Consider the following 60,948-nt stretch of genomic DNA (forward strand, 5'->3'; position numbering starts at 1 on the left):
AAGACAGGCATCCTTAGTCTTAACTCGCTTGCTTTAAGATGTTGCTTGAATGGTTCTTGTAACCCAGTAAGGCATTGCAATAAGAGTACCCTTCCTTCTTGTTCTAGGCGATTAATATCCCCATTTTCTCAATCCATGTGACACTAATTACTATTACAAGTATTAACTATTATGCATTAACTGTATGCCATAACGATGAGAATTGAAAAAAATATGTTTTTTACTTTTTTTCATTTCTTCACATAAAAGAGCTAGTTTTTTTAAATCATAAATGCGAGACGTGAAAAGGCACATTATCCCGGGTATGCTCGGTTGAAGTGATCTAGTTTATAAGTAAAAAAAGCTGGAAGGAAATTTTCAATTATGTTGCAACCGTTGGACACAAATCAATTCCATCGTAGTTCATGTTTTCAATACTCCTGCCATGGGAAATATTTTGAGCTCTATGGTTACGTATAAATTAAGAAGCAGCAGAAAGTAAACAGTTTAAAGTTTTGACCGATTTGTCAGTACTTCCTACTCTTGTTCACCGTCAGTGCATTGTAAACATAGACTATATTTGTGATGCATCTTACCATCTTGCTGGTCTTGCTACATACGCAAACATACACACATACAGTAATGACGATGGCGACGACTACGGTGACGACTAGCGCGACCGTTTTGGATCGAACAGCAACATGATTCTATCAACAGTCGTCACGCCGGCAACCCGAAAGAAGGTGATGACCACCCGCAGGTTATTTTCTTAGCATGAAGTAAGAAAGGAAAACATTCATCCGACACGTCGTCGCCATCGGCCGCATGAAGCCCGAGCAGGCTTAAAGTCACGTGAAAACAATAAAACTATTAAAAGAATATGTATTACTGAGATTAACTCTCGAGCGTTCGCATCGTAAGGAGACAGAGTGATGTGGAATTCCACTGTAGAATAGCAAAAAGGCATGTGACTTGTTGTTGCATTTTCCAATCGATGGCCGTATTGAAATAGGATCTAAAATTGGCAATCTACTGTTTTTATATTTCTTGCTACAATTATTCAATTAACCAAAAATAAAAGTTCTTCTTAATATATTGAGTATTACTGTTAGAAGAGCAATCTATGAATTGTAGTAACCTTTGATTTATCATACATGTTCATTCTGTGTTCTGTTACTGAATATATCAGACATACTTTACAATAATAACAAAACATTTACATGAAAATCTAAACTTTATGAAAGTATGAAGCAGTTCGGTTGCAGACGTGTTATAGTCGTCGGATTTCACAAAGCGAAACAGGGTATCAAATCCGGACCGTTCCCCGGATCAAGGACTGGTTATCCGACATTGTCGTTATTCTTTTTCGTTATATAAAACAACAAGTTGATTCGATCGGCATTTGACCAAAACAACGAACCAAATCCGTTTTACGATTGACAAACATAAAGCAAAGACATAAAGTAAAATTTATCATCAACTAGTTATGGCTCCCCCTTTTAACAGTTTAAGTTACTGCCAGCTTAGCCTTTTCCGGAATCAACGACACATTCTTTCGGCAATAATTAAGTGACATCAAAATAAATCGTCACACCCAAATTAACACATCGTTCATTGTCGATCCACTTACTGAGGGCGAAAGGAAGTGCGTCTCGTGGGCGACCAAGGTTCCACATTTCATATTTTTTGTCACGTCACGCTTGCCAACAATTCTGGCAAGAAAACGATAAAACGAACGCGACGATTAAGATGCGCCACTGCTGAGATATACAAATACGCCCAACGGTTTCTAGATGCATCACTGTCAAGACTGTAATTAGATTACTGATAGTCAGACCTCGTTCGTTTAACTTACGGTTCCTTAAACAATGTTTTGGAAATATAAACAAATCAAAATACTAAGCGTTTTATTTTATTGAAATACTAAGTATATATCACAACAATCCCCCTTATTGTTTCAAAAATATAAATTATGAGCTTGTACACTTTGTGCACCAAAGCATGCAATATCTTACATCTAAATCAGCAATTTAAAGTATATTAAAGCTGGTGTATGTTGGGGTGAAATCGACAATTCGAAATCAATAAGCAACATTCCAATGTGACGGCATCGACTGTCATGTGGTATCATTCAATACGAGGAAAAAACGTTCTCCCTCGCGTACCATAAAGGAGCAACTGGTTTGCCGTCCCCAGATGCACAGATAAATGTTTGGGTAACGTTAATGCTGCCGCTGTTTTTTTCCTTTTTTTGCTTTCCTAACCCTTAACATTTCTAACCCGGAACTTCTGCTGGTACTATACTAACCATGAACAAAATGTATATTTTTCCGCCACTTTTCCAGACACGTGTATAAAGGTTTTTTCGGGTATAGGTACAGTAGCCGAAGAAGATAACCTAGAAGACAGAAAACGGCAAACGACATCGAACGATCAGATCAATTGTGAACCAATTACAATGTGTTTGTGTGTCTAGGATAAAGCAACGCAAAAGGGGAAAGTAATTGTATTTATGCGTGTTAAGTCTGTCGTAAAAATCATACGCCAATAATATGCAATAATAATCATAAATACACAAAACCCAACCTCTCTCATCCATACATTTTTGCTTCCGGTAACGGTTGTATAAGCAGCGGGTTCTTTGTTTGCATTGGCTGCTTTGTTTGCACAGAGAAAAACGTTAGGCCTTTTGCTCCAATAATCCACTGATCCTTGGGGATCTATATTTTAATGTTTATTATTAAGGTATTATTAAACATGTTGGTCTATCCATATGAACACTGATCAAAATCTGGTTTTTGTTGGACCATTAACGATGTGTGTGTGTGTGTGTGTGTTTGTCCAGGTTTATCATGCTCCCAAATATCAGCTCTAGCATTCGATTTGCATTGTTGCTGTTCGAAAAAAAAAACTTTCTCTTTATCTGAAAATAATACCTCAGTGATATTATAAAACAGTGCAGCCAGCCAGATAGTACTGGACATACGACAGAAACCAAAGAGGTCCATAAATTAGTGCGTCCGTATGAAACCAAACCGCTCGTTTGAAGTTCTTTCCTTCCCGCTATCTTCTGTCACGCGGCTGCTAATCTGTTTTGTAATGCCATGACTTGTTCACTGGGCTCGTTCGACGTGACTTCTCCCTGGTCCAAGCTTGTTGTCGTTTCAGTATTATCTTCTGTTGTTTTGGTTTTTATTTTTTTATTTTGCCATCCCTTTTTCAAATGTGCTTCCGTACGCGTTTGCTAACGTTAGCTACCATCGAGACCGGTTTCTAGAAAAGCCACGGGTTAATTTACTGTTTTCCCCCCATTCATCTACTTCAAATGCATTGGAACAGAACACAACATGCCGAGGATAACGACGGTGCAAGTGATGCAAAAGACGGTAAAGATGGTACAGTAAAGAGAAGGTGCCAGTCCAACATCCAAGTGCTTACCCATCACAGATGCAGCGAAACTAAATCGCCTCGCATAAACCAGCAGTACCGAAGAAGTGCTAAGATCAAGCCGTTTTTCTTATCAAATTATTTTAATGCAGAAACTATGTTCCTCATTTGGACGCGAGGTGTTCATCTGATAAACAACGGTGTCTGAAACTCCGAGTCTCCAGAGCAAAGCAAATTTTTCCCAACCGCCAACATGTTTCTGCACTGCACGATCTGCTGCCGCAAACCCGGCCAGACCAGCAGACGACACAGTCAACACTTACAGCAACAGCTTTTACCTTCCGACAGCCTCGGGTTTTACGAAGGTATAACGGCGACCAAGGCGCACACCTGAGATCGGTGACCATGCTCAAGCACAACAATGATTTGTTGTGAGGACAAAATTGATAAGCGGTGCCAAATGCAACACTTGAAGGTAAGTTGCAGCTTCGCAAGAGGGGTTCGTTGATTGAACTCGTTCGCGCTCGGAACAATAAATTGCTTTAATGAAATGGGGAACTCACTAAAGACTGTGTGAGGAATGTGGTTGCTTTACTTTTTATAGAATATGGGTATAGGAAGAATTCGTTTTACTGAAGTTGAACAAATAAGATTTTTGCTGCGAATACTACGATTAAGATACCATGTATCGATAACTTGTCACTACTTCCATGATGTTTTCTGGTATTTGTTATGCGTTTCGTAACGACGTGTACGCTAGTTTTAGTTAGTTTAGTAGCTAAATCAAATTGACAAAACATCAGTCCTTTTCACTATTGTCATTCTGGTTTTGTGTTTTGCAGAACGAGACGGACAGGCTTTAATTTAACCGTCACGCGACATCAAATTATTCCTTTACGATTCGTACGTACCTTCATTGAATACATGACTCGCTTTACATTACACCGCGTGCTAACGAAACATAGCCCGTCATCCCGACAATAACGATCGCATAAAATCGCAACGGCTACAGTGTGTTCACTGCAGCAATACACGAGAGACACGAGAGAACAGCGCAGAAGGGTCCATAACAATAACACCAAAAGATTATCGAACCTTTTGACGGATTTGAGAGCCATATGTCTCTTGTAAACACCAGCCAGATCGTGCCTGTGCAAGTGATGGTGCTGGTATTTTCCAGTACAGAAAAGTGTACAGCGAGCAGGCGTGCACCGCAGTCTGGCGTCGCGTCGAATCGCGAGGACGTAACTTTACGCGCAACACAAAATATCGAAAACAGATGATGAAGTTATTAATACTTTTGTTTATCTTTTCTTCTCCCATGTATCTCGAACCCGAGCATCACTACCGCTCATGTTACGTACCTTTGGAATGCCTTCTTATTGGCATATGTCTTCTCTTTGTGTTCTTTTTTGTCGCTGTCGCTATCTTAGTGTAACATATTTTCCTGTAAAAAAAATGCTATGTAGCTCTTTATGCATCCAATAATATTCAAGTTAAATGCAGCTTTTTTGTGCTAAAATAGCACTTACCATCTAATACAGCAACCTTCAACATTTAAAAGAGGTTTTATTGAACATTTTTTTTTTACAACAGAACTATTTATGATGTTCAAATTGATACTAAAACGAAGTAGGTCCAAAAGCGAAACTCTATCCTTTGGCAGCGATTGGATTGACATCAATGAATAATCCATAGAAGCACATTGCAAAAGGTGATTGACATAAAGCCATCCCGTATCCCTCAACCAATGCTTCAATGGGTCTTCTCACGCAGGAGTGGTAGGGTTTTTTATTGTATCACTGTTGGGGAACCTGAGATGACAGCGTAACACTTGACTGGATGAAGACACTTTTAAGGCGGTAGGAGGATGGAATATGTGTTATATATTTACCGGAGAATAAGCAGATCAGGAAGCAACGAACTGTTCAATGCACTGTCACCGAAAGGCATTACAGTTGAAAGAAGTATTCAAAGTCTCTTTCAGTAGATGAAAAAGCAGATAAACGAGGGGAAAACACATGCAGACATGTTCAAACACTTTTCAAATTATGGGACAATTATTTCAATCATTTCGTTATTACTGTTGTATACCTCTTACATTGCATTGAATTTTTTATTCTTGTAAAGTAGTTTAATTAATCAAAAACTAGTATCTTAACACTACATTGAATAACAAATATATCTACCCCAGTCCATATTGATTTGTTCTTTGACAAAAATATATAGGGCAACCAGCACTTCGGTGCAATGAAATTCTTCTTCATAGTAGTAACTTTTCGTGGGCACAACTCGCGGTGCTACGACGGTAGCGTCCAATATAATCATTATAACATCAACACCGACTCACACTTCCTGCACCTGTCATCGAAACGAATAAAGGTTGCTCTTGTTTTCCTTTCAACCGGTTATTGATCCCATTCTGGTAGTTCAAAGCATCTGGACCCATGCATGAACCTATGACTGTAAGGTCTGCCTATGTTTCGAACACGCATCCAAATCACTGCACAGCAAAACTGGCCATGCATGGTGTTAGTCGAATGCCGCTTCAAAAAAGAACGGCTATCGTCAAAAAGTCATATGAAAGAAACAGCTAGCTAGCAGGAAAGATCGAGTTACTGGCTAAGAAAGGTACATTCTTAAGGAAACAATTTAACAATTAATTTAACAGTAAAGCAACGATAAGATCGTTTACTATCAGCATTCAAGAATATTAATATTCTATTGAGCATTAATAATATGCAAATTAAATTGTAAGATTTCTATTCGTGCATGTAAAGGAATGTTTGTTGATGCATTGCTTTTGTTTGTATTAGTCTAGTTGAACATTCTTCAAGAGTTACTCAGGGAGAACACCTGTTACCTACCTACTGATTGTCCAAGTCCGAGATTTTTATGTTACACTAACAACAACAATTTTTTTTAACAACTTATCTCATCCGTCATTAACCCTGCCACCGACGAAACTGTTTTAAAATTGGTTTTGGTACCGATGTGTCGTGTAGCTCTATTAACATATTCAACAAAATTTAAATTGTTGCGATATATTGCTTCATTGGACCAAAGAGAAAATAAGGTTATTTCCACAAATCGTTTAAATATCTAAAGGACACAAATCCTTCGAAATCTTAATTCATCCTAATTTATCTAGTACTGACCATACATCTACCGATCATTATGATTTCTTAGAAAAGGATCAAATATGAATTAAAAATAATAGAAACAGTGCTGCACCAGCCGCGTTCTTTCTACCACAGATTTGCGGTTTATAATTAATCTCATCACTCATTTTAGTCCCGAGATATTGTACTCCTTACATTAAACTTAAAGAAGACGTGCTTATTACAAGCGGTGTCTCATCGCAATTTAAAACAAAGCCAAATTTTCTCTACTAATGGATTCAAAAGCGACGGTTTTCGTAGATCGTAGATAGGAATTAATTAAGGATAAATTAACATAATCGCCCTCATTAGAAGTGGTAATTTGTCTCAGGATACGCTGTTTTCCTTCCGGCTGAAGAACAGATTATTGCGTGCATTACCATTTTTTTTTCCTTCTCGGGTGAGAACAATAAGCTGTAACTGTAGGATATTGTCGAAGAATTTATTGTTATGTCATCAAATGTTTTCTCACACAGTTTTCAAGTACAGCAACATTACATGTGGTTCAAACATGTATATATGTCCAACGACAATTGTTCCGAAACTTTTTTTGGGATATCGATAGGTACTATAGATACAGTGGTGGATAATTTTCCAGCTGTGCACTTCACCACATCAATATTGAAAGAGATTATAAATGGCAGTGAACGATTCTTTCAACTCGTTCACTTATTGTTAAAGCAATAGCATCCAATCAATCTTCGCACAATCAGACCAAGTATTGGTGTTGTCTGCAAATGAACAAGGCCTCACGAAAACGGTGGTCACTCAAGCTGTCCGTTCTAATCGATTTTGTTTCGAGGCATGCTTCTACTATCACAGCAATGATAGGGGTGAGGTGACAAACTTCCCATTTATCACTCGTTCAGGCACGTTTGACACCCTCGACAATTAAAAGAGTATTTATGTTTCAGCTCCCCTTTCTGGCTAGTTTTTCTCGGCAGCACACCAGCAGAGGGAAAATCACTTTCACGTGACGTAAATACGGAATGCAGCATTTCCAAAGTGTTCTTTCACCTCGGTATGATAACGTTGATCCTTGACACATTCCTTTTGCACTTAGTCGGGCTTCATTCGGGTCACAATGATGGACAGATAATTATTTTGCTTCTGAGTGTCGTTTCTTAATGGCAACCGTTTCTTGCTTTCCACTGAAATGTCAGCCATGCTGTCCACTTTGAGCTGATGGAGTAAAACTAATGAACAATTGATACTAAGCGATGAACACTAAATATCTTCGGTACTGCGAAGCTCTCTGCTAGGGCAAAGTACGTGTTTGGTATCTTAATAAAACATAATATTTATAAGGATCTTGTTTTGTTCAGTTTTGGTTATTAAATCCATTTTATGCCATCTTTTGGCAAAATCTGGTAAAACATTTTTTATTTGACAATGCGACGTCAAGCCGCAATACAAAGCATTTAATTAATTTTTTTTTATTCCCAGAAGGACGGCCTGGCCATTTTGACTAGTAAAACAATTATTAGCTTGTGAAGTGTTGCAATGTGCATTTCAATCTTTTGAATTCTTAAAGACAGTTTTATATCACGGTTGGTGTTTTAGCTATAGAAGATATTTAATACAATGTTTTCTTACTTATCATTCGTTACTTAACATATTTCTTCTTCTTTCTTGGCCTAACGACCTCTAAGGCCATGCCTGCCATTTTTGGCTTACTAGACTTATTGATACAGCAGAGTTGGATAGTCAGTCCTCACTTTGGGGGAACGGCCCAGATGAGACGTGAACCCCAGTCCTACCGTGTGACGACCGGTGCCGCTGTCGCATCTACGGCATGGTGTACTTAACATATTTTATATTTGTATTTTTCCTGAAGTAAAATTATTCAAAACATCAGTCAAATAATACATGGTAATACTTCGGACTTACATTTTGGTTCTTGTTAGCATTAAGCTGTAAGAGCAAACCATCATCCAGCGTAGCAGCATCAAAAATTTAAAAAAGCAAAAACTAATTAGAACAGGGAAGGAGTGACTACATAATTTTTGAGAATTTAATTTTATTCAATTACACTTTTAATATTTCTGACCCCCGCGTGGTAAATATGATACCTCCGTTTGGATCCAAGGCACATCCCGTAACGAGGCGGAACAGAATATTCAAAAATAAGGGTGAATTAGCACTCTGTCAGCGGGTGAGATCTTTTACCCTTGCCATCGTAGGGAAGTGATCAAAGTGTCGCTTAGGTTAGTTATGAAGAATAGAAAAAACAACAAGAAATATGCAAATGAGTTTTGCAGAATATTGTCCCGATGGGAATATTCCTGTAACATAACTTGGCCTTATGAAATGCAATGTCTTGTCGCCTACGGATAAATTGTGCAAGGAGGTATAAAAATACAACCTTGGTTTTACGATTATGAAAGTTTTATGTTGCAATGAATGCAATGTCCACCCAGAACAAGGATATAGCCAAGTACTTTTTGTGTTTACACTTTAGCTGCAGGAAATGATTTATATTTATTACTGAGTAAAGATAGGGTTAAGAGCCTTTAGAGTGCTACAGAAGCAGCCTTAGGACAAAGTAAAGGATGATGCTAATGGTAGAGAGTTTGTAATTTTCCTCTAAATAAAAATCATCCGAGAATGAGGTAGTATAAAGGATTGAGCGAGCGTGTTTTATCATACGCTAATGGTTATTTTAATTACTACAGGAAACATGTCTCAATGAAGTTTAATTTTGTATTTGATTATATCTGTTTCAAGCATCCATTAGGTACGTATTATAAAAAATTGTTATGGTTACTCTTTTACTAACTGCACGAGTATAGCGCAGAAGATGCATATTCAATACGAGTGTTGTATCATCGGTCCGTGTATATTTAACACTGTACAATAAACTCCCCGAACCAGTTTTATACACCTTTCTAATATAATCATTTTGAAAATGATTGAAAAAAAAAACTTTCCCTCTTACGTCCTAGTTTGTTCACCTATTCAGAAAAATGTCCCTGAACGTGACCAACATACTAAATCGTTTCCTCTTGTACTTGTCCTCTTGTATTCATATTTTAAACCTTCGAAAGTACGCTACCCTGTATTCGTCTACTCGTGTCTCACGGGAATGCCATCCCCTCGTCATGTTCACATGACTTGAAAGTAACACACACATATCAACTTCGGTGAACCTCTGAGACACTTTCAAACGCAGGTCATTCATGTTATCTGTGTTACACGTTTACATTCCCGTTGGAAAATCAGACATAACCATGTAGGCCAACTCTACTCGTATCCTTATCCCCCAAAATGCGTCTCTACTTGCAAAACGGTTTGAAATGTTATACTGCTTCTCCTGGTCATTCAATACCAGCAGTCCTATCGTTTAAAATTTATAGCCAATAAATTGATTCCTGTTTGCGCCAAACGTAACTGATCTCGAATCTCTGGAGTAATCTCGGGAATATCATTCGCAAACACTCGGATCGATTATTAACCTTTCCCAAAAGTCATCCTTGGAATGTAACCAGCAAAATTGGATTCCACCCAAACATCAATTGACAACGTGACTGGAAATTCGGTATTGCGCGACTAGCACTATAATTCATTTAGTCAACGTAGAGAAGATTCTAGCTCCTCTCAACAACTGTGAAACAAACAGAAAACACATAATGGTTTATTCGTGTACCTATTCGACAAACGTCCTCCTCCTTCGTGAACAAAGAATAATTTATGTTCAATATTAAATGTCACACTTCATGGCTGTAGCCTAATTTATTTCTAATTAAAGACATTTTCCATTTAAAACATAGCCTTCTTAATGCTCTTTTATTCTCATCCATCCACACCCACGCGCATTGTTTGGCCATTAAGGACACCACCATCATGGCGGTATTCCTACGGAAGCTTCAATCTATTTTCCTGTTTTCTTTGCTCGGTACGAATGGTACGAATGCGCGGAAGTGCGCGACACATAAACAAGATTATAGGAAGCTGTACATCCAGTAATCATCCTTGAAACCAACATAATAGAAAAAAAAGTCACTACCCGCAACTGAGTGTTTTTACCATCACAAAACTGTCGGGTTTTTCGCACATTATAAACCACTTCAGCGAGAAAACCATGCTAGAGTCAGTTTCGCCAAGTATTCTCCTTTGCTTTGTTGGTCTCGGTTACTTTAAGGGTGAAAACTGTTTCCTGGTTGCATATTGAGCGAAGAATCTGTACCCATATTATTTTCAATGATAGATGGGCCAACACTTCTATTCGCATATTTGCGAATCTCACCCTCGAAAAAAACCTCACTCGACGCATAATACTTGATACGGACTTGCAAATTTATGCAAAATGATTTGACGGAGCGCAAGGAAGGTCCCTTGAAGCTCCGACAAGTTGTAAGGCTTTAGCTTCTTTAAAGATAAAATGAAACAATGCTTGGGGGAACGCAATAGGAGACTGTTGAATTCTACCACAGCCAAAGAAAAACCCCGGAAGTAATGTGCTTGAGGTGACAGCTTCACAACATTCCTGACATTGTGAAGGAATAGAGCAATGGGTATTATCAAGGAATATATATCCAAGCGCTACTCTCACAAACAGTTTCTTAATTTTCCAATCAAGTGAAATCATCGTACGCGACAAACCAGCTAATAGAGATGTAGTTTAATAAGTGAGCGTTCTTCAGGGAGTTAATTTTTATATATAGACGGTTGGATAGAATTTTTTCGGCATTAGAAAAAAGGCTGCATTTCTAATTACATGGTTGTTTTTTCCATTCATGTAGGACGGCCGGGCCGTATTGCTTACATACTAAATTCCAAAACGAATACAATTCAAGATGATTTCGTGACATCTCTTGAAAATATTTTGCAGTTGAGAAATAATTTATAAACGGTAACAAATATCCCTTAGGATCCTTGAAAACAAATGTAAGATATCCTTCCGTAAAATGTTTGAAGTATGAACTGGAAGCAGTTTGTGCTAAATTCCTAATTGACCGTAAACAATCACTTCCTCTGGACGAAAACGCTTTCCTGAGACGTTCCTGACTGGCCAACACAACACAACACCGGAAAAGTATAAAGTAAATCAAAATTTGGGTTAACCAAAATTTCACTCCCATCCCATCTGTGACCTTCATTGCTCTATCCTCTCGATACGACAACAATCGAGTATCCGTAAGCGATTCCTGGAGCAATCCCCGTAAACCTTGCGCCGGTTCAGCACTAACAAGAAAAAAAGGATATTCGAAGAAGACGATGTGGTTTAGACATAAAGTGTTATTGTGCAAGAAGAATCAACCCATCTCGAAACCATAAGTCATTGGTCGTGCTGGTTCTTCCATCCTGTTTGTTTCGGTTCACTGCCCAAACTAAGGATCTTGCGTGTGTGGCATTGCCGGAAGCCTTATTCTCCAGCGTCCTCTCCCTTTCAGAAGTCCGGCAGGTTAGGTCTAGGTCCATCCTTTTGGTCAGGCTAACAGTGCTCCCAATGGTCCCATAAAAGGCATAAATGCTTATTGGTTCCAGTCACTTGCACCACCATACAAACGAGACTATGCGTTGCGGTTCTAAAAAGTTTCAGTTTAGACGCATTAAAGTATAGCAGGATCTTCCCTAATGGTAAGAGGAGAAAAGGGTTGAAATTCATAAATCAACCTTAACCAGCGCTGATTAAAAAGATCCGAAAATAAAACAAAACAACTTGTCACGAGCTTTAATTTTACCCGTTATCGGTAACGTGTTATGTACACATTATTTTGTTGTCACACAGCTTCAGAGCCAAGCGCGCTTACGCTCAAGTCCAATACACCAATCAATGTCCAATTATCATCGTTGACGAGCAACCAGATGACTTTAACAGAAAATGATCCTTCACTTAAACGATTTAATCTTTCGGAAATCTTCGCTTGCTTCCCAAATCGAGCAAGTATTTTAAACACAATAAACAACACTTCCGCTTCTCGCAAAGAAGCCAGCAAATCGCCAAAATCAGCCACAAACAGAAACGGCCAGGGGCAAATTAGCTGTTGATCTTTTTTTATTCTTTCTCTCTCTCTCTCTCTCTCTCTCTCTCTCTCTCTCTCACTGTCTCGCTCTGCAGAAACCTGTCGGATTCCGTCACTTTAGCTGCTTAAGTTACGTGCGGGGTCGGTGTCTTTATTTGGCCTGTTTCGTCTTTGACCCAATCTACGTCATTCGTCACTCAGTATGGGAAATGCGGCAGTTTTTTTTTTGTATTACTCCACATCCTAGCATCATCCTTGGACGCTCGACTCACATCTACAAATCGTTCTGTCTCTTCGAGCAGACTGAACGTCTCCCCTATGTTTATTTATCTTAGAATTTTTTTCCAGCTTATCAAGGGGCGCAATGATTTTTTCCTATTTTTTTTCCTCTTGCTCTCCCACCCATTATTTGGTTTATTTTCCCTTTTTAACAACAGATTCCTGGGGTGCCACTTTGCTAATCATGTAATTCTTATCCTTGCAGCAAGGGTGAGAACGTAGCTGGTTTTTTATTGTTGTTGAAGTTCTTGATCTTTTGTAATTCGATTCTACATGTCAAGCGTTTGTGTTGAGCATTATTATTGCTATAAGGATTGAGAAATTCAATGTGTGATAACATTCCCACATTTCCTAGTAGTGTAAACCATTGGTATAAACGCATTTTAACAGACATAAGGTTGTCTTTTATAATTTTTCAAGCGCGTTATATAAAATATTAAATCGTTCCTTAAGTACTTTGAAATAAATTTGAATACACACTAACCATATCCTGTTACTTAGTTTTTGAAATCGCAAAGCAGTCGGAATACCAATATGATTCAATATTGTTCTAAACAAACTTTCCTCCTTCTGAATTATGGGTTAGTACACAGTGCGCAAAGTCCAGTGTCAAACGTGCTCAACAGTGAAAAAGTTTCACTTCGACTGAAACATGATGTGCTACAGCCGGTGAGCATGAAAACCTTCCCTACCATTATTAATTCAATTAAGAATGTCTTATTAAAAACATATTCCTGGGTAAGCTGCTGCTCATCGCGTAAGTAGCCTTCTAAGAAAAAAATAAACCGGTAAACATAACACACCAGAAACGAAAACCGTCATCATTTTCAGCTGCTACATGCAGATGTGCTGCTTGCTTGCTTTCGGTTACCTACGTAGAAAGGACTCTTCGAAGCCCTCGCATTTTTTTTTAGTAGATGTGTAGATACATTTTGGACAAACCACCATAATTTAAAACAAACTACAATCTAAACATCAAACGGCAATCTCACAACACATTGTTAGCATTATCCCTAGTTCATTTTTTTTATTCTCTAACAGCATTTTGAATCTTTACTCAATCTTTTTAATATTGAAATGATGTCAAATATGATGCTAGTTTAATCATAAGTGAAATCCAAAAGATCAATTGCGTTGAATGTCTTTCTAATTTAATTTGCTTTTAATCGACAAAGCCAACAGAAGCATCGTTTGAGGCTCACTATATGCAGGCAGATAAGTAATCTGTAAGCATAAATATTTAACCAAACGCGTTCGAATTTGCATCTTTCGAAAACCATGTAAACAACACTCAAACACATTTCCTGTTTCTCTCTTTCTCTCTCTCTCTTTCAATCACTGGCCCTAGGCATAGCTGTTCTTTCCAAGCTTATTAAAGGAAATTTACACAATTTCTACAGTCAAACAAACCAAGTCTTTTATGTTGGAGACAATTTTTGCCGCAGGCTTCTCGATATTCATCCTTACTCTCATCCTTACGCCTAAGTTACACTACGACAAGCGCTCACTTGCTAGGATTTACACCGCATCTTGTAGGCCAATGTTAGATATTACTTACGATATTACTTACACAGATAAAACGCAAGGTAAGAAAGACTCATCCAGATATTGTGCCGAATTCTTGAAGACGATTTGAAAGACGATTTCCACAAATGTTATTTATTTCCGCTTCTCTTCATATTCAATGTGTTTTTGCAGTGATTTGGATTTGCTGTGAATTCTATGTTTTGGTAGCATGTAGTGAGTACCTTTACGGTTTAAAACGCGACGATAATGGGGAACCATTGATAAGCTCTCCTGGCTCGAACAATTTTCATTGTTATTCTGATTTCGATTAGGATCAAGCAGAAAATGTTCTTCATGATGAAAAGGACCGCTTAAAAGAGCATCATGTAGAAGATAGTTCCCAAATGGATCCTTCTGCAGTAGTCTACACCTTTCAAACGTATCTAGAATTTCTTGGACCCATTTTTGTACGACCATAGGTTGAAATGCGCGTTCATTCTTCAGAAAAACAAAAGAAACTAATTCATTTTTATTACATCCTGGAATATAAAATTAATTCCTATGAATCAAAATCGATACCCAATACCATCAACTTGAAATTCATACCAATTCCGTCCACGATGTGAAAAAATTGTAAACCTTTAAGAACGTGTCGAAAAATTTTTTTAGGAGCTTTCACTTCAGACATTCTTGACGCTTGCGCTGTATTCGATGCACTGGCTCATTGTTTCAATGGTATCTTGATCATTTTTGTAATTGTTACCTACTAGTGTCCTAATTAATTTGGATTTAGTATATATCGATATAGTTTATTTTAAAGCGATAAAACAAAAATCACTGACCATGATTAGATTATTTCTCTTAATTTTTTTTTCTTGATAGTTGTGCATTTATGATCGAGATATACTTCGTGGAATGCTTGTTCTGCATGCGTGAAGTAGTGCGTCAAATCGAATCCATAATCCAAGCTTAGCTAAGTTATATTTGGTTATCTCAGTTTGGCTAGCATGATCAGAAGCATATATCATCACAACTTAAACAAGTTGAATAAAAGTTAGAATAATTTTTTAACGGCATCACTCCATCTCAACTTGGGTTCACCCAACCTCCTCTACCCATAAGGACGACCTCGAAAGATTGTACGAGTTGGATAGTCCGGTGACAGTATCTAAAAAAAACTAACTCTCCGTAGTCTGGCACGTCTTTGTCCTTTCACACATACATGAAAAAAAAAATCTTCGGAGTATTCTCCTTTCAAGAGCAGTTAAGAGTAGCTCGTCAGTTTTGTGCGAGAGCGTATGAGAGTACTGGGACTATAAATGGTCTATACAGTCTTATTTTCACCCGTTGTGACAGACGTAAATCAGAAAATCAGTATTTTTTCAGAGTCGCTGATCCATCATTTACACTTCGTTTTCAGCAAGCTGAAGTTTTGATGGCAATGCAGCAGTTACACTCTTAATAATTGTTCATGGATTTTGAAGCTGCGTATAACAACAAATTCTGTCGAAGTTGAAATACTTAATACAATAAATAGTTTGCCATTGACGCTGGTTGGCAAACCAGACGATGGTTTTTGTACATGCATTATGTGAGTTTTGTTCAATAGTCAGGATAGACTCTTGAAACAATACACCTTCAGAGTACCGTGCCAAAATATTTTCAGACAATAAGCATTAAAAAATACGCAATTCTCTCAAATGTGTAACACATACAAATTTATTCTTGAAATATCTATGTTCCAAATAGTTTGTATGGATCACGCTACAAATCGTGTTTTCGGTTCATTACATCTGCTATGTGTTTTAAGCCTGATCGGCTATATGATTGATTCGCATCAATTTTCAAAATGCCAAGACAACTAGTACGTATCCTTTGGAAACGTTATCCGAGTGCAAGTGAAACGGCCACTACTGTCTCCAACACAAAGCCTTTCACTCAGCGATTAATTCAGCTGGAAAACTACAGAACAGCCACTGGCACAACGATTCCCTTGTCAACACATTACTCAGCTAACTCTGCAAGATTCAGCGTACCGATATTTGCCGTCAACTCAAACAGTTTTGCCTTGTCTCACTATGTGCTTGTGACTTTCATCGAAAATCACTTCCGGCACTCCACTACGCTTTCTCATGCTCCTTTCAATATAATCGTTTCTGCGGTGTTGCGGCCCTTTGTGCAGCCATTGTCGTCAATGTTTGTGATGTGTTTAATGTGTGATTGACAGGTAATTAAATGTGTTTTCCTTTTTCTTACGATTGATAACCTCGAAACGAAGCATCAGTATTAACACTCCCTCGCGTTCTTGAGTAGCTCTGCTGTTAAAGCTTAGACAAACCAGCCTCAGCTATATAAAACTGCTAACGTCACTGTACAAACGTGCCTGGCGCTATGACAATTCGATACCGATTGTACTTGGCGTGACGAAGCCATGTTCAAACATCCGGTAAAACGGGGGAAATCATTTTAATTATCATCTATTTGAAAAACAACGCATTAAAAATGAGGCCAACGCTTTCAAAAGAATATGTTAAAATAAAGTATTGTGTATTTATTCTAAAAGCATGTATAAAATGATGATGTCAACTAATATGTAGTTCCACATATAACACGAAACAAATCCTTAGCAATGATTGAATTCTATTAGCACTAAAAATTTCCAGACAAAAGTGTCTTTAAATAATTAACGGCTTGTTTCCATAACTTTAATTACTTCTGACGGGTACATACATTTTCCTTTTTTTTTTTGTTACACCTTAACACTATGACGGTAATTCAAGCTACTTATTGTTATTATTTTAATCTCACTCATTTAGAATGTCATTCAACGGATATGGTTTTACCTGTTCGGTATGGATTTGGCTTGAGTGTTGTCGATCTTGTCGAGTTAGTAACGCTTATTTAGCTAATTAGCATCTTCTGTCGATTTTCTGTACGAACTATGTTCTGAAATTGAACGTAAGTGATACGTTAAACTTAAAGTAAGTATATTACAAAGAAGCCAGTCAAACGTATGAAGTGCTAAACATGATGCGTATTGTGACGCAAGTAAAATGTAATTATCACGGTAACAAAACAAACTTATCCAAAAGAACACTAAGGCCTGGAGAGCGATAACTGCGAAACAAACAAGAAGCAATTAACACTTCCACTTTGCAATATTGTACAAACCAGAATGCAGCTATGAATAGAACTTAAAAAGAGACAAAGGAAAATTATGTTGACATAAGGTTCTTCTTGTTCTTCTTCTTGACCCGCTTAGATGCGAGCACGTCCTAATGACATGGCCAGATCATCGATCCGTTTCCGAGCAACTAGGTCCAGAGCCGCATATTTCTACCCACGGCTGCATCCGATTTCCGACAACCTCAACGCCACTTGATCCAGCGATGTCCATTTCCCCACTTTCTCTACTTCCTGGTGGGACATAACTTCGACATCCTTATCAGGTTCCCCAATCATCGTATCTTTCCGACTTTGACTACCGGCAGGATATCATTACTGCCAAATAGCTCAGATAGCTATTGCGAAAGAAAACGGACCACTGTTTTCTTTCGCAACACGCCCTACTCGCACACTACCAAAAGTAGTCCTTAGTACAAGTTGCTCAACAATGACGAGTGCATTCGCGTTCTTTGTCAGCATAGTCTAGAGCCCGTGGACATAGAAGTCCACCACACGCATCAGTGTGCTATATATCGTGCATTTCTTGTGGTGCTGGAGTCTTTTGGATCGTAGGAGTTTGTGGAGCTCGTAGTAGATCCGAATCCTATGATCATTTCGTCCCAATGTTACCAGATAGATCGTGGTAACAGACTGCCGTCATTCAAATACCGGTTAGTATTGCAACGAAGAAGAGACATTGGTCGATCAGGCTTGACCAAATTCGCAAATAAAGGTACTTAAGGTGATCTCAAGTTTAGGAAGTCAGTAATGGCAGGGAGAAGCTTCTGAAAGTGTCAAAGTAGAATAAAAAGATACAAACATATCACGAGCACTGGATACAACAAATAAGAAGGGTGATTTTAAAAGACAACGCTTAAATATAATGTTGCATGTCATCGCCTTTTGCGTCTTCTATGCAGTTACGAAGAAACCTATGAAAAATATCACCCTGTGCCTGCATGGCAACAAATTATCTACTAGAACGAAATTTGCTAAAGAAGACAAATGATTATTTTTAAAATTGTTTAATTGCACAATGTTTCCCAGCACTTGAAAGGTTAAGAAAGAAACGACAAATGAAGTGTCTATTGGTAATCTATTTTCAGTTCATGTAATTCTGGGACGTCAGTACCAGAGTTCAAATCCCATCCAGACTAGACTGCCTCCCCGTACGCAGGGCTGATTACTTTGCAACGGATAAAGCCAAGTCACAGAAAGCCCATAATTGTAGTGCCAAGGAAGAAGATGAAGAAGAAGAAGACATAAGTGATAAACGACTCTACCACCATCAATATTTGAATCTCTTCAAAAATCCTATCAAGCTTACTCCAGTTTTCCGGTAGTTTATACAACCTTCGTGGTGATTCATTTCGCATCGAGAAGAAACCCATCCATTTTCATAATTTTGCTTATTTTTACTCCAATTTATAACAGACCGACGGTGTAAAAGCTGTTTATCTTCTAATATTAACCAAACGCTAAATTCTGCTGTACACAAAACATAGCTATACGAAATCAAGAAACATTGATTATCATAGGCGATACAGAGCAAAGCGCACCCATTCCCCTTCTCTAGCAAGCCGGACTGTTAACTGTTTAAACACGATCCACTTTAATCTCGTCCACAGATTCTTCGTCAACAGAAAGTTGTATAAAGCTTAGATCAAAGAAAAAATTCATTACGAAAATAACTTTTAGGTCCGCGGAACCACATCCTGCGATACAAAGGTGGCTTCCCAAAAGTCATCAAACCATAAAAAGGCATGTACCTGCAGAGAAAACACGATGGGAGCTATATCTTTTTTTAACTTTTCGACAAAACCTCGACTGTATCCATGCTTTAGCGATCTAACTAAAAAAATGAAAACAGGAAAAAACATTTACGTTGTGATTTCGTTTACCACTCATTTCATCACACAATTTATACGACTAGTGCCAGTATTGTTGGCATGACGTTAAACTAAAATCTTACAAGAACCATCGTCCTGTTGCGCTAAGCTACATTGAAGCCAGCCAGAGCAGGAAGGAGCGAAAGGACATGGGTTTTTGGTTGAAATGATGAACAAACATTTGCATGCCACACCGACCCCAAACGTCATGGACGAATGTCAACCCTAATTTTAAGTGTAATCTTGTTTACAGAAGGTTCAAGCATTTCGAACCGCCACAGGCAAACGGATTCAATTTGTAAACTGTAACAGTTTAGTCGATTTCCGGCCACGGAACGGCATTCCCGCCATCCTGCCAGCCAGCCCTCAGTCTGTTTTCCGCTACATAATTGATTTAAATCTTGATCCTGACTGACTGCCTGTGCTACTGGTTCTCCACCGCTGAATCATGTTTTGAAATAAATCATCCGCAGCCTCCTGGACCCGACGTCAGCTGGAACTGAGTAGAGTCCGTTTCGGCGAGGGTGACGGCAAGTAGTCGACAAATTACCGCCAAACGGGCTGAGGCCAATCTAGGGGTAGTTTTGAATAATTTAAATTAAATTCCACAGGCGATCATAGCATCTCAAAACAAATAGCGTGAAGCGCACGGCAAGGCGACTAGTGGGCAACGATAGCCACAACTTGAAAGGAATTGCCCGAAACCATTGCTCGAGGACAGGAAAAGAAAACTTAATACGGGATCCTGTATTATTCATTCCAGTTAAATTGTGTCTTTTCAAAGCATTCCTAGACGCTTTGAGGTGTAACAAGATAGAACATAAAAATAAATCATTTTCCTTCCTTTTTTGCATATATGTCTCAACATTCTTCAATAAAATGCAATTCGATGATCTTTTGAGCATTATCTTCCGCTAAGCATTTACTTCAATGATAATTCATGACATATTTTGAATTCTGTCGACATACGTGGGTGGCAGTCAAAAATATGTTCCAAATATACTGAATACACTCTTATGTCTGTTGATCTTTAGCCTCGGCCTCCGGAACGCACATTAACTAAGTATTTGGCTAATAAAGATGACAAATCCCATAACTCAAAGCCTCAGCAAGTTTCTAAAAATATGCATTTGAATTGTGGATAAAGACATTGTTAAATCAAGTTACATTTATGCTGGTAGCTCCCTTACATTCCATCAAAATGTATCAAAAACATTAATCAAAACGTTTCAAAAGATTTAACGGATTTGAGCTTAGCTAACTAAGCTTAAAGGTTAACCTTAGTTAATGATTAAAAGTAATTCAACCCAACAGTTGTACTGTCACTTATAAGACAGATATCGAGTAAAATTTTATCTAACAGCCATAAATCATAAATTTAGAAACAATGTTCTCCTTCGTTCGAGATTTAAAATTCTTACATCGACCTACGCAGCTCTAGGCCACATCCGGCCACTAATCACCAACATTTTTGGGATGAAACGGACTTTCGCTAACGGTGAACGTGTTTTTCTCAACAAGGGTAAACCGTTTAGTGACATAGCTCATTAACCACAGAAAAGGGAAACGGTTTTTAGTTTAGTTACATAGATTTGCTGTGAAAATCTGCAGTAGGAGAGTGATTGTTTCTCACCGAAACAATTATAACCACAGAAATTAAATGTTTTCCTGTTATATTTCCGCTGCGGTTTCAACTTTTCTTTGTTGAAAACCATTATGTTGAAAACCCATATTTAGCCCTGATTTTTTTGAAACAGTCGTGGTGAACATCACATGAGCATATACGCTAACATACCCGAAAACTATGCTTTGTTCCTAATTGCTTTGTTCCCATCGTCCTAGACGTAAGGCCTAAAGGTTGTTTTTTTTGTCCGACTGCTAAGGTGAACATAACATAGTAACGTTTTATAATTGAAGGGGATGTCACAGTCCATCCCCCTATCTAACCGTTGTCCTTACTAAGGATAATCTCAAACACGCTCTGCATCTTGAAGTTGCATCCAAACCCAGCCTTGTGCCGTTTCCATCGTTCTCTTTCCAAACATTCATGTGTCCTAAGAGCGAACTGATGAAGTAGTGTTCATTAACCTCATCTCTCATTGAGAATGAAGGAAATAAATTTAATGTATTTTTCTATGCCGCACCATAAATAGTCGCATCTACCACTTTTATCGCATGGAAAAGGCTTCTTCTGCATCTAAAAATGCGAAGAAGTTCGTCGTTGCGAAAACGATGACCGGCTGTAGGCGCGTTAGTGTCGTCCAACTATCCAACCATGTGTTTCGGCGACAACAAACACTCAGTCTCACTCTCACTCTCATGATCGCTCCCTTTGCTTTAATTTTCGACCAAAAACGTGTTTCCGGAAAGTGAAGTCGTTACGGTTGCATCATGTCCATCCATCTTGTGTTCGGAGGCGCATTTTCCAGCTTTGTTCGGCACTTCCACTTCGACACTGTTAACGGTAATGAACTTCTGGGTAGCGCAATAAATAAGATTGGGATGAATGACCAACACTAATTAGTTGTGTCCCTTGATCCCATCGGCAGTAAATAGATGGCTAACACTATAGCACTAGAGCTGTACCAACCGAGAGGTGTTAACGTATTCGTTCTCGTTGTTACTAAATGGAAAAATAAATGGAACACTTTTAGTAGAGTCTCTTCATCGGGAAATAAAGTTAGAGAACAGCGGTAACAACTACATCTATCATTGACTATTGCATTTTCGTCATTCTGTTATGATGCGAGAATTTAGTTCGACGTTCTTTGTTATTCTTTGAAATTAAAAAAAATGGAAAGACCAGGGAGAGCTACAAACTAGAAAAATTAACAAAAGAGAAAACACTTCTTTATTTCTTAGCAGCTAAGCATTTATCTCAAAATAAAAAGATATCAAAACTCAAGACGCTTAAGGAATCGAAGTATCTTTTAGCAATCGGGATCATTGGTTATGTGCTTAGTTCAAGACATTATTAGCTATTTTTGCTCACTCTTCTCCACCAGATGACATACATTCTGAAATATGTCCTAGCACTTTATTTGAGAAAACATGCACACAGCATAACTTTAAGCCCTAATGAATCTAAGACACGCAAAGATGCTGTTTCCATTTCGATGCTGTCCAGCGTTGTCAGAAGTCTTCCGTACCCGAAACAAAAAAAGTTGACCGCAATAGATAAAGGTCGGAAGCGAAAGTTGGAGCCGGAAAAACTAGTACGGAAAGAAAAACAAGGGAATTAATAGACTGCAAATAGAAAAAGTTTGTACGTGATTTTCGACCATTGTGTCGATCTCGCCAGGAAGTTCTTTTCCGCCCAATGTGACGCTGACGGCGTTCTAATACCTTCACCGTAGACGTTCTACATAATCCCCATGAGAGCTGATTGACGATGGTTGGCGGCGTTGGTCTCGTTTAGGTCAGAAGACCGCCAATCGATCATGCTTTGTCTCAGATGGCTCTTAATTTATGTCATTCAATTTATTAGCACTCACACACTTTGCCCAGCCCAGACTAGTATAGTAACTGGTGTTAACAGATGCTTCTTACAACGTTTTATTTTCCCCACATGCTACTGTTAGATAAGAACAGCACTGTCATCACGATAACCTCTTCAAAGCAAGAATGAAGAGGTGAAACTCTGTGCAGGGAAACTTACATTATTATCTCGAATACATACCCCATCAATCATACATTATAGAAATCCTTGAATGTTAAATAAGAATTAATACGAACTAGGAACAACATTGAAGGCCTACAATCTTACAAAGAAATTTTAATATAATATGAGATAATAAACATTGCGAAAATATGTAAAACCCATAAATCATTAAAGCAAAACATCAAAACAACAAAAAAAACAAGGGTAAAAAGGCCCACAAGCAGTAACGTTAAGCATAAACATTTATGACAAACCAACACTTACACGTATCTTATATCGCGCACCTTCAAGAAATAATCGTTTAAGCAAACGACATTATACATTTTTGATGACGGAATGTGCGAAAATAATGACCATTACTCGTGTCATGTTAAACTGACTCTAGTTCGACCACCGCACATACCACAAGAACAGAATCAATTCAAAGGACTATTTGAATACACATTTTCCTTGCGCACCCTTCGCTAACGACATACATGTACATGCAGAATCGTTGGATGGAAAACAGAAGTTCCCGTTTTTCCCTTACACCCTCACACATCAGCCAAATGAAGGGAAGGTGCCCATCGCACTCCCAGATCACGTACGACTGACGTATTCAATTTGAAGTGCTTTTTATTGTTGCCAACAGAGAAAAAAAACAAAAAACACAAACATAGCGGTTGTTTTCATAAAATTTTACGACCCACGTGTGTGGCTGATGCTCGACAAATCAAACTGCTTCAACGTCAAACCGCCACCATCCATACACCATAAGCCATACTACAGGGACAACAACGCACTTAACATAATTCATTAGCCTTTAATCCACCTGATTGACCTTTTCCCTTTCATATTCGGCTAAAGAAACAAGATATGCTTTCATGCTTCAAAGAACGGGGGGCTTTTCAGGTGATTTTATCTCGCTGAATACATTGTTAGATGAAATAGTATTCTCTCAGAATTCCACACATACAGGCTCGTAACTGCTGCAGTGAATAGACAAACCATTTGCAAAATCAGGTTTTGGTTCAGTTTACAGTCACATCAAAAGCAGCATCATTTCATAGCCATGATATTATTGTAAGCACTGTAGACAAATCGAACACTGCGGATACATTAGAGCTAAAGCAATATGACTTTTTCCTTGATACATATTATAAGCAATTCCTCATTGCCTATCGCTCTATATATATATATCTCTCTCGCTCTCACTCTCTCTCTCTCGCTCTCACTTTCTCTCTACCACTCTTTGCCACTTTCTCTTTTCCTAATAAGTTGCAGGCCTCTGTGAACTCTATAGGCATTAGTTAACTCTTTAAACAAACTTCTATACATAACATTATTAACACTTCAGTAATACGGCCGAGCGTCCTTCATGCAAAAACAAAATATTATCGACACATCATCATAACGAAAATATTTTATTAATCAAAGCTGTTAAAATATTTCTATTTCAAATATTTTGTTATTGATAGGGTGACAGAAAATTCAACATGCTTACAGCAACTCACGAATGTTACACTGACTTCAAGTATGCAAGCAATCAAGTCTTTGTTGGGCACTTAATCATCTGAACCGTTGACACTTGCACAGGAATCTTATGCAAGGAAAACACCCCTGCTGAATGTGGTCTTCTTTGCGATGGAAGATAATATCGTGAAAGGGAAGCTAGCGTAGACATTTCAGCTTGCCGGATCTTCCGTGCTTCTGATAATAATTGGAAGGTGATTTATGATGAAGCCAAAACATAGAACTTGCTTATTCATGGTCACAAGCACCTAACTGTAGGAAATGTGATTTATATTACATACACATTTAAGAAACATTTTCATTGAAACACCGAGCAATTATGTATTATTTTTCTATCTTGCAAAACATGAATTTTAGCTTAGTGTTTCTCATAAATGTTACTTAAAACCTGCTCTAAACTTTTGACGATTATTATACCACTCCTGCATATCACTTTCGTAACATTATTATACGTGAAAATCGTTCGTGTGTCTGTGGGAATGGTGTATCATTTATTATTTTATTAACACGTCGGCCACGCCTAAACAATTCACAACGACAAACGCCAACAACGGATGTGAAGTAATTTAGCATGAAATTAGGGACACAAGAGTGATTGAGTGGGATACGGTGGCGGTTGAGGATGTAATCTTCTTACGGAAATGCTTAAGTAAGAAGAAAGTAGAAGTAGAAGAAAAAATTACATAGCAGAAAGAATAACGAACTCCTAGCCTGGCTGGACACTGGTATATCGTCAGTAAAACAGCATCGCAAAACGGCTACAGATGGTCATAAGGCATATATAATTGGAATGAGCGCTGGCGTAAAATTGTGCCAAGCATCAAGGACACCAAGGGCAGAGAAATAGAATTCAAACAGCAGCCTTATGAAGCCTCATTTGTTCTTGTCAAATCTTTATCCTATTTTGCTTGGTTTATGTAGCAATTAAACAAACGTTACAAATTGTTTTAGCGTGGTATTGACAAGTGCTTAGCTCATTAGCTTTCGCTTCTTGTTTGCTTTTTGATCTGTTTTTGATATAGATATGTAAGTCAATCTCCATTAACCGATCTGCCATAACGATTTTTTTAAGCAGTTGAGACTGTGGTGCAGGGCGCCACGGCTAGACAAGGGTTCGAATCTCATTTGGACCATCTGTCCGTACGCAGGACTTGACTATCCAGCGGGGTAAATCAAGTCACAGGATAAATTCATCCAATGTCATCTAAAGGGTAAAATCAGGTCAAAGAAAGCCAAAAATGCGGATACCTTTCTAGATTGTAGTGCCAAAGAAGAAGAAGACATTTAACGACTGTAGTTAATAACCAATCGATCTGTGAAACTCTATATTCTATCGAAACTTGACTCGATACATACTATAAAGGTCATTGCTCGTAGCTAGACATCAGCTCTCTCGTTAAACTAGGATTATCAGGCTAGGAGCAGAATTATAATCTACTTTTTATGCAGTGTATTGTTCAAAAGAATGACAATCAAAGTCTCAAAGCATAATGAACCATTTGTGCAATTTTTACCAATAACATTATAAACAATATCTATTTTAAACTTTTTGAGAATATATTACATGTAACGAACTACATCTACTTTGGCGCCGGTCTCATCTGGGCCTTTCCCCCAAAGTGAAGGAGGACTGACTTTCCAACAATGCGGTAACTATAGGTTTAGTAAGCCAAAACAAACAGGCATGACCTTAGAGCTCGGCAGGCCAAGAAAGAAGAACTTCTACAAGAACAGAAGAACAGAAAGAAGAACAAACTACATAAACTTTTTTTTTTTTGGTAAAGACTACCATCGACAAGGTCTTGGGATCTTATTTCATCATATTTAAAAAATCTTTTTTTTTTTGTTTAGAAGTGTAGCGAAGAAGTGTGTGTATGGATTTGCACTTTTTCCCATATCGACTTTCGTCTCATGTGTGATTATTGCCACTAATGAACCAGAAACTTGCACATGCCATATACTTGACGTCGATCAGGGGGAATGTCAATTGGTTTTGAACCTGCGCATTTTATTGTTTTTCTTATACACGCCAGCTTGCTAAGTTTCCCTATAAAGCAAAGAATAAAAAAAAACAACAGCAACATGCTTCTGTCACAGTAGAATTGACGACAAAACCCTTCGCAGCAACACTTCGGAGCGCCGACATTCCCATTCGGTATCACATTCTACTCTACTCTGCTACTGCTGGGGATAATTTGTATTCTTTGTGTAATTATAGAGAAGGTGGTGAAGATGTTTGTCCTTTGATTGTTCATGAAAGACAAATAGAAAAGAAAACCCCGCTAGATGGTTGTAATATATTGTACAAAATAGCAAGCTGAGAGCTCCTTATGTTGCCGTTTCCTTTATAGGATTATACGTTGCGATATTGTTTCTTAACTCTTTAGTTTCCATTTACAAAAACGCTATAAAGAGCGTTATTGACGCTTTTGTTAGAGATTTGATTATAAATTTTTGTCCGTGAGCCCCTTCTTCATGAAAAGCAACACCCTACGTTGGACATTAAAGTTCTTTGACCACGTTTTTGGACTAATGCGGCATATTTGCCCGTCGTATACATTTCATCGTTGAGATCAGTCGGACGCTTTTGACATCTCTTCGTTTTACCAACTTTTCTACTTGCGTTTTTGCTCTGGTGTGGCATTCAGTCGGGCTGCAGAAATAATGCGGTTTATTCAGATTCGGTACGCGAAACATCCCGCAAAAGGCAAACGACAACCATCGTAAATGGATTTAAGTGATTCACCCGAGTCCGGCTGGCGGTTTATCGAGGAATATATGTTGGCCGGTCCGTTTTGTCACCGTTGACATGTGAAGAATGAAAAATGACGGCTTTCGGAACGCTTGGCTGGTTATTTTTTCCGCTTGATTTTAAAATTATCAAAGACCGCGGCTTAGCGCACCGACCGAGTATGTTGCAGAACCAGAAGCAGACAGACAGTTTGCAAATCGTGATAATCTAACTTACGGTCTTAAGGACATCAACGTTCCGGTTCGTTTTGTTCACATTTTCGACCTTTGAAAAGGGGAAACAGAAGACTGTGCAAGAAATTCGATAACCTTTGATAACATCTTAATTCAAACTTGCAAAGGAACTGTGTTCTCAACTGTAACAACAGAAGCTGCTCAAGCCAAGAACTGTAGCGTTTCATAACTCTTTCGCGCGCCAGCCTGATGGAACAATCACGATGTATAAAGTGCATTTAAATCGGTAATCTGTATTTTAAAAATATCCATTTAAAGTTCTTATTAGCTTTAAGAACTAATAAAAAACATAAACAAACTTTTCCTTCTTTTTCTTCTTTTCTTTTTTCTTATTCTTTTTTCTTGTTTTTCCTCGCGGTACACAGGTCACGGTCTGCAATGTCTGGCTTTCTTGACCCAATTTTACCCGCAGCACCGATAGTGTCAACAGCGGCGCCGTTACCGTCTCGGCTACCGGACTGTTCTCATCTAGACAAACTTGTGAAAAAAATGGTATAGGATGAATAATTTTTCCACCATCAATTCCTTATATCAGCTGTTGCGAGATGGAATCCGCCGATCGCTTTTGAGTCCGATGTTGACTTGGTCGATCATAGGCTGTGTCATGGCTGGGCTACTTGGAGAACATTGCACGCAGAAAAATTCATGTTTGTACTGTCCAAATAACTGTGCTTGTTTGTTTCAGTCCAGACCCACATCACACACTTCAATAGTCAACCGGAGCGAACCAACCCCCATCGAAGCCATAGCCACAGCAATAGAACCGGACCAAAAAAAACTTACAACACACACACATACCCTCACAATAGAAATGGACAGCAACCACCCATTTTCCCTGCACAACCGAGCATGCCCGGGATATGGCAAATAACTAGGAGGAAATGCCTAGTTAATTTTGTTAATTGTTTTTTATGCGTGAATATAATTCACAGTCACCACATGCGGTGGTGACAATACGGCATCGGACCGTAATACTCAATAAATAAATAAAATAAATAAATAATTCCTTATATGATTTCAAACTAAAAAACCGAGTACATAATTTGATATAAATAAAACAAAGAGCTAAATTTTCTTGTCCTGCGAACATCTCTTTCTGTCGTGTTTAATTCGCATCAAGAATTACTTGTTCACAAACCCTGCTAACGCAAACCGTTCAAGCACCAATATCAAGTTCTTAGTCGTGATCTAGCAACGCTCATGTCTTGTATTCCACGCAAAACTAGCAAGGTCGTTCGATTTGTGATTCGATAATCCACTTCAGGAAATTCGACTCGCGAATGCAGAGCAATAGAGAATGGAGGGCACATTAAAGTACCTTTACTTGCCCATAGATAGCGTAGAAGATGGTTGTGATAGTAGCAATAATTGCTTTTATCGATTGCGATGGGCTATGTCGAGTGTTGATTTCACCCATTTTGATGGACTAAGCAACAAAAACGCTAAGATTCAATCGATAGCCCGTTCGGGTACGTTGCTGAAACAGAATTGTTGGCTCCGCAGTATTGTTATACATTTTGGATTTATATAACAATTATCTATAAAGTAAATAACAAAACGACCAGACCATTCTTATCGAATAAAGAAATATAAGAAATAAAAGCTTTCGGTGGCATCGTATTACATCTTGTTGAAGTACTAACCGAACAATCAGTTTCCAGTTGATACAGTTATAGAACGCCACCCAATTGATAATATAGGCAAAAATGCTTCATAGGTTTGGAGTCTCTAAGTGACAATATTCACTAGGACGGCTTCACACGAACGTTCACTTGTACGCTTCTTCTTCTTCTTCCTTGGCACAACAACCTCGAAGGTCTCGGCCTGCCATTTCTGGCTTCCTGTGACTTGATTTTTTGTTTAACGCTATTCTTTTTCAAGTTTTGTACTTTTTGTTTAATTTCAACTGCATCTTATGATTTCATAATTTTTCTTTTGTTCGAGTTTTCAACCCGTTTTCACCTGCACAAGAGCAAAATTTTCGGTATTCCGGCCCATCTTTAAACGGTACACTTCAAACACAATTTAATATTCAACACCAATCAAAATAAAACTTTGAGAAGCCAAGCAGTCTTTTAAATTATTTTGATAATTCTTTTGAATAAAATAAAACTTATTGTTATATTCCAATAACAGATTACTTTGCTGGGTTGCTGTAGCTATTGTTTTATTCAGTTATGCCAGAATATCTCCTATGCTCATGCCATCGAACCAGGGAAATTTCAATGTTCGGAACGAAATCACCCTTTGACAAAAGACTTGCTTAGCCCTGTTCCAAATAGCTGTACATATATAACTTTTATATAATTTAGTCCTTCCTTTTTTTAACGGTAGTTCTCTTGGAATTAGCTGAAGGTTAGGTTCAATTCACCATTTCTGCTCTACATGTGATGATGATACCACGAGCACAATGGTTGCTTTTCAATTACGCGCATAAAAACATAACATTCAGCACAGGTAATGACATCGTATGGTATCGGAACTCGTAGACGTTATCCATAAAGAAGACACACATCGTCCCCTTTGTGGCTGCTTCGTGTTCAGCGATAATGTCGTGAAGCGTTAGGTTTGACACGGATGGAAAGCAGTCTCGGAAGCTCGAGATGTTCTGATTAAATTTTAATATTTGAAAACGACTGTCAGGTCCGCTTAGTGCAAACTGGTCCTAAAACCAATTCCGTAGAGCATAAACTGCGCAATTGGTTTTAGGGACTTTTGCATGCAAATGTGGCAACTTTGGCTTTGGCGTTGCGATGCTTACAGCGAGGTATTTCATCTATTCTACGGAACTCCTGTTTGTAGCCACAAGAAGTATTTGTATGTATTTTTCACACTAACCTTAAAATGTTGCTATTGCTCTTAAATGTTTGGCGGTTCTATTCTCCAATTGCGACCATCTATGTGCATTTTCGCAACAGTTATCCAATATTTGTGACCGTTATTCTCTTTTTTCTGAATCATTACGCTCCAAAAATTTGTACATAAAACGAGTAGAAAAGAAACAGTCCATTGGTAAACATTTGTTTATATTTAATCTGTATAAAAGCAATACGGCCAATCCGTCCTTCATGAACAAAAATAATCGGTAAAAAAGAACAACGTTAGCGAGTGTTAATTAATTGGTGTTACGTGCAATAACATTCCGACCTACCGACAATCAACGTTTAAGAGAATCGATAACATCTGACCACGAACAACCAAAGAATACAATCCCAGAACCGGTCACCAGAATACTAGCAGGCAGTGCTCCGCCGACAACACCGAAACAATTCACCAATTAAACACAGAATGTAACAGATAATTAACAAACAGAAGCGCTACCCACACGCAACAGTAAAAAACAATTGCAACAAATCGCATATCAAGCAAAACAATGTAAAACAGAATCCAAAATTGCAATTAATATCAAGCGCAGCGCACATTATTCGACGTTTGATTTTTTTTCTTTTTTATGTGCTCCTTTTGCTGCACCCCAATGTTATCAAATTAATGTGCAAACTTCATCTTTAATGTGGTAACACATAAACTACGGAGGCATGATTTCTAAGAATTGACATAATTAATAAGCGAAATACTTGCTTTTAATATTATCTGACGTTACACTGTCATCACTTTTGGCCTTGACCTCTGGCTTTTGGCTTTCATTACATAAATTTATGCGCAAATTGGAAGCAATTGCCGGTGAGCGCTCAAAATGGGATTCAATACTGGTCCTGTCGAGTGGAAGCCTCAGATTGCTCCACCCCGTATCGCTAAGTTCTTCTTTCTTTGCTAACTTCCCTCTCGATTTCCATCTTTCCTTGTGAGCTTTATAATCAAGAACATAAAGATACTTTGTGTTTTATTCGCATCCCAAACACATTTATAAAAAATACCTCAAACCATTTACACAACAGTTTTCATAGGTGGTTTATCGTATACAAACAGTTCTGACTGTCTCTTAAATGAAAAAAAGCTTAAATTTTTAATTTATTAGTGTAAAAATAATCTCCTGCGCTCAAGAAATGAATTATTCTCAACAAACGGTGAACGATTCGATTCCTTAATGTTGCTCCAGCTGTTGGGTTGTTGTTGTTGCTGTTGCCTTTCCCTCTTGTCCTGGGAATCTCTAAGTAAAGACGTTCTAGTTTGCGCTTCAATTGCCTCACGCACAATTTTAATTGGTTTAGAACTCACATACTTATCACCTTTACCGTCGTATTTCACAGGCCGAGCGTCTTTGTATGCAATCCCACTTTGAGATACTCCAGCATTGTAAGGTTCGTATCGATTTCCTTGCACTAATCTATGGTTCAAGTTATCCTTCGGACGCGGCCGAACTATTTCTGGTAATGTGGCGAAATAAATTATTCGACGATTACGCATTGCTGGTACGGAGGATCGAATCATACTGGTTGGTAAGGGCAACGTATTATACACTGGGATTCCGTGTGGAGATTGTTCGATGTCGTTTGTGTACAGATAGTTACGATCTCTGTAATACAACGGAACATCATAACGCCGGTCGGGATAATAGTAATAGTAAGGAAATTTGTACCGAGGGAAATAAGAATCACTTTCTACATCGTGTCGACGCTCGTAGTAGTGATCGTACCGATGTGGTGCTGGAGGATGCATCCGATTCAGCATGTCGTAATGAAACGAATCATATCTGTTGTATACTCGGGGGTACATTGGTGATTGAGATGTTGCCATGAAGGAATCATAAGTTCGAGGCAAGTAACGTTCATAATTTAGGTTCTTTACTGGTTTGCGATACAGCTCTCGTATCAGCTTGTCGTTTGATGAATCACGAAATTCTGAAGAAGGCAATATGTTTTTCGTTTGCTGTGTGACGAAGTTTACTCTCGGAGCACGTGACTTTATACCCTCTTGTATTAAATGAATCGATTCCTGGCCATCAGAATCGCTTTCTTCGCGTATAATTTTTGCTTGAAATTCTGAAGATTTATGCGGCGCATGCATGATTTGTTTTTCAGCTACAATTGGATCTTCACGAGCATTCGGTTGGCCTGTGGGCGCATCTGCATCGGTAGCTTCTGCATGGCGTTTCAAACGACTGCCTACAGGTTGATTATCTTTCCATGCAACTGATTGTAAATCACTCACCAAACGTGCGGTAGAATTAAATACGTGGAAGTAAGCAGCTTTATTGTCTCTGGTTGTAAGCGAAGTGAAAGTCTGGAGGCGGTGGGGATGTTTAAATTCTCCTCTTTTCTCTGCAGCTACATCGGCTGTTATTGCTTCTACCTTGTCCTCATCAAGCACTGAAATGACCTCTAAAATGTTCTTTCCCTCACTCGAACAAATCAACGCCACTGCTACAAAGATGAGACATTTCCATTTTGCTCTGTTCAGGTCTGCCATTTTTTTTATGTTGGCCTAAAACACATGAAAAATTAGTTAGTGAAGAATAATTCCACCATACATTAATGTACAAATAATACTCTGTACAATACAAATTTTCATCAGAATGTTGTTGAATCAAAATCACCAGGCTTCCATTTGTGTTTTCGGTTATAATTGGGAACTTTTAAAAAAAATTCAGTAGGTCTTATTTCATCAATACTTGTCACACATTTTTCGTTAAATCACTATTTTTTCGCACTTGTTTATCTTAAAGTAGCATCAACTGAACTCACCACAATAATCACATTCTTTGTTGACACTCTTATTATCTGTTTTCAAATACTTACTTTGACTATTTTACGTCCATAGAAGTGGTATGTGGCGATACAAGTGCATCAAGAGCACGTCCGAATATGTATAACGCTGCGAATCGACTGAAATGTAGCTTTTTTGAGTTTGAAAATCCATTGCGTGCCTTCTGCTTCGCGTTTGTATACACAACTACAACAACGAACGACATTCAACGCTCGAAATCACATAGAATTCAGAACCAGAACAAACCAACTAAACCCAATTTCTTTTCTCTTGTGGAAACACAATGGATGCGTCGCACTGGCATTTTCAATTAACCTGCCAGTGATGAAAACTGAGTAAATCTACCCATCCCACTACAAACATAGGGTGCAGCATTAGTTTGTAAGCATATAGTCACTTGCTTACCACGATGAGCAAAAACTACACGAGCATGAAAAAAACGGGTGAACATAGGAAAACCATGCTAGTTATCCTCATGGCTCAACCGCAACATGTGCTGCGGTTCCAGAATGGGATAGAAACTCATCCAGCGTGCGATTCATCACAAATCGCATACTCATCATGTTTGAATAGACGTGTAGCGGCATTGCACTAAGCATCGTTGTGACCGTCACCGTATTCTAATTAGACACAAATACACCTAACCAGTTCCGTACATTTAAATTTCTGTGCACGGAGAGTAAGCAGAACACAAGTATACAAACTATTAAAGAGACCGTTATGGCATCATTGCAAGTCAATTTGCAAACTATGTTCTTGGTTTCGCGGAATTTTCTTCCGCTCTTCGAATATATCACTAAAATCTGAATCTAAAGCAACACAACATTGGCCATATTAGAATGTTCAAGCATGCTGTCTTTTTTTTTCGTTTATCCAACTGATCTCGATAATAACAATTGATGTCACTGTACGCAAACTGTACCTCTATCGCGGTAAGCCCGTTCCGCTCTGATAGTTAAAATATATTTCACTCGCATGAAACCAGTTGTACGCTTTTACGGAACGGAATATGGTCTCCATAGAAAGCAAATGACAATAAAAAGACAAGGGCTAGCAAAATTTAATGCTTTTCATTATTATATTGGACCCGCTATTCTTATTTATCTACATCAGTCGCAGATGCTTTTACTTTTAGGCTATACTTTTGCTACGACTGTCCTCTACTCCGTCTGCAGAAGAACTTAAGGGCACTGCACTTGTGGCTAGTATTCAGAACTGTGTTGAATCGAAAGGGTGTACGGTCTGGCCTACGGTATTGTTTGTAGATTATCTTATTTTTTTTTTTTTACACGCCATCAATAGTGCCATAACAAATTTACCCGCAACGCTGTTCCTGAAATAGTGACGTGTTGTCAAGTAAGAACTATTTTAATGGCTAAATGTTCAAGTCCTAATGGACTCGATCTTCATAACATGAAATATATGATCAATTCTTTCATATTTTTCATATACCCCATTTTTTCTTTTGTCTTGCTTATTATTTGCGTTTTTCGGGTTTAAACATGTATGTCAACAAGCGCATGCCAAGTTCCCTTTGATCTCTGTTATCGCTATAATTGATATATAAATTTTTCATCCCAAGTTGTCCTAACACGTTAAAGAGTAATCATAGAAAAAAGTATCTAATTAATGCATATTTTATGTACTCTGATCCAACTGTCTAATAACAATCACTCAATCTATTTCAATAACTGCATCGTCAGATTTTTCCACATCCGCTATTATGGGTTTGGTTTTAATACTACTTTCTCTACGCAAGAATTGGCTGATAAGGCTGTTTCTCGTTGACTGATTTATGTTTTGGCCACGCGGGACGGACATCAGAAGAGGCACACGCTTTTTGGATTTAGTGGCAATCGGACATTCGGTGTCATTACTTTCTCCTTTGTGGCTACTGTCACCGCTATCATGCACGATCGATGGTTTAGTTTTGCCCTTATCCATCTGTTCCATCTCCGGCAATGTATTCAGGCTTCTATCAATATTTGAAATTTGGTCCTTTGTGACCTTATTTACTGAATTACCATCAACTTCCTCCTTGTGGCCATCGATTTTGCTTGTAGCGCTATTGAACTTTTCAACGTTAGCTCTAAGTTCTTGCTTCAAATTCGTTTTCTTTTCTTGTTTTTCTGTACGCGGACGTTTCTGCAAATGATACTTCCATTCGTTTGGCAAAGTTAAATCCATCAGGTCGTACTGTTGGAGCACACTTCTCTCAACTGTCCAACATAATTTTCCCTCCATCGGTCCTGCCGAACGACACGTACCCCACTGAGCAATTTCCTTAATCTTGTTCCTAATGCTCTCCAAACTCAAATCAACCGACTCGTTACAACTAGCCCAAAAAGCATGAAACTCACGGACCAAAAACTTGCGATTGTTGACATTTCCATGCATCAATCGAGCCAAATCGCGGATCGCATCATCTGTTATTTTAACCTTCTTTAAGCTCGATTTTTCAAGATCTTTACTCGGCGACATTGCATCTGTCGCATCCTGTTCATTTATCGCACTACTGCTCCCATTACATACCTTGGAAGAGGGCCGTGTAAACGAGATCGGTTCGTCCGGGTTGTAAAGCATAGCGCGATCGTCTAACATTTTTCGTATTATTACCGAACATTCCATGAAACGATTTGCCTCCTCAACGTCGTCACCATTTAAGCTTCTCTCCCAAACGCAGCCAATCAATCGGGGTTTGATCTTTTCCGTCTTTTTTTTCATCTCCGCCACAAACTCTTGCTGCAAAAATTTTAACTTAAATTTCTGTGTCATTGATTCGTCGCCGATTTCACCATCCTCCTCCGCTGCATGCAGCTCTTCATCACTTAAGTGCCCGTGAGGTACGAAAAATTCGTTGTCCACTTCGTATTCTTCTTCCGGATCTACATCCTTTTCATCGTCACTCCCGTCAAGGGATTCTCCCGGCTCTTCCTCTTCCCATTCGTCGTCAGAATCGATTTCGTAGTCGAAGCATTCCTGGAAAACCAAACTCAGCTTTATTTTTTGTTTTTCGATCAATTTTGTAAAATGTGTTCTTACGGTGTCCTGCACAAAGGGACGACGTGCGCTAATATATCTGCTTCGTTTACGCCAAGTTCCCCTATACGGTGGACGACGATTTTCCACAAAGAGGAAAAATTTTGTTTTATACTTTTCCTTCAATTTTCCCGGATCCACCTCAATCTGATGACACACGTTTTCATCTGAAAATGAAAAAAAAGGTTGGATAACCTTTGTTTACTGTAATAAATTCGATAAATCTAATGCAAAACTTACCAACAACCATAATGTCATCGGTTTCCTCGTCATCCTCTACATTCCACGTACGGTCAGTTTTTAACGGTTTATGTAATTTTCTCTTCAACAGCTCAAGATAGAGATGAGTGCGATCGAATATTTGCTGGCCCTCTGCACTATGCAACATCTTATCTAAATTATCTCGCTGGACCGATTGGAGAACCCTACGCACCGTTGGCGCCAATCGCATGTCTCCTTTCACACAGAACGGCATAAATCGCGAATGGCCTAAGCCCGTACCTGCACTCATCATCGCGACACCTACCGACGAAGATTCGACGGAATTTTCATCATCCGAAGCTTTTACAGGACCACCTCCATTCAGCGACTTCTTGACGAAGAAGCTAGTGAAAGCTTGCGCCACCTTTTGCTTTCGCTTTTCCTCTGCTTCCTTTTCTTCTTCCTTTCGCTTTCTTTCCTCTTCCTTTTGCTCCTCTTTCCTGCGACGTTCTTCTTCTTTTAAGCGCTTCTCTTCATTTTTCTGTTCAATTTCAGCTTGTCGTTTTTTCTCTTTTTCTTCGCGTTCTTTTCGCTTCTGTTCTTCTTTTTCTTCGCGCTCTTTGCGCTTTTGTTCCTCGCGTTCTTCCCGATCTTTACGTTTCATCTCTTCCTTTTCCTCTCGTTCTCTACGCTTTTGATCTTCCTTTTCGACGCGTTCCTTTTTACGCTGTCGCTCTTGCTCCTCTTTTTCGCGAGCCTTCTCTTTGCGTTCCTCTTGCAATTTGCGACGCTTTTCTTGTTTCTCTTGTTGCTTCAGTTCTCGGCGCTTTTCGTAGTCCTGACGACGAGCAAGCTGCTTCGGAGTTAGTTTACGAACCTTATTTTCATCTTCGTTTGGAAAATTTTTTGAATCCGGAGTGCAGAGTAAATAAATGTCTTCCTCGCTCGAATCAATGTTGGAAGATGTGTCCAGCCCCATAATGTTACCCGATTCATTTTCAACAATCCCTTCTGAAGGACCAACTGCCGTGTTACTTCCGCGCGTATCTAAAGATTCAGATGATGAAGTTGTTTGTATTTTGATTTTGTTTGATTCAGCAAATCTTTTTTCGCTTTCTTCTACCGAGCTTGAAGCCAATATTTTGTTATCTTCCTTCTCAGCACCGTACAGTTGTTTGTTTTCCATAGTAGGCAGTTCTTTTTTCGCACTCACGGAACCATTACTTCCCGACGCATCCGCACCATCATCTGATAGGTCGGTGTCGTCCAAAATTATTGTCTCATCAATGTCACCTCTAAAGTTCATTATTTCTTCACCAAATGCCTTTTTCTTTTTCGGTTTCATTTTATCTACGGAATTACGTTTTCGTTTTCGAATCGGGAGTTTTATCAAAATTTTTGGCGAATCAATCCTATCAGCATCGAGTTTCTTTTGTTGTCTTTTCGTTTTTCCTGTCGACAGGGATACACCACTACCGCACACTGCTGATTCGGATGGTTCATCTGCATTGTTAGCAGGTTGCTTGGCATTGCGCTTTTCTTTCGTTGACACGGTCGGACCATTCTCATTAACTTCACATACACGACCAGCTTTTGCTACTCGTCCGGCATCTAATGCTTCCGTCGACGGTTTTCTCTTCCGTGCTTCGCTCAACTCCTCCGAAGGTTTCACCGTTGATGTTGACAAAAGTTGAAAAGGCAACCGGCTTTGTTTCATTTTACGAAGGTTTGATCCTGGCGAAGTTTTCGAGCCGTCTTGCGGCACTGCGGGAACCGTAACTTCCATGTGGTCCAATCAAAGTTGCAAGACAAATAGTGTCGTAAAATCTGAATTGAAAAAAAAACCTGAAGTTTTTCTTATCAAAAAGTAAATCGAACAGGAAGCAACATAAATCTACACTGCACGTAAACTTCTAGATACACACAATTGTTTAGAATATGGCTCGTTTTCTACACTTCATGAAGCGATTTCACGATAATATATAAGTTTGCAGCATTTCCACATCTGAGTTGAGCAAGCACAATATCACTTTGCGCCTGGCTTGTCTGTGACATTTAAAAGCGCGGTCAAATTTGTTTTCATTGTCATTGGCCAAGGTGTTTAATGGCGTTATTTTCAGTCTCCCAAGGTCTGTTGAGCTTAGGTCTGCACAATTTGGGGATTCGTGTTGGCATGGCCTGTGTTGATAAATTATTTATTAAATCATTCTACAATGAGCTATTAATTTCCATTTTATTTTATTTTCTTATTGTCAACACTGTAAATACTGACCGGAAACATTTGCCAAAGACTTTTTCAAGTCATTTCTCAATCAAGTTGATTAAAATTTTTTAATTATATGTATAAAGTGCTTTGCAAAACTGTGTTTAAGCAAGTGTACATTCATTCGTCTAGGAAGTTGCATGCATGCCTATATTTTCGATTAAATATTTATCTGAAAAATACAATACCTATGTCCACTATTGACAATTGCATCGATCACTGTGCATCCATTTATTGACATTTGCACTGGCAACACTGTTCAATGTTTCTGACTTCTGCCAACATCGGAATTGTAAAATACAAATATCGTAAAAGATCCGGAAAATTGCGCTCGTCGTATACGTTTACCATTTTCCACGCTTCAGACAAAGTTATTTTATAATTGTGTGCTTTGAAACCCTTGTTGAAGCAGCGCTTATTCCATCCCGTTGCCAATTTAGCTTTGCAAAGAGCAGTGATAAGTGCTGTGATTATTTGGCTTATTTCATTTAGCTTGTTTGCTGTGTTTGTTCTGTGCGGTGTACTTTCCCCTCATTCCATACTTGTGTTTGTTCTGTTAGAGTGTGGGCTTAGTAAAAGGTACATAATTATCGCACATATTCCCAATCTTCAAATACATGTTTTCCTTTAATCGCAGAATTACTTCCCAACATCTCATCAATGAGTAAGATGACTAAAAACAAACTTAATTTGACGTTGCCGCCTGGTTCGGTGGATGTTCCCGCTGGGCAGCAAACAACGCCAACACCCTCCTTCAAAACGCCATCCGGAACCGAGTACGTCATTGGCAAACATAATCTGTTGGGAAAAGCGAAAAACAGTATTGATGCGCTCACGGAAACTTTGGAAGAACTTGAAATGGAAGAAAGTGCACGCAAACGCATTAAGGTATTTCTGAGCCAGAAAGAAAAAATCGGCGAGTTGAGCGACGAAGATTTGGAGAAGCTAGGCGAACTTGGTTCCGGAAACGGAGGTGTAGTGATGAAAGTGCGCCACATTCCCACTCAACTTATAATGGCTCGAAAGCTTATCCATTTGGAGGTTAAACCAGCGATAAAAAAACAGATCATAAGAGAACTGAAGGTATTACATGAGTGCAATTTTCCTCACATCGTTGGATTCTACGGTGCTTTCTACAGTGATGGAGAGATAAGCATCTGCATGGAGTATATGGACGGTGGATCGTTAGATTTAATCTTGAAACGAGCTGGAAGAATACCGGAAGCCATTTTAGCAAAAATTACATCCGCCGTTCTTAAGGGATTGAGCTACCTTCGCGATAAGCACGCCATTATGCACAGGGACGTCAAGCCGAGCAACATTCTGGTAAACAGTAGCGGAGAGATTAAGATATGTGATTTCGGCGTTTCCGGACAGCTAATCGATTCAATGGCCAACTCGTTCGTAGGAACTCGAAGTTATATGTCGGTAAGAATTCTTTTTTCTCATTTAAGTTACCTGTATGGAATCTTACTTCAGCTAAACATATTACATTTTTACAGCCCGAACGCCTTCAAGGTACCCATTATTCGGTCCAGTCCGATATATGGTCTCTAGGGCTCTCGTTGGTAGAAATGGCAATCGGAATGTATCCCATTCCGCCGCCAGATGCTAAAACATTAGACCTTATATTTCAGGAACGGGGAGACGATAGTTCCCCCGGTCAGAGCGTTATCGAGCCCAAACCTATGGCCATTTTCGAGCTGCTCGATTACATCGTAAATGAACCGCCACCTAAATTGGAGCATAATTCATTCACCGATAGATTTAAAAACTTTGTTGACCTTTGCCTGAAGAAAAATCCTGAGGAGCGAGCTGATTTGAAAACACTAATGGTAAGCCGCTACTAAATAACATTTCAATTGCAGTGTATTTTACTGTTGGCCAAATGGCGTTGCAACGATCTTAATGCTAACACTAACCCTAACCTGAGCTATGAATGCAGCTCTATTTGGTATAGGAATCTAGGGAGTGGATAGTAGACGTGAACGAAAGGTTAAGAAGAGCAAAGGATTTAATCAAAGAGTTGGGAATTGTAATTAAATGTACTCATAGCAAAGTGAAAGATTAGGATGATATTGATTAAGGATCGTTGTAAAGCCATATGGCAAACAGTGAAATCGACATATGGACATGATATAACATTCGATAGTTGCTTTTGGTTTTAGAATCATGAATGGATCAAGAACATCGAAACGGAAGACGTCGATATTGCCGGATGGGTATGCAAAACCATGGATCTAGCACCGTCTACACCGAAAAGAAATGCGTCACCATTTGCAAATTAAAATGTTGTGCGCACCCTGTAATGTATATGCATTCTTTAATAAGAATTAAGAATATTTTATCGTTTTGAACCTTTGTGAACGTTACATTATTGTATTTTAAACGACCACTCGTGGAAGAAAGAAGCACTTGGAATAACTACCTAATAGTGATTATATTCTATCACAACGATCTTACTAGTTATAGCTGCTGTAAGATTTTACTCTGTGTACATTATTTTCTGTTTTCAAAAAATTGACGCAAGGAAAATAACAGTTGCAGATTACAAAGAAGGAAGCAATTGCAAATAAAACCAACTAAAACAATTAACGCTCTCTCTACACAATTTTTGAAATTCTAGCATTAATTCCCCTGAAGACATTCAACGTAAATAACGATAATGGCAAATTAAAAATAGTATTGTCTGATATTTTTGTCGCACTTATTACTATTAACAAAAAGCTCGCCATATTCGGAAGGAATAGAAAAAGAGAACGAGAGAGAAGTGGAAAAACTATCTGCAGTAACGAAGTGCTAATGAAATAAGAAAAAAAAAACATGCAGCTACAATTACTGTTCCTAATTCACAGTAATAAAAAATTATATGAAATAAATTGTATACATAGGAGAACAATAGCCTCAAGCAAAATAACATACAATTATTTATTGTTTTCCGTCCTAGTAAACGGTTCACAGTTAACACCGCTCTTTCGGAAAAGAAAATTAAATTGAACGTTTACTTGTCATTTATACTTTACAATTTCCTACCGTTTCAATTTCTTTTCAGCCAGACAGCAAAAAACAAAACAAATTACCATCGTTCATATCATTTGGGTAGATAGTTTAATAGAAGGCACATATCCTTTTTTAATGATTTGTTTGTTTTGTTTCACGAGTATTATCTTACTACTTGTGTTTTAAAGCTAATATTAATATTTTTTACCCACGGTTAACTAATCACCAACTCACTAACTTTTGTTTTTTTTTTATAAGTTTCCAATACTGTTTTCGGATGATGTTAATGTGTAAAATAATGTTAGGATGTTAGTGCGACGAAGATCGGAAAATCTGTGAAATATCAACATCATGCCGTGATATAACTAACATGATTAACTCATTTGAAAGCTTTGTTATAAGAACAGAAGCAGTTGTATAAGGTAGAACTCGAGAGATCCCATCGAATTTTGGGATCTGTTACTATAGGCCAGATTACTTGCGTATGAAAAGATCATAAATTCATTTAAGAATACGATATTTGAAGCACATCCTTTAAATACTATTCCTGCGAAGAGTTTTCTGTGCTTACATTGAGCCTATATTAATCATTGAATTGGAACCAAATAAAAATTATCAAAAACAAAAACATTAATGCAAATTATCCCCGGACAGCATCATGAATATATGGATATATATATATATATATATATATATATATATATATATATATATATATATATATATATATATATATATATATGTATATAATTTGTTTTGCTCCTCTACAAATAAAAAGAATATTTATCTTCCATGTACACATCTTACTATCTTAATAGCTCCTCTTGTGTTAAGATCAGTACGCAGCCAAATACAAATAAAAGAGTAAAGTGCATGTCTTATTCAAAGCTTAAACGCTACGTTACACAACGATCGACGCAATTTTATCATCGAGAAAAAATCTTCATTTCTCGTTGTTTTTTTTCCTAGTTTTTAATTCTTACGCCCACCTAACCAGTCACGCGACATCAACCATCGTTGGTTTACAAACGGTCAGGGTAGAAGGAGTGGTTTGAAATATGCACGACAAAATATGGCCGTCGGCGATGGCGGAAGATCCTGACTGCGGTAAAATGTGTTACATTCTTTCTCCGTTAGCTTATCAAAAACGGCCGCATACTCGCGATGGAACGAAATGAGATCGATGTCCGCTCGGCCGATTTCGATAAACGCTAGAAACAGCATGTCGCGGTAGATTGAGTGCGTACGATCGACGCCTCGGTGTTTTAACTTTTGCCGTTCGTTAGCTAGCCGTTTGACGGGTGTTAGTAAATCGTTGCATCGTATCGAAGCAATTACTTGTTGCATCACACTAATGCACGTTATCAAAACCAAATCGGAAAATTAAGAAACAAGAGAAATGCAGTTAAATTAGATGAAAAGATTGCAGAAAATGCACAGAACACTTACGTTCTATTGATCGATGTTTGGTCGGTAAGCAGAGCTTTCAGTAAAGTACTGTCTGGTTGATTTTGTCGCCATAGCATATACATCGCTGGCCCCGCTTCCGAATGAAGTCGAGGATTGTCCCACAAACAATGTACATTCACTGTTTTTACATTGCTCAACGGATCGGGGTTGTCATCCTCCTGCAAGAATTAGAAAATCACGTTAAACAAATTATTTACATACCATTCTCAGCTTCACGGTACTTACCTGCTGCGGTAAGGCAAGGTAAGGAAGATGTGTGTTGACGTCTATTCGTTCCATAAACCATACTAAATTCCAGTAAATGATAGGATGTTCCTCCACGAACTTTGCATTACTAAGCGCCAAATCACCTTCCTCACTAAGAATGTTTTCTAACTCTTTACGTAGCACGAGTGGATTTAAATATGGCACACTTATCATGTCATGTTGATGCTTCGAAGTAGTATGCTGCTGAGAAGACGGATTATCTCGCTGAGGATTTTGTCCTTCGCGTTTAATTTGCACATTTAGAAATGGCACTGTCACCTTCCCGCATGCATTGCATGTGGTGTTCAGATTGGAATCTTCCGCTGACCATCCAGCCATAACGTCTTCATCATACAGGAGTACAGAACAGTTATGACATTGCGAACAAGACGTGATTTGGATAACGAAATCTGCAATACTAGCCTCCGATACCTGGAAAACCAACAGGATGTTGAACCGTAAGACTGCTGTTTGCTTTTTTAACCTTGGTGGCATTATACGTACCTCTGCGAATGTGGGATACATATTATCTGGCAACGTTGGATATACATTCAAGCTATTTGTCGACGTTGCATTTTCACCTAAAGGAACCAAATTATTGTAACTAGACTTACGCGATTCACTGAAACGACCCCAAAGATCGAATTCACTGGACACACGACGCGACCGGCTGCCATTCATTGTCTGCATCGGATCATCGTGATGAAGTAGATCATTTTCAGACCCATGGCCGTCTCTTTCCAATCCACTCCCACCAATTAATCCGCTACCTGTTTTGACTGGCGTTGAATTTGCTGAAATGGCTTCTTTTATATCGTCCAACTTCTTTGCTACCGAATTGGCTGCATTCTTGATGCTGCTTAATCCACTCTGTAGGATCTCATTTGATTTTTTCCCAGTAAGGCTCGGACTGTAATGAAAAGTATCATAATTGTTTACTAACACAATTGTTTCATTTATGCAATGCCCAACGCGCAAACACCTGACAACTTTAAATTGAACATTCTTGCGTGTTTTTGAGCGATTTTAACGATCTTCTAGGAATATGTTATAATGTTGTTTGTTTAAAATTGTTTTATTTCTTTTAAAATTGTTTTATTAGCCATCTTCTTTGGTACTAGAACCTAGAAAGGCTTAGACCTGCCATTTCTGGCTCTCCTTGAGCTGATTTTACCAGCATCCTGCTGGTTAGGATTATCATCCTGATAATCAAACTTGCGTATGGGAAGGCGGTCGCCGGGCCTGTCGTGTGAAGAACGGCGCCTCTATCGCCTCGTCCATAGCAAAGCACTATTCTTATTAACCACTAACAGAAGAAAAAAACAGTTCGAAAATCGGTTCCCAATCTGTTGAAATTTATAAGAAATTCTTTAACAAGCATCTCCAACTCCATAATCAAATTTCGTCAAAAGTAGTTTTAGAATTAATGTTTATGTGATTAATATTGGATCTTTTGAATAGTTTTACGATTTCATTAAATAAATATCTTCTCTTCTTTCTTGGCCTAACGACCTCTTAAGTCACGCCTGTCATTTCTTGCTTACTAGACTTAATGATATACGCATAGTTGGATAGTCAGTCCTCACTATGGGGGAAACGGCCCAGATGGGATTTGAATCCCGGTCCTGTCGTGTGAAGACATCCATCTACTACCGGCCACCTCCATTAAATCCATTAAATAAATATGATGCTTGTAATTGAAATTTTTAAGTACTATTATTAGGTCTATTACACGTGGTAATTTTGCTTGGAATAATTCCGGAATTTCGCTGTTTCGCTGTGGGGCGGTCCGGTGGCCGAGGCGATAACGGTGCCGTTCTTCACACGGCAGGACCGGGGTTCAAATCCCATCCAGACTAGACTGCCTCCCCGTACGCAGGGCTGATTACTTTGCAACGGGTAAAATTAAGTCACAGAAAGCCAGCAATGGCAGGCCGAGTCCTCTCGAGGTTGTAGTGCCAAGTAAGAAGAAGAATATTTGAAACTATAGAAAATATGTCAAAGATTGTTTAGAAACATGCAAACATCTTCCCAGAAAAATGAGTGTTGCATTACTTATCATACAGATGATATCAAAATCTTTCATTTGTTGCTTTAGAAATCGCACTCTTGAATGTCCACTTGTAAGCATCTTAATTTTAGTACTCTGTTATTCTTTTCTGGGCGGTCAGTGGCCAAGACGATGGCAGCACCTTTAGCATCCTTTAGAATCCCGTCTAGACCGTCTCCTATTACACACTGACTCCAGTTATGGGTAAAATCATGTAGAGGAAGACATAAATGGCAGAAATGGATATCTCGAGCTTTCTTGAGGTTATAGTGACACACTAGATGAAGTTATTTTTTGTGGCCAAATGACATTGGATGAGTAGTTAATAACTGCGCTCAAATATAATCATAACTACCCAATCCGAGACATGTCAAATTCGCCAAATTGCCCACGAGTAATTAAAAATGTTATCATACAAAGAAAGTATTAGTTTGTTTCTATATCTAGCTTTATGAGCAAATACACTTACCTTATGTTAGAAATATTCTCTATCATGTTTGTGGATAACGATTTCAAGTCTTTTTTCATGGACATGCGTGCAGGTGAGTAACGGCTACAATAGAGCAGAAACATTGCGGTATGGGAAATAATAACAGAGACAAAACAAAACAAGGCTTCTACAAATATGTGCGAGCAAACATTCAACATACTTCAGCTACATAAATGAAGTAAATAATAAAAAAAAAAAACATATTCTTGTCAATGAACACATCAATCAAGAAAAGCAAATCAAATCTCAAAATCTAAATCTAATTACATTACGTGAAACGGTAACACACCATCCAATTATCAAACTAAATACTCACCCGAAGTTAAACTTCAACGTTGACCCCAAACTTCCAAATCCCGACGAAACCGTGCTGGTCATAGGCATAGTTTCGGACCTTTGCATGCTTTTGTTTAGCTGTGTCGAATCGTCAAACGTTGCTGATCGTTGACCTTTGAATAAGATAGGTTGGTCAGTGTAGATGGTATTGTTGTTACTCGCTTGATATTGTTCCGCATTTTTCTCTACAGTTTCGCTCTGTTCAGCCACCAACTCTTCCGTCATATCATTCAGTGCTCCCAAGGGATCGTCCTGCGTAACTAGAGTGCGAGGTGAAATTCTGAAAATAAATAATACAACCATTTAGGAGACTTTATATATAGCAACAACCCTTTGCATAATCTTTTCGTACTCACTTTGTAGGACTGCCCTTTGCATATGCGTCCTTCGTATCTTCTGATTCAGAAGCAATGCTGCCCGATTCTCGTTGAAATTCTAGCACACGTTTCGATTTCATCCCATCGCCTCGTGTTTGTCGCTGCAGTTTGTCAATAAATTTCGAATCTCCTGCAAAGCTATCGGCTCTTGCTAGCATGCGCGGACTGATATCGCAAGCATTAGCAGGAGATGCCTTTTTGTAACCAGCTTTTGCTTCCTTCGCAGCAACAGTACTAGCATGTGAATGCAGTTGTTTGAGATGATGACTCGCCTCACCGCTAATTAACAGCCCAGCACTCGATAGTACATCCGCGGATTCCTGGTGACCAGGAGTTGTAGTTTGCCGCACAATTGCACCTACTCTTCCGCGCAGTTTGTCGAAGGCACTAAAGTCCATCGTTACGTTCGTATTCGGTTGTAGTTGTTGCTGTTCTGCTTGCGAATATCCAGAGTCAAGGCTTGTTCGTGATGTACCGTCTACTAGCTCTAATGCACCGCCGATGGAACTGCTTTCGTGCGAAAGGGAGCGCCGGCGACGGTCGGCAAATTTTTTTCCAGCACGTTTAAAATGTGCTGCCCCGATCACAATGTTCCGCAAACGATGCCAACGCATTTGTGACGACAAGATGGAGTCCGATGGCCACTGAGCCTCCAGTACGCACCGATTGTAAACTCCATACGTGAGCGCGTTCGGTTGAATGCCCGATCGCTTCATCAGGTAGTGTAAATGAACTGCAAGCACGGGAAGATTGTGCAACCCGCACAGCTGCATCATAATGCGATAGCAAACCTCATCGCACGGCACCTTCAGCTTGCATGCTTTGCTAAGTAAATCGTATGCCGCTTTTAACACGGCATGTTCCCGACCCGTGTTCTCCGATATTAAGCTCGGTAAAACGATAAAGTAAATAGAGTAGCATGTAGCCAGCAAATGTTTTGCCCACAGCTCCGGATTTCCTTGATGTTTGCGGGCTAATTTCTGCGCTGTTTTAATCTCATGTTTTGTGCGACGGGCCATCGGTGACCCAGGAGCAAGACTGTTGTTGTGATGCTGCAACACATTATCCAGCACACTTCTTCGCGTTTCTTTTAGCAACATTGAATCGAGCGAGAATGAACTATAAGCGTATAGTTGATCTGGCAATCCGGGTTGGCATTCGGGCGGTAGAATAAATTTGGTGCGCTCGCTGCTCTGACCCGAATCCCATTCGATGAGCTTGATTTCGGTTGGCGTATCTTCGTACGCACTCACCTTTTCGGCACATTCATCAAAAAATGCTAAATTGTGGTCGCTGTCCGACACGAACGAACGTTCTTCAATAAACCGGATGAACATTTGCGTTTTCATAAGCAGAGTGAAAAATTTGTGATGTGCCTTATCACGGGATCGTAGAAAAGCGTCCATGCGAAACAGCGCGCTCGGATCCGTAGCTCCAATCGTAGGCGCCTTCGAAATCGGTACTAAGTAATCCCGGTAGCCCTTTAAAATGCATGCCATGAACTGTAAAAATGCTTCCTGAATCCGTTGTTCTAGATTTTGTTCGCGTTTTCGCTTTTTTAAATCACGATCCAAGCTGTTGTTCGAGTCACAACCTTGGTTTTGATTCAATTCTTCTAGGTTACGCAAAGTTTGTCGTAAAACACGTGCTGCTCGTTTTGGCAAAAGTTTGGTAGTTAGGTGCTTTTGCGATTCACACAAACTAATATTGTTTGTGTCCAGATCGACGCACGTTACATCACTGGGTGGTTCGTATAGATCGAAAAAACGTGAATCCACTCCTATAAGGTACGGAAGTGGGGCATGTAGTACCTCGGCTAAACCCAGCGGACAGAGCGGTATGTAAGGACATTGCCATTTGAATGGAAACAGAAAAGATGAGACTGCTTCCGCTACTGCGGTCAATATGGCCGGTCGTAAAGAATGTACGAGCAACTTTTGTTCCGTTAAAACCAGCAACAGCACATGCAAACAGTTTTCCGGGCCAAGATTGGAAAGCAACTGCCGAAAACCAGCACCGCTACGAGGTAGCGGCGAATCTTCTGGTAGCGTAAGCAAAATTCTGTTATTACTGAGCGTTGAAAGTTGTAATAAAATGCTAGGCGATGGGAACGGCACCTCATCTAGCAGATGAGTTATGTATCGTTCGATTGGTACTGGAAGCTTTTCGTTGAGAATCGACAGTTGCTAAAATAAGATAAAAATACAGTCATGAGTTAAGGTTCTGTTAAACATCCACAACATGCTCATGCTTACGTGTAAGAATTGTAGCCATTTCTCAAACGTATCTCCAAATGGCCACCTCGACAAAATGCATATCGATTTGTTCACGTGCAAAGAATGAGTTTTATGTGAATCTTCCGTCCAATCCAACAGCTCACGTTGTTGTGTATTCAGTTTATTTTCACTACAAAAAAATAAAATATCAGTATTAGCTCAAACTTGTAATATATCACTGATCCGTTGTTCTCACCAAAAATCTTCGTAGAATGTTAATGCTGATCCGTATACTTTGTATGTACCATCGTTGACAGTCAGCACAAACGTACTGAAGATTGGTTGAATTGGTTTTCTTTTTATCTGTAATGCAATACATGTAGTTGCAGTGCTGTATTTATATATGTATCTACGCAAATACCTTCCCGTCACCGCCCGGTACATGTGGCCAAGTCTCCAACGTTGTGCCCATCGGTAGGCAAAACAGTGGTACACTGGGGCACAGTGTTAGCGGAAAATCATTATGATCATGTGTTGGATATCGGTGTAAAATTTCCGGCTCGTAACTGATCAATTTCGGACGGTTCATCGATTTTTTGTAACATAGATACACATCGCTTCCCATGAGACCTTTGTTGAGCGTTTTATGGATCATGCAGAACGCATGAGGAGGTTTTTCGCCCTTTGAAGGTATAACGACACACAGATCAGTTACCACCAGTTCGTTGCACGGCATATCGGTGGTTGCACGCCGAAACGTTAGAAACGTTTTGGCAGAAGAATTATTCACGTTCGCCAAACGATCGCCGGGCGTGCTTATAACAATCTCTGCATCGGCCATTATCCGTTCGGCACCTTCGTACATTACGCCAATATCGACCAAAGGCGGTTTATCCTTGCCACGCCGATAGTAGATAAAGCAGCCGGTAGTTCGAACGGAGCCATAATTCAGATCCGCCAGCAGTCCCGACGGCGTGTTCTCGAGTATCTCATAGTCCGCGGGGATTTTCTCACCCAGAGAAGGAAAATATACGCCTATGTCAGTGATAGGATCTACACTGTTGGTAGATCTTAAATGCGACGAATCGTTAAATATGTTCTCTTTTAGCAGTTTCGGGTGATCGGGCATTCCAGCTACCACAAAATAATCGGCCACTCTTCTTTCTTCCATTGTTGATCTAGATGAATGTTTCTATCGCAGCAACAGAAACTGAAATTTGGAAAGAATCTATTTTGTCAACATCGATTCATAAAGTTCAGGAGCTGTGTTAAAAACTTGGTGGTTGGTATACAAGTGTACAAATTTCATTACAAAGATTATATCCTGATTCTTGATAAAAAATTGATTTACTTTGGCTGTACAACCAACATACGTTCAGTCGGGCGCCCTTGGTCTTGCACTAGCTTCATTCCAATACAGCAGCAATAACGTTCTAAATGAAGAATATACACTCTCGCACACAAACGCGCGATCCCGCGCACGCACACATGAACCAAAAATAGAATTTGATGCATCCAGCATACCAATATGCACATGCACATGAGAACCCACAGGAAAATTGTATCTAAGATAACTATTTTCACAAATATTCAATCGTACATAAATGAAATCCAATATACACTATCCCTATATGACGAATTAAATTCATAAATAATGAAATATATTTAACTCCAAGCCTATCAATGATAATTTTTGCAGATGGATCCATTTGCCCCTTGGCACCATGCACATTTATTTTGATTTGCTAATTCAACACTGCTACCATCCCTAGGATTCCATCAGCATCCGTGAAATTCACCATTTGCTATTCAATGACGAACCTGCATTGCTTAATTATTTTGCTCAATCGCACTCCTCCAGCCACACCTTACACCACACTACATAATATAAAGAAGCGTACATCTCTTCTTACCACCGCTTAGCCTTGTAGTTTATTCAGTTCCACCGAACGTCTGCCTTTTCTTAAACGCTTTTCTACAATTCGCTAATCACTGTTAACTATTTAGTTTCGCAGGCGGACGAACTTTCAATTTACCTCGTTCTGTGGCTAGTCAAGTGTTTTCGTGTTTATTATTTTCACGAGAAGAATTACAAGACGGTAATTCTACTGACAAACGTCTTGCGTCTGACATGAGAATTGATATTGTCAAACGCAATGTCAAAGTCATTCCGACCAAGGTTTATGGATATGAGAGGTAAAATTGTCCAGAACAAGGTACAGCAAATCTCCGCAGTTCGCCATACTCGATATACGCCAATTCGCTTTAGCTAATGTTTCAACACACACAGTTCATAACTGTTTTGACGGGAAAACCTTTTTGATTTTTTAAATAAACAATTATGTTTACTTCAAAACAACATTGATACATAATATTGCCAAAAGTTGTAATTTTTATATTAGTAAAAAAAACCATGAATCATAACACAAATGTGCCCAGGCTGCAAGGAACATATGAAAAGACCAAATCCCTCTGTTTACAATACTAAGTCAGCGAGTTCATGAACTTTATACGGCTTTTTACCTAATAATAAATAGTAAAATCATAAAAAAACATATAGAAAACTCATGTCTTTATTTAACATGTAAATTTTATTTGGTTTTAAAAGATTTTTCATTAATTTTCAATTTTAATCAAAAAATCGAGAGTAATGATATTGTTGATATTGGTTCCCTGATCAGCGATTGTTGTTGTTTTGCCTGTCAGACTGGCCGACGCGCTACAAAAAGAAAACTTCTATCCGTATAAACAAAAATTTTCCGAGAGCTTCTTAATTACGTTTTTGCTCAGTGCCTTCTAATATCACCAATCTTGTAAAAATGAGTGACCAATTCAATAAACGAGTAAAATATAATTCATATTCGTATCGTTATCGCGATGCTACAGAGCACCGAGCAGCTTTGCTAGAGCAGAATGACGAAGAGCTAGTTGCAGGAGGAAGTTCATTCGGTATAAGACGGGCAAATATCATTGTTAGTTTCTTTTATAACATGGCATATGTTTTGTTTTCCAGTTATTGGAAGCAACCAAGGCGCAGGCGATGCACCTATGGATTATCATTCAGAAGGATCTTCCAATGTGATGGCAGAAGAAGCCGGTGTAACGACAAGCGAACCTGAATGTGATGAGTTTGTTACGGACTATTTAGTTGAAAGCTCTGACGATGAAAGAATGGACACAGAACGCACAGAAGGGTATGATGTAGAAGCCGAATTACGTCGATGGGCAATATCCACCAATCAATCGTATAATTCTATAAGTCAAGTTATGGAAATCATCTTCCAAAGAACTTTGCTGAAGACTCATCGAAATGGCTCAAATGAAGTTGTAACGATAAACGGAAGTCAGTATTGGTATAACGGGATAAGACGATGTCTGCTCAACGAACTAAGGTGCGTAGCTAATAAAAGTTGTTAAAATAAAATAAAATAAAATAATAAAAGCTAATAAAAGTTGTAAGTTGTTGTTAATATTGGGGATATACGATGTAAATTGGTAGCTGTTCCCCTTTCCAAAGAAAATGAGTATCAATATGTTCCATTAATTCATACCCTCGTAGGCTAATATTTTCATTTCTTAGATAATAAATAATTAATATGATTTTCTTTCTGTATCGTTCTTTTTAATTACTATAATTTATGGATTATAACATTTCAAAAATTTACATATTATACATTATACATTTTTCATGAGTTTTTATTATTAACATACATATTACATCATATTACATGTATTAAAAAAAATAAGGACACTTAGTTACTGAAGGAACTTTATAACAAAACAAAAAACACTAATAATGAGAATGTTGATGTCTGTGGTGCGTGGATTTAATCTTACCTTCTAGGTTCAGTCTTTGGCGGGCATGCTTCAATTTATTTTGGAAGAATGTTTTAATTTTTTGAGGAGTTGGAGTTACTCCGTGAAAGGTTCCAATGTGCTTAAATAAGGCAAGAATATTTTTATATCCAAACAACGGAATTTTTTAGTTCGGATGTCCAATTCCCGTCCAGCTCATCTCTATAACAAACTGTCTGGCAAATATGATGTCCATCGCTGAATGAAGCCTTTCTTCCGAGCTATCTGTTGGCAGCTGGCATTCCAGATATTCTTCAAATTCTTTTTTATACTGCTGATCATTAAGCTGCTGATCCACTGCATCCAACATTTCTTTGGATGCGATCGGTTCCCAGTTGAATGAACTATTTGTTACCAATCCTGGACGAGGAGAGATTTTATCTAAGATCAAGTCCAGCTTAGTTTTAATAATTGCTTGATTTTTCTCAACAACTCGAACCCTGTTGGCGTGGTTAGTTTCTATTTCATTAAGTTTCTGGTCCAAATTTGTAATTTTTTTTGTCATGTCATCCATTTTCTGTCCAATTGAAACTAAAAGATCGCGCAATCCTGCGTCTATAGAAGATTTTGTTGTCTCTAGATTTATGGGACTATTGCTGCTTATGGGTTTGGAAATGTTGGGTTTGTTGGATGCGGAAAAAATGGAATCCGAAATGGATGCGGGAACATTGCGGTGAACGATGTTTGTTGCAGGTTGGATGTTCTTGGATGTATTTTTTGCCGTTGGTAGTTGTTTTATAAAATCTGGATGTAGTGTTGGTTGTGATGAGGAAGCTGTAACACAACGATGAAAAAAAAAATACATATTACTCTCAATACTGCTCCCAATCTTTCAAACGCATGCCGAGAAAACCATACAAACCTGCGGAAACACTGCGGTGAACGATGTTTGTTGCAGGTTGGATGTTCTTGGAAGTATTTTTTGCCGTCGGTAGTTGTTTTATAAAATCTGGATGTAGTGTTGGTTGTGATGAGGAAGCTGTAACACAACGATGAAAAACAATACATATTACTCTCAATACTGCTCTAAAGTTGTATGAACCAATATTTTTTTATACCTGTAGGCTGCGGCTTCTCGGATAAAACATATTTTCCGTCTCTCATATTGAGCACCACAATCTTGCGTGGTGTGCTAAATGATTCGCCACATCGTTAAAACACGAACAAAGAGATAAATATATTATACATCGAATCCTTTGTTACATGTAATTTAAAAATACATACTTTTCCATGTTGCTTGGTTGCTTCTCTTATTGGATGTTTACGTCTCGACACAACACAACCGCAATAGCTCACACGGATCAGATGGAGGACAAGCAACTCGGTAAGTACAAGTTCAAATCAACTTATAACCCTATATAATTTATAACACAGAAAAAGATACGAAGGCCACCGGTAAAGGGAGGGTACTACACACAGCTATGGCATATGAATGAATGAATAAGTATGAATTTTAAATAAATGACAGCTACAAGAAAAAAAAAAGATTTTTTTCGTTTTTACTTGCTTGAAAACGTCACGTTTTTATTTTCTTTACCAACCAAGTTGTATACATTAAGACCGAGATGTATACATTACCACGCCATGACAGTTGGTCCGATGAGGTGTTATTAAGACGTCTTTTCGTGGTCTTTTCGTGGGTGAAAAGACCACGAAAAGACGTCTTTTCATCTGTCATTTGGAGCCTGGGTGTTTATTCATGGACACACAAGCATGAACAATACCCATACATAGACAAAATGTAATATTGGTTGTCAGGAGCAATTCGATACACAGCAGCTCTCCGATGTACGCAAATTTTTGGGACCGACCTTTTGAACGAAAATCAAATTATCGTCAGCTGAGGGGGCTCGTCGGTAAGAAACTCCTATCTCCAATTATGGGATAACAAACCCCCTACCCCCCTCGGTTTACACGTCTACAGAAACTTGTTTTCTGTTAATGGTATGTTACACGAATTTAAAACTTGGCAAGAGCACTTATCAATTGAAGCATCTATATATATTAAAATATTTATGATATTAAAATTTTTCACATATTTCCAAACAGCAACGAAATTTGTCGGAATTAATAAGGGATTTTGTTGTTGAAAAATTTTGCATGTCGAATACCACGCTCTCCTGTTCATTCACCATTTAAGCAATCTACCGGTAACAACATGCATCATATTAACACTGTGGACGATTCATTTGACGAAATTAAGTCAAAAGTTTTAAGATAAATAACAACAAGTCAATCCATACTTGAAACCGAACATGGATAAGTTGTTTTCACTTCGAGCATTTAATTAACAATATACAATGCAACACATTAGATGGAAGTTAATGCAAGGCAGTAAGGGATCAGGGAGTTAAAATGTAATTTCAAGAGTTGATTAATTCATTCATGAAGGTTTGCGTCTAATTAACGAACGTTGCCCGGCTAAATGTAATTTAGAATTATTAAAAACGAAATCTTAGGGAGAAATAGAGTTATAAAATGTAAAATTGCCTTTTATAGTTATTTGAAAATGTGTGTGTATGATAAACAATGTTAAATGATCTTGACGTACTTTAACCGACTTGAAACATAAATGCAAGTGATGCTGAAATAACAGTCACGCAAGACAGAATCTAGTTTTGCAAGGTCACGGTACTGTAAAATAGCTCTTCGAAACCGGTTCTTTCACAGAAATACAAAATAAATTATTACAAACAGTTGCGGTTAGAGTAAACCTGTAACACATACCTTTAGATCTTTTTTAGATACCATCAACACCACAAAAAAAAACAAACTTTTTTGTGCGAAGTTCTTGCTCGCATCGCTCGCTTTTTTATATGCGATTATATGGCGATCAAGAAGCAATACGGCCAGGCCGTTCTTTATGAATAAAAAAAAAAAAAATATGGCGATCAAGAAGATTATGAAGCAGGCAGTGCGTCGTTCGTTGCCTAAACGTTGCTTACCGTGATGTAAAATCATCAACCAAAAACTAGTTTCAAAGCCTACACCCGTTCGCTAAACATGTTTGACTGGTGTGATCTGTATAAAGCTTTGAAGTCTACCTATTATCCATCTCAGTTTGTTGCGAGTGTCGTGCGTAACGCTTCGATGTAGATCATCGAGCAGGATTCGATTTCTTGTTATTTATTGTAGTAGTTAAAGTGTATAAAAAATGCTATTTGTGTTATCAGTGAATCATGAACAAATCTAGCGCTAGTTATAGCTATCGTAATAAGGAGAATAAAAACATTTATTATGGTGTTTGGGTTTGATTAAATAAAGCGTAGTAACAACAAGTTCAGTATTGTGGAAAAAGTGAGATCCGTATTAAAATTACAAAATCGGACGAAGATGAACATCTATATGATTGTATTCTTCATGCTTTTGAGTTCTACCGTTATAACAGCGCGTACTTCAGAAAAATTAAAAGTTACTCTGCCTCATGGTGGGACTCTAATTGGTAGATATTTAAACACGAACAGTGGTCAAGGCATTCTCGCTTTTCTTGGAATACCGTATGCCAAACCTCCCACCAATGAGCTACGGTTTAAGGTAATTATTTTATAATAGTGATAAGAAGCACATCATTTGATACGAACATACCAAGTTACATTTCCATGGAGAAAGTAATTGAACTTGTGCAACCGTTGGTATATCAGACTGAACGTTGAGCCACGATACCATAGCCGACCAAATTGCTCTATAACAAATTGATCTTAATTACACCGACGTCATTAATGAGTGGGCTGATGAGGAAAATACCCACATACAAAGCTATTGCATTCTATCAAGTGCTAAACCTTGGCACTGCTGGCTTATCGCGAAGCTTTATTTAAAAAAAACAAAACAGCATCAATTAAATTTTGTCTCCATTGATGTAAATATGGAGGCGCCCAGTATTTGTGTTACGAGTTGTTCAATGTTTTAATGAAGTTCAAAGATCATAGATTTCTCGTTGTTGCTATATTTTTCATATTTTCACTTCTCTCGGCCTATGTAACAAAGCTCTTTTAGTTTTGGACTTTTATTTGCTTTTTGGCTCTTATACCTTTTCATCTTTCCTACTATTTTCCAACAACCTATCTCCCCCACCCTTTCTCCCTTTTTCCCTTTTCTCTCTCTTTATCACACGCACTCTCTTTCTCTCTTTCTCTCTTTCTTGTTTTCCCTTTTCTCTTTATCTCTCTCTACTACCGTACCACCTCCTGACTCTCTCTCTTCCTGCTATTCCTATATTTTTTCTTTGGTGACTTTCCTAATCTACTGTACATTTTTTTGCCTTAAACATTAATTTACCCATCAACCGAGCACGCCCGGGATAAGGCGAAATATCAGGGAGGAAATGCCTTGGTAATTTTTCTGTGAATTTTTTTTATTTTGGCATTTGTATTTCGTCAGCACATGCGGTGCTGACAATACGGCTTCAAGCCGTCATAATAAATAAATAATAATAATAATTAATTTACCCATCCCGTACGCAGAACTGACTACTTTACCAAGCGTAAAAGGCCAGAAATGGCAGGCAGAGCCCTCTCGAGGTTGTAGTTCCAAGGAAAAACGAGAGAGACATTAATTTAATATTTTTTTTTATGCAGTTTGTTTTTTTTTGGTTTTGTTTTTGTTTGTTTGTTTTTTTGTTTGTAGTTTGTACAAACTTTGCTATCAGCCATGGACCGCCTAGTCGTATTGCTTACAAAAACAAATTTATTGCATATGCTTTAAATCTTATGAAAAATTACTATAATAAATTGTTAGAAAGAAAAAATAAAATCACTTAATAAGCGAGTGGATCCCCAACTACAAAACAACAACCACCTGGATATTAATTTAATAACCTTTTAATAACCTCACACACACAACCGAGCATGCCCGGGATAAGGCTAATAAAAGGGAGGAAATGCCTTGTTAATTTTTGTGAATTTGTAATCGTCCACACATGCGGTGTTGACAATACGGCGTAAAGTCGTAATACTAAAAATATAAATAAATTAAAAAATAAATAAATAAGCTAGTGGATCCGTCTAGTTGAAATTTTATCACAAATGGGCGTAGTATATGCTAGTCCCTTATTAACTTTGCAGGATAGAATTTGTCAAACAGGAGTAGCGCTTCTCCCTTAATATATTTTATACTTGTCAATGTTTCTTGTTTTTTCAAGACGATTTCCTTTATTTAATACAAATATTGATTAATACTTTCCATTTCCTGTTTTAGGCTCCAAAACCATTTGGAGGGTGGGTGGGTGTTCGTTTCGCAACTACCGATGCCCCACTATGTACTCAGCGTGATCCATACCGGCGGGATGAAGCCATTTCCGGTATCGAAGACTGCCTGCAGCTTAATGTATACGTGCCGGAACGTCCACGAATGCAGTTGGCCGATTCAAATGGAACGAAATCATTACCTGTAATGGTATTCTTCCACGGTGGTGGTTGGCAATGTGGCTCAGGAACACGTTCGTTTTATGGGCCGGATTACTTGCTTGAGCATGACATTATCTATATCGGAGCAAACTTTCGTCTTGGACCCCTTGGATTTCTCAGCACAGAAACAGCTGACTGTCCGGGAAATAATGGACTAAAGGATCAAAATTTAGTGCTCCGTTGGATTCATGAAAACATTGCATCTTTCGGTGGTGACCCTCGCTCAGTTACCGTGTTTGGAGAAAGTGCTGGTGGTGCAAGTGGAACATACCATATGATGTCACCCTTGTCTAAAGGACTGTTTCATCGAGTTATTTCACAATCCGGAGTCAACCTAAATGCCTGGGCTCAACCGGCACATCCAGGAGTAGCACAAGCACGTTCTGTGCAATTGGGACAAATGCTACAATGCCCGCAGGGCATCGATGGACGATTTGCAGAAATGTTAAACTGTCTTCGGCATGTGCCTGCAGAAGAAATAACTAGAAAATTCTACGATTTTTTTGTAAATATTTTTTTGCCTTGAAAATGATGTTTTACCGGTATTATTTTCCTGAGCAAAAACTATACAAATATTACTTTTCAGCTTTGGGATACCGATCCTATGATCCCATTCCCACCCGTTGTGGAACAAGACGCTCCGGGAGCATTCATCACAAAACATCCAAGAGAAGAATATGAACCACATGCTATCGGTCTTCCGTGGATGACTGGATTAACATTGGATGAGGGAGCTTTGAAAAGTGCTTGTGAGTTATCCTTTTTTGGAAGACCTTTTTGTAATTAAACATTTCACGTGTAGTTCTAATAATCCATCTTTGTTACAGCATTGATAAACTTACCGGAACTTCGACAGAGTTTAAATGACAATTGGGACCGTGCGTTACCTATTTCTTTGTACTACGATCACCATGAGCCTGCCAGGCAGCGCCAAATTACGCAGCACATTAACAGCTTCTACTTTAATAATCAGAAGCTGGTCGAAGCAACTGAGAAAAATCTGACAAATGTAAGCATTCAATACACGCACTTATCGTACCATATTTTCCTAATTACTTCTTCCCATAGCTGTACTCGGATGCTTGGTTTTTAGCGGGAATGGATGAATATTTGCGAATACGTTTACTCGGCCATGATCGACGTTCATCAACTTCTATAAAATCCGGACCAACATATGTGTATCTTTTTGCACAAAAAGCATCCGCCAGTTTCACCGAGATATTCAAAGGAGGGAGAGAAAAATATTACGGTAAGTGTTTTTCTTTCCCTTTTAGTTTCAACGCTTTTTTATTGATTTTTTTTTGTTCACTGTTAGGTGTGTGCCACGCTGAGGAGCTTCAATACATTTTTCCCATCGCGAAGGAGATCCCAAATTTCCATACGTCCGTTCCTTCTGATGAAGAGCTGGAGATACGACGCCTTATAATACAGTTATGGGTTAACTTTGCTCGCACCGGTAATCCAACTCCAGCCCGTGAAACAGATCGTACTATTCCCCACTGGCCTTCGATCGACCAATTTCCTTTGCAGTATCTACGAATTGGTAGCATTGATTCCTCGAAGGAACCAATTTTAGCATTAGAATCAGGGCTCTTTGAAGAACGGGCTACTTTTTGGCGGGAACTTAAAGCGCACCATACAACAATTTTGTCCGATGTGAACCAAATTCATCAATCACGAAACGAACTTTGAGTCTATTTTTCAATTGGTTGTTTTTTTCACAAACACTTTTAGTATCTAAATACCCTGTCTTATTTGGCATTTACACCCATCGTAATAATAACGCGGCTGTATGAGAATCGAGTGAAATTAGTAATAAATTACTCTTAAATGTGTTATTGACATTATAGTATTATACGCAGTTGTATATTGTAAATAAAGGAAGGTATCATAGTAATTAAAGGACTTCTTAACGCTGTTGACTAACGATACGTTTATTACAAACGTCCGAGGGAGGCGATTTCCAGAAACAATTATCCTTTACAATAGAGTCCCCTGCTTTTCGTGTACAGTTATACCGTTTAAGAATTATTCCCATCACATCTATTTAAAAAAAAAATCGTTTGATGTTACACACATCAGAACCACTATCTGGTTTTTGGCGATCCTCATGTATATTGGACTCTATGTTAGAAAAAGAACACAGTTGAAACTGAATGACAGTATTTTTATTAATCACTATTGCATTAATTATAATGATAGATAAAGTTCATTCCAAATAGATTGCTTAAAATATGTTGGGTGTTTGTTTGGAATACGGATGTTAGAAAAAGAGCACAGGTTTAACTCCATAAAGACAGCTATTTGAATAATCAACATGTTGTATTTTCTTATTTTTATTATTTATTTATTTTTTTGATTATGACGGTTTGACGCCGTATTGTAAACACCTTGCTGACGATAAAAAATTCACAAAAAAAAAAAAAAAAACTACAAGTCATTTCCTCCCTGTTATTTGCCTCGGTTGCCCAGGCATACTCGGTTGTAGAAGTTTGATTGCGGAGTGATTATCCAGTTCTATGGTGGATGTTGTGTTGCAGTTGTTTTGGGCATGTTCGTTGTCTGGTTCCGGTTCTATTGCTATTTTTATTAACGTCGTGGTTTTTGAGTTCGGGTGTGCAAGAATTGAAATTTGACCTCGCTCCTTCCTGCATCTGCAAGAAAACAAGCAACAACAAAAAAAAAAAACAAGTTGAACAGCACAAACATTTGCCTGGGTACAGTGCTCCTCAAGCTGTCCAGTAGTGATAGCCCATGCTCGACCAGGCCAGCACCGAATTCCGAAAGTGTCCATCCTCCGAAAGCTCCATCCCGTAACAGCAGGGTCTCCTGCTTATCACGAGGCT

At 38.6% G+C, this 60,948-nt stretch overlaps 7 protein-coding genes and 1 long non-coding RNA gene across 19 annotated transcripts; 3 read left to right on the forward strand and 5 right to left on the reverse strand.

The window, feature by feature from the left end:
* Nucleotides 1-14,390: 14,390 nt before the first annotated feature.
* LOC118517594 lies at nucleotides 14,391-14,996 on the reverse strand. Its single transcript, XR_004908331.1, has 2 exons — nucleotides 14,885-14,996; nucleotides 14,391-14,817 (listed from the first exon to the last, which is right to left on the reverse strand). It is a non-coding gene; the product is annotated as an uncharacterized LOC118517594 (long non-coding RNA).
* Nucleotides 14,997-30,495: 15,499 nt separating this feature from the next.
* On the reverse strand, nucleotides 30,496-33,881 carry LOC118507101. Its single transcript, XM_036045103.1, has 2 exons — nucleotides 33,187-33,881; nucleotides 30,496-32,872 (listed from the first exon to the last, which is right to left on the reverse strand). Exon 2 carries the CDS (start codon nucleotides 32,855-32,857, stop codon nucleotides 31,463-31,465), a length of 1,395 nt encoding a protein of 464 aa, XP_035900996.1. The 5' UTR covers nucleotides 32,858-32,872; nucleotides 33,187-33,881; the 3' UTR covers nucleotides 30,496-31,462.
* A 547-nt stretch (nucleotides 33,882-34,428) lies between these two features.
* On the reverse strand, nucleotides 34,429-38,461 carry LOC118507099 (chromatin assembly factor 1 subunit A-A-like). 4 transcript variants are annotated; one of them, XM_036045102.1, is made up of 4 exons: nucleotides 38,320-38,461; nucleotides 36,434-38,221; nucleotides 36,197-36,360; nucleotides 34,429-36,133 (listed from the first exon to the last, which is right to left on the reverse strand). In XM_036045102.1, the coding sequence occupies exons 2-4, from the start codon at nucleotides 38,178-38,180 to the stop codon at nucleotides 34,829-34,831; spliced, it is 3,216 nt and encodes a 1,071-aa protein (XP_035900995.1). In that variant the 5' UTR covers nucleotides 38,181-38,221; nucleotides 38,320-38,461; the 3' UTR covers nucleotides 34,429-34,828. The 4 variants fall into 4 exon arrangements, with proteins under 4 accessions (XP_035900995.1, XP_035900994.1, XP_035900992.1 ...); XM_036045101.1 differs by having other exon boundaries at nucleotides 36,434-38,237; nucleotides 38,319-38,454; XM_036045099.1 differs by having other exon boundaries at nucleotides 36,434-38,250; nucleotides 38,320-38,453.
* Nucleotides 38,462-38,877: 416 nt separating this feature from the next.
* On the forward strand, nucleotides 38,878-41,268 carry LOC118507761 (dual specificity mitogen-activated protein kinase kinase dSOR1-like). 2 transcript variants are annotated; one of them, XM_036046778.1, is made up of 4 exons: nucleotides 38,878-39,236; nucleotides 39,295-40,085; nucleotides 40,160-40,492; nucleotides 40,826-41,268. In XM_036046778.1, exons 2-4 carry the CDS (start codon nucleotides 39,318-39,320, stop codon nucleotides 40,943-40,945), a joined length of 1,221 nt encoding a protein of 406 aa, XP_035902671.1. In that variant the 5' UTR covers nucleotides 38,878-39,236; nucleotides 39,295-39,317; the 3' UTR covers nucleotides 40,946-41,268. The 2 variants fall into 2 exon arrangements, with proteins under 2 accessions (XP_035902671.1, XP_035902672.1); XM_036046779.1 differs by having other exon boundaries at nucleotides 38,897-39,236; nucleotides 40,810-41,268.
* Nucleotides 41,269-42,508: 1,240 nt separating this feature from the next.
* On the reverse strand, nucleotides 42,509-50,972 carry LOC118506253 (DENN domain-containing protein Crag-like). Of its 7 annotated transcripts, none has more exons than XM_036043132.1 (11): nucleotides 50,756-50,961; nucleotides 49,264-50,052; nucleotides 49,099-49,205; nucleotides 48,882-49,032; nucleotides 46,606-48,812; nucleotides 46,230-46,529; nucleotides 45,893-45,976; nucleotides 43,878-44,283; nucleotides 43,353-43,805; nucleotides 43,107-43,285; nucleotides 42,509-43,008 (listed from the first exon to the last, which is right to left on the reverse strand). In XM_036043132.1, exons 2-11 carry the CDS (start codon nucleotides 50,011-50,013, stop codon nucleotides 42,690-42,692), a joined length of 4,956 nt encoding a protein of 1,651 aa, XP_035899025.1. In that variant the 5' UTR covers nucleotides 50,014-50,052; nucleotides 50,756-50,961; the 3' UTR covers nucleotides 42,509-42,689. The 7 variants fall into 7 exon arrangements, with proteins under 7 accessions (XP_035899025.1, XP_035899027.1, XP_035899030.1 ...); XM_036043134.1 differs by having other exon boundaries at nucleotides 42,530-43,008; nucleotides 50,879-50,972; XM_036043133.1 differs by having other exon boundaries at nucleotides 42,690-43,008; nucleotides 50,744-50,961.
* A 488-nt stretch (nucleotides 50,973-51,460) lies between these two features.
* On the forward strand, nucleotides 51,461-53,908 carry LOC118503263. Of its 2 annotated transcripts, XM_036036307.1 has the most exons (3): nucleotides 51,461-51,791; nucleotides 51,856-52,234; nucleotides 53,762-53,908. In XM_036036307.1, exons 1-3 carry the CDS (start codon nucleotides 51,662-51,664, stop codon nucleotides 53,778-53,780), a joined length of 528 nt encoding a protein of 175 aa, XP_035892200.1. In that variant the 5' UTR covers nucleotides 51,461-51,661; the 3' UTR covers nucleotides 53,781-53,908. The 2 variants fall into 2 exon arrangements, with proteins under 2 accessions (XP_035892200.1, XP_035892199.1); XM_036036306.1 differs by lacking the exon at nucleotides 53,762-53,908 and having other exon boundaries at nucleotides 51,462-51,791; nucleotides 51,856-52,301.
* On the reverse strand, nucleotides 52,457-54,386 carry LOC118503262. The gene is made up of 4 exons (XM_036036305.1): nucleotides 53,922-54,386; nucleotides 53,756-53,829; nucleotides 53,560-53,676; nucleotides 52,457-53,471 (listed from the first exon to the last, which is right to left on the reverse strand). Exons 1-4 carry the CDS (start codon nucleotides 53,927-53,929, stop codon nucleotides 52,825-52,827), a joined length of 846 nt encoding a protein of 281 aa, XP_035892198.1. The 5' UTR covers nucleotides 53,930-54,386; the 3' UTR covers nucleotides 52,457-52,824.
* Nucleotides 54,387-55,750: 1,364 nt separating this feature from the next.
* Nucleotides 55,751-60,418, forward strand: LOC118505289 (venom carboxylesterase-6-like). Its single transcript, XM_036040874.1, has 6 exons — nucleotides 55,751-56,231; nucleotides 57,894-58,607; nucleotides 58,689-58,851; nucleotides 58,930-59,111; nucleotides 59,171-59,351; nucleotides 59,418-60,418. Exons 1-6 carry the CDS (start codon nucleotides 56,031-56,033, stop codon nucleotides 59,792-59,794), a joined length of 1,818 nt encoding a protein of 605 aa, XP_035896767.1. The 5' UTR covers nucleotides 55,751-56,030; the 3' UTR covers nucleotides 59,795-60,418.
* The last annotated feature ends 530 nt before the right edge of the window (nucleotides 60,419-60,948 follow it).

This window comes from Anopheles stephensi, chromosome 2, assembly GCF_013141755.1.
Source record: "Anopheles stephensi strain Indian chromosome 2, UCI_ANSTEP_V1.0, whole genome shotgun sequence".
Taxonomy (NCBI): Eukaryota; Metazoa; Arthropoda; class Insecta; order Diptera; family Culicidae; genus Anopheles; species Anopheles stephensi.

Excerpts from the sequence above, each read along its gene's own strand:
- LOC118507101 (XM_036045103.1), bottom strand. The coding sequence starts at position 32,857 with ATGGCAGACCTGAACAGAGCAAAATGGAAATGTCTCATCTTTGTAGCA.
- LOC118507099 (XM_036045102.1), bottom strand. The coding sequence starts at position 38,180 with ATGGAAGTTACGGTTCCCGCAGTGCCGCAAGACGGCTCGAAAACTTCG. Across the intron at positions 36,361-36,433 it reads CGATGACATTATGGTTGTTG|ATGAAAACGTGTGTCATCAG; the intron begins GTAAGTTTTGCA and ends TTTCATTTTCAG. Across the intron at positions 36,134-36,196 it reads GTCCCTTTGTGCAGGACACC|GAATGCTTCGACTACGAAAT; the intron begins GTAAGAACACAT and ends TTGGTTTTCCAG.
- LOC118507761 (XM_036046778.1), top strand. The coding sequence starts at position 39,318 with ATGAGTAAGATGACTAAAAACAAACTTAATTTGACGTTGCCGCCTGGT. Across the intron at positions 40,086-40,159 it reads GAACTCGAAGTTATATGTCG|CCCGAACGCCTTCAAGGTAC; the intron begins GTAAGAATTCTT and ends ACATTTTTACAG. Across the intron at positions 40,493-40,825 it reads CTGATTTGAAAACACTAATG|AATCATGAATGGATCAAGAA; the intron begins GTAAGCCGCTAC and ends TTTTGGTTTTAG.
- LOC118506253 (XM_036043132.1), bottom strand. The coding sequence starts at position 50,013 with ATGGAAGAAAGAAGAGTGGCCGATTATTTTGTGGTAGCTGGAATGCCC. Across the intron at positions 44,284-45,892 it reads GAGAATATTTCTAACATAAG|TCCGAGCCTTACTGGGAAAA; the intron begins GTAAGTGTATTT and ends TTTTCATTACAG. Across the intron at positions 43,806-43,877 it reads TGTATCCCACATTCGCAGAG|GTATCGGAGGCTAGTATTGC; the intron begins GTACGTATAATG and ends TTGGTTTTCCAG.
- LOC118503263 (XM_036036306.1), top strand. The coding sequence starts at position 51,662 with ATGAGTGACCAATTCAATAAACGAGTAAAATATAATTCATATTCGTAT. Across the intron at positions 51,792-51,855 it reads TGCAGGAGGAAGTTCATTCG|TTATTGGAAGCAACCAAGGC; the intron begins GTATAAGACGGG and ends TTTGTTTTCCAG.
- LOC118503262 (XM_036036305.1), bottom strand. Across the intron at positions 53,677-53,755 it reads CGAGAAGCCGCAGCCTACAG|CTTCCTCATCACAACCAACA; the intron begins GTATAAAAAAAT and ends GTTGTGTTACAG. Across the intron at positions 53,472-53,559 it reads TCACCGCAGTGTTTCCGCAG|CTTCCTCATCACAACCAACA; the intron begins GTTTGTATGGTT and ends GTTGTGTTACAG.
- LOC118505289 (XM_036040874.1), top strand. The coding sequence starts at position 56,031 with ATGAACATCTATATGATTGTATTCTTCATGCTTTTGAGTTCTACCGTT. Across the intron at positions 58,608-58,688 it reads GAAAATTCTACGATTTTTTT|CTTTGGGATACCGATCCTAT; the intron begins GTAAATATTTTT and ends ATTACTTTTCAG. Across the intron at positions 59,352-59,417 it reads AGGGAGAGAAAAATATTACG|GTGTGTGCCACGCTGAGGAG; the intron begins GTAAGTGTTTTT and ends GTTCACTGTTAG.